Below are 72,089 nucleotides of genomic sequence, written 5' to 3'. Positions count from 1 at the left end.
TGGATTGCCTGTGAGGATCCAATGTCTAAATCTCAGAAATCAAGTCTTCATACGTGGTATGTGCCATGATTTATCCTTTTGAGAAGGGTGATACATTACTAAAATTCTTGGCAGGAGAGCAGAAAAACTGTTATTGCAATGCTGATCAGTTTCTCTGATTTCCAGTTCTGTGTGTTGCAGGACAGCTCTGTGGGCCTGGGGATTCTGAACAGCCCAGAAGCCCTAATCCTACATTTTCAAAAGTGATACATGACTTTCAGGAAGCTACATACCTGTGGCTTAGGATTTTTCCAGAAGTATGTGTCTGGTACCTCCAGGTAAAGTCCATCCAAACTATTTTTTAAATTTCTGCTCCATAGTGAAAATACTAATTTTCTAATTTTAATGGATTTAAATTCTTACTTACAGACTAAATTCTTACTTACAGACTTCACCCTGTCATGCAAAATGCTGTCTGCTTTCCCTTCATGTGTTCTAAACTGTAACCCCAACTACAAACTGCAAATTAATGCCCTTAGGATGTCTCTTTTCTAGGGAAAAAAAAAAAAAAAAAGCTTTCAGACTTTCACAGCAAGCTCAGTTTTCCCAAAAGCTTCTCTCCAGCAAACAGGTCACAGAAATTTGGGTGTCTGTGGTCAGAGAAATTTCATGGTGCCATAAAGTCCAACCCCCTGTGCTGCACAGGGAATGCATAGGAAAAAAAATCTAATGTTTCACTGGCTCAACTGTGAAAACACCTCACAGATTTAATTTTTTATTCAGCACCACCTGGCTTTGTAATTAATTGTACACCTTAATGGCCATTGGGCAGTAAGCACAGGACTGTTCATTCTTCTGAGGATTATATCTCACCCACACAACAAAATTAAAACAGCACAGCTTTCCACTTAAAAGGATTTCACCCCAGGCTCAGAAACACAACAACATCAGCCCTTGTTCTGGAAAGGCAAAAATCTCTACCCCAAAATACACAGGAAACGAGCGGCGGAGTGAAGCACTGATATCAACTTCTGTGCCTGAAGCATGAGTGACTCATGGAATGGTTTGGGTTGGAAGAGACCTTGATGATCCCATCCCACCCCCTGGCATGGCAGGGACACCTTCCCCTGTCCCAGGCTGCTCCAAGCCCCATCCAACCTGTCCTTGGGCACTGCCAGGGATCCAGGGGCAGCCCCAGCTGCTCTGGGCACCCTGTGCCAGCCCTGCCCACCCTGCCAGGGAGGATTATCTGCTAATATCTGATCTAACCCTGCCCTCTCTCAGTTTAAACTCATTCCTCCCTTGTCCTGTCCCTCCAGGCCCTTGTAAAAAAATTCCTCTCCTGCTCTCTGGAGCCTGTTTAAGCACTGGAAGGAGCTCTGAGGTCCCCCTGGTGCCCTCTTTTCTCCAGATGAAGAGCCCCACCTCTCTCACTGCCCATAGCAGAGCTGCTCCAGCCTGGAGCATCTGTGTGTTGCTGCTCACAGGAGAGAGCAGCCAAGACCATGCTCATGTGCATGCTTTGTCCCCTCTGCTCCTGAGTTCTCACAGGGGAAAAGTCAAAAAGAGCCTTTCTGGATCAAAACCCCTTTCTGCTCCTGACTTTTGTCCTGAAAAGAGTGGATTATGTAGCACTAAGACCCTGCTCCCCTGTCCCTCAGAGTCAACAAACAAGGAGCACATGGAAAGGAGATCACACCACAGCTGCTTGCCACAGGTCATTAACCATAATTTTGGTCCCAGCTCTGTACAACAGCCTCATTGTCCCCATCTTGGAGGGCTGCTAAAGCAGGACATTTGCCAGCTAGCAGGACTTGTGGGTGTCTGACTGGTAGCTTCCACGCATTTCTTTTGGGAAGACTCAAAACTTCACTTTTCACTTTTCATCAGTATCATTTGACAAATGGCATAACACCTTCTGCTGATGGCTTTGTTAAGGCTCAGCAATAATTAATTGTCTACTGTCAGCTGGAGATCTTCAGGATGGCAGCGTTCCTGTTTAGGCTGTGTTTGTTCCAAATGTCCTTTGCTTTATGAGCCACGAACTCTCTTTGAAAAATGGCAGTTCCTGGGTTGTTTTTTTTTTTTTAAATTTCAGCCTCTTCCCTAATACAGCAGTCTGTGGAGCCAAGCCTGATCATTGCCATACTGCAGAGATTATTTTAATGATCCCTTCCTACCTGTCAGCCAAGGTGGCAAGGATATAATTTCGTGAGCCTTTCAAGCAATCATTCAGCAGCAATTTAATACAAAGGGTATCATTAAGTGACCAGTCACATGGCCAGCCCAGGGAACACCAGTCCTGCTCTGTAATCTGAGTGACTCAGTCACTCTACCAAGTGCCATGAATGTGCACCAGAGTAACTGGGGGGGAAAAAACCCAAAATCGGTGAAAGGGACGCAATTTCTATTAAAATAATGATGTTTATTACAAAGATGTGCAGGCAGAATCTTCAGACTTTTGTCCTGCTGCTTCTTGCAGCCTCACCAACATGCTTCAGTCTGCCCTTCATGTGGTTGTGACATCCTAGGGAAGCATTTATGTGTTTACACGTTATTACTCTCACACTTTCAACATTCAAAGACTTCAAAGATTCCAGGTGAACTGCTGGCTTCTGACATCTCGGGCCAGGTCTTAATGAAGGACTCCATTTTTTTGAGGCACAAATAACTGCTGGCACAGCTAATTGCTGTAGTGTGCATATCTGAGCACCCCAGAGCAGCCAGAAGAGCAGAAAATTTTCTGGGTTGAAATGGAGCTGTGTTGTGTCAACAAGGCAGTAGTTTGCAGATGTGTTGTGGTTTGGTTTGTTCTGGTTTCTTTGCCTCTGACACATCCCTCTATCAAAGGAACAAGTCCCTGAGTTGCTCTTTGTCTCTGAAACCTTAAGGCAGAGTCACACAGTGCCCACCCTGTGATGTTCTGGGCCTTGCAAATATTTCTCTGTCTAGATCTGCTCAGCTCATGGACCCTTAAAGTGTGAAAAAATGGTAACTAAGGAAAGGTAGGGAAGCCTTTGAAGGCTGAAATCAGCCCGCTCCCACTGTCAGTGCTTCAGGAGAAAGGCTTTTCCAGGCGGGATCCTTCTCTGGTGGCATTCTGCCTGTAGACCACTACACTGTGGTGAAGCCCAAGGCTGGGAGGTGTCCAGGTTTTAGAAGAGGGAACATTCAGAGGCAGATTTGGAGCTGATGCTTCTCCAGCCCCGTCTGCAGCAGATCTCCCCCATGACCTCTTCCAACCTATTTAATGCTGGGTCTCCTCAGGACAGTTATGGGGTTTAAAGGAGCAGGAACAAAGTGGTGGTTTCTGAATTTCTAAATATCTTTGAACAACCACAGCAGACTCTCATCCACATCTTCAAAACCTGTCCTTTCATCTTTGCCACTTAGCCTCAGTTAAAGATGGGGACATGCAGAACACTTATTCCCAAAAAGAGAATAAGAGTACCAGAACAAGACAGAGCAATCCACTGCTGACTGAAGTGCTCAGAGACGATGGGGACAGAGGCCAGCACAAGGAGAACAAAAAGGGACCTTGACCAACCAGTTCCTGAGAAGGAAAGATGAAAGACTTGCTCCAGCTGCCATTGAAGTGAGAGGGAAGATTCTCATTAACCTAAATGGGAGTCAGATTAAGGGCCTGTTTGCTTGTACCTCTGTGAAGCAGGAGGCACGGATGCAAAACCTGCAGGGAGACCTGGGAAGTGTCAGAACCAGACAGAAAGAGCGGCCCACAGCAGACGGAAGGGGCAAGAACAGGATTTTTAATCTGGTTTGGAAAGCAAAACGCTGCTCCCCCCCAGCACAGCACACAAAGGCACACACAAAACTTCAGTGGGAAGCAGTGGAAGCAACTCCCCTTCGCTGGAATCTGGTGCTTTTGACACTCAGGGCTAATTGGGCTGGATCAGGCTGTAATGTGCCTTGGCTGGGTCACAGGAACCAACCCTCAGAGCCGTGCTGGTCCTTCAGAATACAAAACACAGCAGTGGCTAAAGCTGTGCAAACAGCCCTGGCTGGACAGGCTTGGCCAGCCGCCAGCCCAGGGCACAATTCCAGGGACCTCTCCTCCCTCCTGTCCCCCTGCCCAGCCCCACAGAGCTGGGCTGGAGCATCAGGAGAGGAAAGCAGCAGAGAGAGAGAGAGCTCCCTGTGCAGCCCAGCTGCCCTGAATGCCTCGGGTTTTGGCTTTTCTACCCAACCTCTGTTCTAGGTCAGCCTTCACAAGGCATCAGCCCCTTTCAGCCTTTGATGTTTCCTTCCCAGCACCAGGAACGTCCCCTGCACCTGTTTGGGAATGACATTGCTTCCCTAATTAATTTTTTTTCTCATTAACATTTTAAATTAATTGTTGCACTTAATCATAAGCAGTGTATTTTATCCACAAGCAGTTAAGAAGTGCAATTTTCCACTTCAGGCACAACATAGCTTTTTTCACAGATTGTTATTTTTAGAGGGGGTTCATGAGATCACCAAAAGTCTTTAAGTTTTGTTAAACCCTGATAAGCTTCAGTGAAGATAGCCTGGGGGAGCTAAACCCTGGACACCTGGAATCCAGAATTTATAGCCCTCCAAGGAGATGGTGGAGTGACCAGAAGATAAAGAAAAAGACTATCAAAGGCAATTCAACAAATGCTGGAAACTCCCTGCCTGTGAAAGAAAGATAATGAAAAGACACAAAAAAAAAATGTGGATAAGTTAGCATGGGAAAAGAGAAAACAACGACCAGGAGAAGAGAGAACACTAATTAACATTGTTCTGTTATATGTAATTCATATTTAGTATGTTTATTTAATATTTAATATGTTAATATGTTAATATTAATATGTAAAAAAATCATATTTAATAATACAAAAAGCTAAGTTAGCATGGGAAAAGAGAAAACAACGACCAGGAGAAAACACTAATTAACAGAGAGAATATGTAATTCAGAGCCAATGAATGGCGATTTGTTCGCCTGAAGTGAATTTAGAAAGTGGGAAGTTTTGAAAGTGGTGTGCACCTAGGTGGAGCTATTCCCTCGTGCTCCCCAGCCTGGGGAAAAGGAATGCCAGCTCCCAAAAAAACAGCGTTAGGGAGTTTCACTTCCCCCCACGTTTTGGGTGGCACACCCACGGGGAGAGGAGCAACACTCTGTGACCTGGTGCCCGACCAGGCTGCTTGTCAATTTCAGCCTTTCACAAACACTCAGGGGGAAAAGGAAAAAAAAATTAAATTAAAAGAAAACCAAAACAAAAACAACAACAACAAAACACACACAAAAAAGAACCCCATAAAACCCAAAAAAAAAACCCAAAAAAAACCCCCAAACAAATAAACAAAAGCCCCTAACAAAATACCACCAAAAACAAAAAAACAAACAAAAAAATAAAACCATCACCAAAAAACCCCCCAAAACACACACACACAAAAATACCGAAAACAAAAAAAAACCCAAACAAACAAACAAAAAACCCTAACAAAAAACCACGAAAAACAAACAAAAAACCTACAAACAAACAAAAAAAACCAAAAAAAACCCCCCAAACAAATAAACAAAAGCCCCTAACAAAATACCACCAAAAACAAAAAAACCAAACAAAAAAATAAAACCATCACCAAAAAACCCCCCAAAACACACACACAAAAATACCGAAAACAAAAAAAAACCCAAACAAACAAACAAAAAACCCTAACAAAAAACCACGAAAAACAAACAAAAAACCTACAAACAAACAAAAAAAACCCAAAAAAACCCCCAACACAACAACAAAACACACACACACACACAAAATTACTAAAACCAAAAAAAAAAAACACCAAAAAATCTACTTTGTGGAGAGAAGATAATGGGAAGGGAATGGGAAGGTGGGGGAGAAAAGGGGAAAAGGGTGAAAAAAGAAAAAAGAAGCTGTTTATTAGCAGGTAATTAGATTACCCTAGGAATTTCCAGATGTCCTTGGTCTGGTTTTCAAAGCAAAGCACCCCAAGTTGCACCAGGAGAAAACAACTGAGGAAAACAGGGAATTAAAACCCATAAATTCTGCATTTCACATTGCTCATGTAAGGACCTTAGACCCCTTTGAACTCCAAGGTGCTGCTTATAAGAACACTTGAGCATTTGCAGGAGCAAGGCACCAGCTCGTGCTATTTTTAACTTTATTTCATCTGTAAAGCCAGTAATTACAAACAAAAACCCACAGATTTAAAAAGGCCACCTGACCATAAAATCACACTACTAGAAACCCATTTCCAATCCAGCAACAAAGTAAAAGCTTCTTCTAATTTTTTTTTTTTTTTTTTAATGCAGGCCTTTAATGCCCCACATATCGACCTAAGCATATTGCTCTTTTAATGTTGCTTTTTCATCTGCCTCCATGTTGATGGTGTAAATCATTAAACCATCTCCCAGGGACACATTCCCAGCTGGGTTAATGGGATATGAACCCCATGACCAGTGAAACTCTGTTAATTTACATCTGCAGATGCTCTGGCCCTCGAAATGCTCTTTGTTTTTCTGCTGCAGAAGGAAAATTGGTGGCTCCTTTTGTCAGCCCTCAGCACTCTGAACAGTGATTGAATCTTATTTACTCTCAGCCTTCCTTACAGGGCTCTGGCTTTGGAAAGAGGTGTCCAAGAGAAGTGGAATTTCCAAGGCTCACTGTCTTTGTTTCAGTGTCTCCTGAACCTGCCCTCCTTCTCCTTACTGCCATTCCTCCTTCTCCTCTCCCTCCATGCCTTTGAGGAAAGTTCCTTCCCAGCCCTTCCTTTAAGGGAAAACTAAATTTTTGTTATTTTTTTAATTACAAATCTTAAAAAATTGAAATGTAATTATTCAGTGCAAATTATCCCCTGCTTTGGCATGAAGGTCACAGTGTCTTTAAAACTTACATAATGAAACTTAAATAAATAAATAAATAAATAAATAAAATAATGAATAAATCATAATGTATTTATGTATTTCAATATATAATATGAATAATCATAAATAATAAAAATAATAATTATTATAAATAATGATAAATATAATAAAGGCCTCTTAGGAAAGGCCTACATGGAAAGGCACTTGGGAAAACTTCAGCAGCTGAGACATCCATCAGCAAATAAAAGAACAGTTCAGTAATGGCTATTAATCTAAATGTTGGATGAGCTCAGGCCCATCAGTGTGGAGGAAGGTGTCCAAAGTAACACAGAGGGAACAGATCCCACTGAGGATTTGGAGCTTAGTGCCCAGGGTTTGAGGTTTTCCATCAGGATTTTGAGGAGAACCTCGTTTCCTAAGGGGTTGTACCAATGGCATTGATAAGTTGGGGTATGTTGGGGTCCCTTCAGCCTCCTCCACTCCCTCCCCAAACCTGTTCAAAAGATTTAACTGGGACAGAGGTTCAGCACCCTTAGGAGGTTAAGCAGCCTAAGACAGGTTGGTCAAGCTGAAGAGAAGCAAACTGTCCTGCAAGCTCCTCCACATGCAGTTAGAAATCCAAAAAAAAATTCACATGATGGGGGAAAAAATGTTTTATAAGCATCTCAACTTAGGGAAAAGTTCTGTGGGGGCTCAATGAGAGCCAGAAACCCACATGTAATCCAGGCTTTTATTATTTCTGTCACTCAAGGGATTTCCTGGCAGGTATTGTCAGACAAAACTCCCATAAAGCCAATTCCTACTTACATTTTTCTTCTCCATTTTGTTTTGCCATAAGTGACTAAAGCCACCAGTGCTGAGTCAGTGACAAGTGACCCAGCTGCCAAAAATTCAGTTTGAGCATCCCATTATCACAGAAAGCTTTCCAGAGGACTGAAAACTTTCAGAAGAAGCCAAACCCTCACCAAGCTCCCCATGAGGACTCTGCAGTGGCTTGGGCACGGAAAGCCCTCCAGCTCTGTGTGAAACACCATGCTCAAACCCACATTTAGGTCTCACAGAAAGCCCCACTTTGGCCAGGGTCACGCAGGTGATGGTTCCTCTTTCAGGTGGGAGAACAGATTGTTCCTCATGTGAGCCAGATTTGCATTATGATCACAGGAGACTTGTCAGAACCCAGAAGACCTTGGGATCTTCCCAACCAGACCAGACCAGAGGAGATCCCGAGAGACTTGCAGGGATGAGAGGAGGCCTAAGGTAACAATGTCCTTTATGCTGTCTTGGGCCAGCTGATGTGAATCATACCCCCATTTTTTACTTTCTTTTTCCACCACGCTAGACCACAGTGAAACAGAGACATGATCTGGGAGGCACCTGGGTTATTTTGAGCAAGGAGTTTGAGAAAAACATCCTTCTTGCCTCATTACATCACTTACACCTGCAAGTCACCATGGAGACTCCATTTATTATCAGGGTGACTCTGCTTCAAAGGTGATCTTCAGCACTGGCTCCAGGATGGAAGAGAAGAAAGCAGATCCAAGGTCTTTAATTTGCTAATACAAATCAGAGAGCCGTGCAGAAAACAGGCACCATGGAAACAAGCCACTGCATTATGGTGCACGAAAAGTCTAAAAAGCAGGCAGGTTAATTTTCAGCCTCTCAGGTTATTTTCAGGCATCAAAAGGATTGTTTTCAGTCTGCTCAGGCTCAGATTTGGACAGAGAGTGGGCAAGCAGGCACTCGAAATGCAGACCTCCATTCAGGAGCACAGCAAAGTGCCCTCTTGGCCAGAATATTTCCCTCCACATCCACTGCAGTAAGACCTGTTCAGTTTGGGCTTGCCAGGACCCTTTTAGCACGCTGAAATGAGCTCAGGGCTGTGCAGCCTGGAGGCAGCCCATTCTGTGCCGTTAGAAGGGTTGGGAAGCTCCTTTCTCCCCCTCAGTTTCCTCTCAGATGAAAAGGTGCATCCAGGGCTGATGGTGAGGGGGTCCTCTGAAGTGAAACAGAGCTTTGGGTACCTCACTTGGTGCTGTGGCCTGGCCTGTCCCATTCCAGAATGGGAATTCCTCCTCCCACCCCCAACCTGCTCTTAAATAGTCCAGACATCACAAGGTGACAAATCCTCGGAGAGGCTTCCACATGGAAGCTTATTTCAAATGCAATACTTGTTTATGAACCTTAAAACACAATGCACAAAGCTTTATTATTAAGCTTAGAACTTCTTGATATCTCACTAGATATATTTTTTTTGCAGCTTAGAGAGTTATTTTAGACAAGTGTTAATAATGCACAGACCATTGTTCTATTTGTCCTTACTTTTCTGCTTTTTACACAATTTTTCTGCTGACTTATTTTATGGCTACTGCTTAGCTCTAATCACAGTTCTGCTGCCTCTGAGGCCTGCCTCTTGCAGATTTCACAAAACCCTCTGACTTTACAGATTCCCACAGTGGACGTTCCTTTCCACATTGTCATTTATCAGTGAAAAAAGTGCTTTAGTGGCACGGAGACCAAAGGAGCTCTGCCTTGAAGGATCAGGAGGATATTTTAGCAAGCACGTCCCAAGAACCTAAATGCATTATTTTCATGGATGAAAGTCAGCTTTGACCTTCTGGCTCCTAAAAGTCTTGATGAACACGACTGCTTTACACCTTGTGGTGTGACAGACTGGTTCAGGATAACAAGAGCCTCATTTTCATTTTTCAGAACAGCTGGAATAAGCAAGTTATAAATCATAAAATCCCAAGAAGATGCAACAGAAAGAGTCACTGCTCATTTGTTAGTGGTGAAATACTAATTTCGTGGCAATATTTTCAGTACCAGCTGTTAAAGGGAGAGGGAGAGATTTCCACTTCTTGCTAACTTCCAGCCAAAGATAAAACTTCATAACAAAACAAATTAGTTTAGAAATGTTTAGGAATGCCAGGATGCTACTTCCCCCTGAATCACCAGTGTTAGTTAACAGCTAAACTCAGGTACCCAAAAAAAGTAAATTAAGCCATCCTACAGATCCATCACAGCTGTCCCAGAGTGAAAGGAAAGAGAAGGCAGCAAGAAACCAACCCCAAGGAGAAGGCAGGAGGAGAAAGCACAGGCTTGTGCATCTGCTTTGTTCCACTCCCACCAGAATGGCTGGAAAACCCAACAGACCCTGAAAAGAGAGATTTCCCTGCTTCTCCCAGCAGGGTGATTTCAGCACACAGATTTTTCAGGTGCTCCCTGTTTAAGTAGCAGCATTTCACTGTGAAATTTCTCCAGCAACTCGCCCAAGGGACTGAGCTGGTTTTCTCTTCAAGGCAAGCCTGGGAGCCCAGGTCACTGAAATCTGTTTGGTATTTGTGATTTATTCTACTCACTTCTCCCCAGCCCTGGAAGGCTGAGCAGGAACCCTGAGCTGTATGGAAAAAATAAGGGCTTTCCACTCACATTTTGTATTCAGTCCTCACTTTAATAAACTGGGCAATGTTTAAAACAAAAATGCCATGCTATTACAGGTTTTTTGTGGAGGATTTTTGCCTCTTGAAAAATTGTCACAAGCACTAATAGATGCTCTTAGCTGGAGGGGGTGAGGTGGGGAAGTAATCCCACTGTGGGAGCAATGTTTTTGAAATAAACAAATGGGCAGCTGCTTCCACAACAATAAAGGACGTCAGAAAATTTCACAGTAAATAATCCAGGACACCTATTTATATGCCAGCTCAGAAAATCCTTCCCTCCAATTCATCACTGGATAAGTCACCTAACTCTTTCTGATCCTGCAAATTCTTTTCTTTTCATATGAGAACCTAGGAAAGAAATAAATTTAGGCCTAATTTAATTTTTCATGACAACACTGATGGATTTTTAAAGAAGTAACAATGTCAGACAAGCTTGCTTTATTAATTTCTATAGGCCTGCTTAAAAAATGAAGAGGTGTCAGAATTCAGTATTCAAATGGTGTTTAGGCAGCTTCCACACTTCAAAAAAAGAAATAAGAAGAAAAAAAAAAAAAGAAAGGGCAGGATATGGAAATTGAGGCTAAGCTTTCACAGAAGATAAATCCCCGCTGGAATGGTAAGGCTGCATGACAAAAATAATTAATTTTGAGGACCTGGAACTGGAATTTTGAGGATCTTCTGGATCTGGAGGTCTTCAGTCATCCTGGGTGAGCCACAGGATTATATCAGAGCACTCAGAGCTCCAACCAGGCTGGACCTGGAAACCTCCAAAGGTGGAGACAGCACAACCTGCTCCAATGTATGATTCAAATCTTATTTCATTCTATTAATAACAAAGTCCTCCAATGCTCAGAAAAGCTTAGACACCACTGAAACCTGGAAAACATTCTATGTGAACAGTGCACCCCCCTGCCAAGCTGACCATGAAGTCAAGGCTGCCCAGATGAAAAACCCAATCAGATTCCAGCCCTTTGTGGTTCACTGATGATGGCAAAGCCACACAACCTTTCCACTCCAGCAAAAGCAGCAGATAATAACTCTGGCAGGACATTGTCCTTCAAGCAGAACAGAGACAGGATGACACAAACTCTGCTGGGAGCCTGCACAGGCACTTGCTGTCAGCAGAGGACACGATGCTCCAGATTCTGAGGGTTTGCTTCCAGAGTTCAATGTGCCACAGCTTGGTGATTCACAGCCTGTGATCTGCACAGGCAGGACCATGAGATGGGACAAACAGAATTAGGGCATCTCAAAAGAAAAAAAAATTTTAAAAATGAAACAGCATCAGCAAGAAGTGAGGAAAAAATTAAATTATTAACAATGGCACTGACAGAGAGCTCAAGTTTTACAAACTTGTAAATGGAAATTATTGAAGGAGCACAACAGAGTTTCAGCTGCCTTTGGGCTGACTCCAAGTGCCTCAAAAACTGCCTTTTTAACCAAAGTCTGATGCAATCTGCTCTCTTCCTTTCCAGTGGTTCAACCTGCAAGCCTACAGATTCCACATGCCCTAAGCTGTCACAGAAGTCAAGAACCACCAGCTTTTCATGCCTGCAATAAACAGGTGTCCTGTGCATGAACAGCAACACCAGGATATCCAGAACAGGGCAGATAAATGTTTATGCACAGGACCAGAAGCATTAAATTGCAACATGGAAGTTTTCAGATTTATTGGCATGGGCACAAGGGATACAGCCAAGCCTTTCAGACTGTCAGCATCACAGAAACTCTGCCTGGGCACTTAGCACTGGCAACCAAAGAGAAAAAAAATATCAACCCTCATAATTTTTCGTCTTCCTGGCCCCACAAATGTGGGAGAAAATAGAAATCATATTCAATAACATCTAGATACCTAGTGCCTCTGCTCAGTGAAAGAAAACTGAAATTTGAAAAAGTAATGTATTCTCCTTTCCCCCGATTCTATTTTCCAAAAGAGTAAAATTGGTTATTATCTGAAACATTAAAAACAAAGAATCAACAACCCCCTGCCCCAAAAAAACCCAACAAAAAACCCTCACAACAGAAAAAAAAAAACAAGCAAAAAACAAAAATCCCAAAAAAATCCCCAAATTCCCCCAAACCAAAAGAAAATCACAGGCAGACACCAGGCATGGGAAGTTTCCTTCCAGTTCATTTAAAGCTGCAAACTTAGAACAGATCAGAAAACCTTAGAATAGAGGATGTAAATAAGGTTATGTTTAGTTCAGCAAAATACCAGAATGGGAAATCTTTCCAAAAACCTTCATCCTACCACCTTCACAATCATGACTTTTTCCAAGTGAAGTTTGTAGTCCTTAACACTGTTTAAACTGTTCATATCTGATGAGCAGAGCAGTGATCCAGCACAGGACCAAAGTCACAGGACTGCCTTTCCCACCCCTGCACATCTCTCCCGGGTGTTTCTTGCCCTCAGATTCACATATTCAGACTTGGGATAGCAGCCTCCATCGAGATTCTGGCACACTCAAAGTCTGTCTGACAGAAGTGACACAGCTTTGAGTTGAAATTACTGAAGCCCAACCCTAATATTGCCAGCTACACATATTTTTGTGTATCTATAAACCCCTCAGGGTTTCTTCAGGCATCTCCCTTCTCCAGACATCTCACTGGTGTGTTGCTAGGACTCTCAAATTTGTGATTTCAGCACTACTTCCCCCACAAAACTCCCCAGATTTGCAAGCATTTTTCCTTCTCTTTCCCCAAATGCAGAATGAATCACTTTTCCCCCTTTTTCCCGTCCTTTTTTCCCAGTTACCTTGCCAGCCCTGGTCAGCTCTGTGTGACCTCTGCCTACGCTTCTCTAAATCCTAATTTAGTTTGACAACTGAGCTGCTCATTCTCCATCTCCCCAGTGTGGCTCAATTCCTGACCACAAAATCTGAGTGTTAAACAGGAGGACAACCAACACTGTGGCTGGGGTCAGAGGTGGAGGGAGAGCAGGGTTAAAAATAAGCAACCTGTATTTCCACCTGAGCAAGGCCAGTGTAAAATGATGACCCTGCTTCTGTTCCCAGCAAAGAAAAAAAAAATTCAGAGCATAGGGGTGTCCACAAACACACAGAGCTGGATATTAGCAGCATCCAGGAAAAGGTGAGTATACAGAAAACTTAAATTTGCCTCAGTGTTCTGATTGTCTTGTCTTCTCCTCACCTCCAGAGCTCAACTCCACTCAGCAACTTGTCCCCACACAGCCACTGAGCAGGAGGACAAGGGACAGAATCAGAAGGGTAAAAAGCTGCAAAATTCATGGCTTGGGATAAAGACGGCCTCGTAGGGACAGCAAAATCCATGCATACAAACAAAGCAAATCAAGGAATTCTTTCACCACCTCCCATGGGCAGGCATCCCCAGGAAAGCTGGGCTCCATCCCTTGGGAAGACAAAACCCCTGAACGTGTGTGTCCCTTGCCCTTCCTTTGTGTCCTCACCACTCCCTAAGCTGGCCATGATATCATGGAGTCTGGAATGCCCCTTGGAACAATTGGGATCATCTGTCCTGGCTTCATCCCCTGCCAAATCCTTGAGCTCTCCCAGCCCCTCACTGCCAGGGTGGTGAGAGGAGCAGAGAAAAGCCTTGCTTGTGCAAACGCTGCTCAGCAGTAAATAAAACATCCCTGTGTTATCAACACTGTTTGCAGCACAAATCCAAACTACATCCTCCTACGGCCATCTCTCTGTCCCAGGCAAAACCAGCACACTCACCATAAAGCAGAACAGAGAGAGGAAAAGGGATAAAATTCCAGTCCCCTGGAAAATAACACTAATTGTTCCATGCAGGCTATGATGATGGTGATGTGACAGCCACACACAGCGAGTTTATTTCAGCTGGAACAAGTAATTTGATGACAGGCTGGCAGCTTCTCCACCTACAAACCACAATCATGCAAATAACATCTTACCACTGAGACACCTATTTATGTAAGCACAGGCCTAATCACTCACATCCAAGGCATTCAGAAGGTATTATTAGGGCATGATAAGGCTTATTAGGGAATAACACAGCGTTCTAAAGACACCACAACCTTCAGCTGTGCAGCGAGGAAACAAAACTGCAGCATCAGTGGCTTCACTTGCAGAACCCAAAATAAATATGGAAGAACTCTGCACTAGAGGCAGCCCCATTAGGCAAACCTATTTTTCTTGCCACCCTACCTTGCAACAGGGTGTTTTTATCCTCTGAAAACACCAGTTTGTATCTGCCACCTGACAGCATGAACACCATGTGAATCAAATGCATGGCTTCAACTCCCAGCCTCATTTTGCATCAGAATGGTTAAATAACAGGTGTGTTAAATTCATTATCCAGCACTCCGTGTTCTAGCTGGTGTTGGGTGAATTTTGTGATAAGGGTGCTTAGATAAACTGCAGTCCAATATTTAAACATTTGCAAATAAGATTAATAGATTAGCAACCAGTTTTAACGAGTTTTTTTGGCGTGGAAAGATTATCAACCCTACTTTTTCTTTATGCTCTGGAATTTTATAATATCAGTGTTGTTAGTAAAGACACTTTACATATTCCTGTCCTCTTGGGAGGAAAGATACATGCTTAGAAGGAACGTGATATGTAGTCTGTGAATTTTTGATTTATGTGGACACCATTTTCTTAGTTCTACTTCTTGGATGGAAATAAATGTCTTAACCACAAACTTTTTTTTTTTCTTTTTTTTTTTTTAATGCACCAAGTGCAATGTGACTGTTGATATAATAAAGACATTTGGTAAATATCTAAATCATGCCAGAGGTTTAGAAAATACTTGGCCTCTTGATTCTTCCTTGAGAAAAGGAAAAATCAAGACACAATGATGTCCCAAGAGAGTGACTGCCAGAAGTTATTTTTAGTTTTTGTGATTCTTCCCAAGAACTGTCTTACCCCTTTCATCAGGGATCCTCCCTGTTCTCCCCACCTCCACTCTTAGCTCCCAGCTACCTTCCTCTTTAAACAGGGCAGGACTCATGAGTGACAAAGGGCCACGGTTGGATAAATCTGGAAAGCAACAGGTCATCTCCAAACAGCCCTGGAGCAAAGGGAATTCTGAACTGGGATCACAAGGCTGCCTCTTGCCAAGAGCAGTGGATGAATTTGCAAGCCTCTCCCACAGCAAAGAGTTAATTTCAGCTCTCCATCCTGCTGCACCTGCCTGGGAGCAAAATCACCCTTGTTCATGGCAAACTGAGTGCTTCAGGAATGACCATTTGCCACGGCTTTTGAAGCAACATAGGCACCCTTAAACTAGATTTAGAAAATGGCTTTTTGTGTATTCTGCCTCCTTTGTTTGTGTACCAGAGAACCACTTGCTGCAAATTCTGTGAAATGTGAAAAATACAGCTATGTACACATTTAGCAACAATTTCTTACTGCAGCTGAAAAAAATTACAGCTTTCTTGACTTAAAGTCATATTTAATATATTCCTGTAGCTTCTCATCTTAACCCTGCTGCTCTTCCAAGATTGAATGTTACCAGTTGTTTTTTTCAGCTTTCCACAGGTCACAGCTCAGATTTTAGGACTCTCATGGATCACAAATTACATTCATGCTCAAAAGGCACAATCCCATCAGGAACAGTTGTCCAAATGGACTCTGCAGCACTGCTCCAACAGTGTCCTGCACTATCCTGCCATTTGCCAAAGGGAAATTTGATATTTTAACATGGAGACAGGGGAGGCAAGCAGCATGTTTGTTAATATGAAATGCAGGCTTCTAGGCAGACAATTTCTCTCATTTCAAACAACACAGAGATTCATAGAAATAAAAATAAAATTATTTTCCTCTCCACCTTTAAGCAGGAGGACCTTAGTGCAGTCAGACTACCCAAGAGTACTGTATCATGTCTGTGAGGTAAATGCCAAGGTACAAACTGGTTTTTTTTTACTGCCCTTGTTGTTTTGTAACCTCTTCATCATCTCCCTCAGAAGTGGTTTTAGAACAAAAGAGCTACACTAAAAGCTACTGGATAAGCTAAAAGAAACAAGTAATTTCTTTGCCTTTAAAGTGTCCTTATAGATAAACATTGATTTTGTTCCCAAATGCTCCATCCATCTCTTATTTACACATCCAGAGACCCACCAAAGGTTTGCTCACTCTGACTCTCCATTTGGCCCTGTCACACCACTCCATTCTTTTATCACACTTGTAACTCTCCCAGGCATTTCCTTTCACACACACTGCCAATTCCAGGTCCAGAGTCCTCACCTCACCCTCCCTATGGAGATCTTTATCCCAGATGTTCAGCACTTTTATTGTCCTGTTTCATATCCCACTCTGAAGACTATTTCCTGCCCCTTCTCCTATCCCCAAATCCTGTTCTTCCATCCTCCAACAGAAACTGGTAGTGCTGCCTTTTCAGGAGGCATGCTTTCTTCAATAATGAAAAGAAATGGGAAAAAAAAAAAGGAGATTTAAAGACAAGGTAGTTGGGGTGGGAAGAAACAAGCTTAATTCAAAGATATAATTAAAAATATATGTCTGACTTTGAACAATTCTACAGATACAGGCACACAGACATGTGGGAGACATTGCCCTTTTTTTTTTTATCTTTGGCTGCTGCACATTTAAAGTCAAATGCTTCACATTACAAGGACAGCAACCAACCCTTCCCCTGGGATGGCAAACAGCTGCCTGCTGGTGTATCTGGTTACTCCTTGTCTATCACATCTAAAATCTCTTATCTCAGGCAACAAAAATTTCAAGGATGTTGCTCCTTGCCCTCAGCACCACAGAGTACTCTCATTTATGTGTGGAGCCATATAAAAATAGAGAGACACCTATTTTAAAAGACACTTTGCTCCCCGGGTCTCTCAGGCATAACTGCATGGAGCACACACAACACAAAACCTCAAGGACTGTTTTTGGTGCCAGACCTTCTGCACGTGGAGGCACACAGCAGATAATGCTTTATATCAGCTCACCAAGGAAAATGCCAAAGCAAAGGGATGACGTGGAGGGAAGACCTTAAGACTCTAGGACCATTAGTTATTCCAGACTACTGTCATTACTGAAGAGTCTTTTATTAGTTTCACTGCAATTTGGACAGGAAATGCCAGAGATGCTGCTGTCTTCATGAAAATGTGCTTTGATTAGAACTGGAGTTAAATTGTGTGTGTTTAACATTTATTTCTCTTGCACCGAAGGAAGAAGTTGAGCCCTGACAAAACCCAAGAAGTTTCACAACCTTTGTTTTTTCTCCTCCTCACAGGTCCTATATTCTTTGAAGAAATACATCAATACAGAACTGGCACTTGACAATCAGAAGTCAGCAACATCAGTTGCAGTCTGCAGATACATGCATCAGCAGCAGTCATATATTCAGTGGTAACTGAGTACTTAAATTTTTCCCATACATCACTTGAAGTCAGCAACATCAGTTGCAGTCTGCAGATACATGCATCAGCAGCACTCATGTATTCATGACTGAATACTTAAATTTCTCCCATACATCACTCAATCACAGGTGGAATAAGTCTGCTTTTCTGGATGGTTTAATGAAGACACTACATTTTGTAAATTGTTGCTTCATAACCACATAGTGGTGGTTGTAGCTGTGTCAAAATAATGTTTTCAAAGGATGGTGTGTTGAACACTGTTGGCATCCCAAAGCAGGCAGGGATGAAGAAATAAAAAGGTTACTGACAAAGCTGTTCTCCCCACTCCCACCTTAGTCTTTCCATTACACTAGAGAGTATATTCAAGCACAGAAATTCTATGTTAGTTTTGTGAACAGAACTGGATTTAAGAGAAATTGGAAAAAAAAAAAAAAGATGGATGTGGCTGCCTCCAGAACTCTACAAAACCAAATGAAATATCCAATGAAACCACGGGTCACATATCTGCGTGCATTATTTGAGGACTTGGCTTTGTGTCTCTGATTTATTCATGCATGTTCTTGAAGTGAAGCTCAACCCAGCACTCCAAAATCAGTCACAATCTGGCTTCAGGAGTGATTATCTCACATTCCTAAAAAGTTCTGTTAGTGTGGGGTAAGAACAGGGCATTTAATCAGTAAAATGGCTTGGCTTTTAGCTGGATTCATCAGGCAGCTCTGGACGAGGTAAATGAACCACAGCATCCAAATGCAGCTGTAGAGAGGACTTAAGAACAGACAACTACAGAATTAATATGACTTCAGAGTAACTTTTTAATCCCAATTAAAAGTGCATCATAAATAGCTTTTGTCTAAGCAGATATTCAGAAGTTTTACAACAAAGGTAAGGACTACAGTACCAAAACTTAGGAAGAAATACTTTATTTTCTCAGCTACTGTTCAGAAAGCCCTGAGGAAACTGATCCCCAAATCCCTAAGAGATCTGCAGCAGAGAAGCTGAGAAGCACTCTGTGCAGACAACTCCTGGTAGTACTTGGTAGAAAACGAGGCACAACATACCTAGGCAGCTTGCTCAGGTCACACCTCCTCAACACCACATGAATTCCATGTATTCTTCCCTTTTGGCAGCTACTACAAAGAGAGACATGATTCTCCCTGGCAAGTATCCCGCTATTGGACAGGTAACAGTTTTTGCTAGCATGTAAGGTCAGACACCTGTTGTTCATCAGAAGTCACAAAAACACTGTTTCACTGCTGGAAAAAACGGGAACAGCATGACTAGTAAGGCTTCAAACACAGCAGCCATATATCCCTCAGTCACTCAGCATACAAAGTTACAAATGAACAAAGCTACTAGCTTTTTTTTTTTTTCCTCTTTTTTTTTTTTTTTTTTTACAAAGAACAAGCTCAACAGACTTTAATTCAAATACATTTATAATAAGTAAACATTTCAAAATCAAAATTGGAGGGAGTGGACTGAAACACCCAGACATTCTTGCTTTACTCTCCACCCTCCTAGAGAAGGAATGGTTATTTCTCATAGCAGTTTGATCAGTACAGAAGACTCCCACAAACTAAAAGCTTTTGTCTCAGTTAGGTATCAGCTATGTAGTAAAAGTACATTCAAGAAGTCCTTGTATCAATTTGGTGTTTTTCAAGTACCTGACAGCTGGTCCTTTTACAGATAACAAACAGCCTCTTTTGGCGTGCAGTGTTAAACCAAAATTCATCTCTCCCAGTTCACAGACAAACTGAGAATCCTGTTTAGATGAAGTTTACTAGCTGACTCAGGTATTAATGTTAACTTCTCTAAAATGAAAACATTATGAAATACTTATTTCCTATTTAGCAGTATCACATCTCCTATTGACAGATTTGGGTTGTGCTACTGATCACTTAGACGACATTCACCTAAGAAATTTTAAAAGAATAAAATCTGAATAATTAAAATACACACTATCTGGAAAAATATCACAGATGTAATAGAAAAAAAAGTAAAAGGCTTTAATACATTTCATTGTTTTGTGCAGATATTTTTACAGACTATGGCCAATCAATGAAGAAATGAAATACAAATGTTTCAGTCTTTTTAGCTCGTTTTTCAAGACACTTGACTTGTACTTTGAGCTTAAGTAATAGCTAAGTAGTTAATCCACTGATAAACACACTCAGCAGAAAATAATTTCTTAGTTTACTTGTACCACTAAATCATTAAAATCATTAATATCAATAGTAGTACAGGAATTCAGTGCTGTACCACTAATAATATTTTTTCCTGGTTACTGTAGAGGTAAAATTGTAATCCAGGTAATTGGACTACAACAGTAGAAAATTCAAACTATCCCCATGTTGTGTTCAGGTAACGTTGCACAGAACAGCTTTAGATTAAATTTACATTTGTTTTTATTCATAGTATTGCAATGATGGGCAAAATTACCTCTAAAAGTAAACATGTATAAAAAAAAAAGATTGTTAACATTTTATGATGACTAAACAAAATAAATGGTAAGTAGGTATAAAGAAATAAGATTCTGTAAAACTCTGTAACCAGAGTTTATTTTCAATAGAAAGTTTCGAGTGTCAATTTTTTTTACATTGGAATAAATTCATAGTTTGCTTGATATCTCAAGTTTTCAACTTCTCATCCTTATAAAGTGAATAAATCCCCAAAAGTCCTTACTTAACAGAAATAGCTTGAACACTACAATCTACTCAAGAGCAACAGAACACTTACAGCTGTACTATAAAAGCTGGTTCAACAAAGTTGGGAAGGTGAAATTTGATTTGATAAAGTCTCATTGCAGCAGACAAAAATGAAGCTTGCATTTTGTTTGCTGGCAGAAAAAGAATATTCAACTCACTAGAGTGCATATAACAAAACCAAACATGCAATCTATTGCTTTTAAAACTTTTACTGCAAGATAACATTAAAAGAACAGTAATTAGGTATCTATAATTTTTTTTTTTTCCCAAAGAGAAAATACGTAAACAGGATAATAATTTTTTTCTGTATGTATATAGTTTCTCAGATCATTTCAGGGGGACAAAGGAGGGGGTGGTGTTTCTCAATAATCAGGACACTTTTAACTGTAATGGGTTTTCATTGGAAAAAAAAGAAAAAAGCCAACACTGTTCTAATTCAGCATTAGACAAAAATACTGTGTTTCTTGCACTACTTTAACACAGCTGAAAAAAAAAACCCGAATACCCCCATTCTGGCATTCAGGATTACATTTGCTCAGATCTTTTAGATTTCACAAAGCTGCTATCCAGTGTTGCCATGAAATACAGACTGTAAAATCTACGTAGCACAGGCTACTTCCAATGTCAATACTAAGTGGAAAGGAACATGAAGCAGTGCATTACACTACATTTCTGGAACTAGTACAGTAAGAGTGAAAACCTAGAAAAAGTTAACCTACAGTTTACAGAAGGAACTAATTATCTGCAGAAGCTGATTTTTTGGTTGTATATATATATTTTTTTTTTACACTGTGCGAATTTCTGCATCTGCTAATTTAAAACAGACATTTAAAACTTGTTGCTTTCTTTGCTTTGTTTCCTATGTTCTCCCTTACACCCACCCCCTATATTCCATACACCAAGCATTATGAATATAAGCCCAAATATCCTAGACAATCCAGTGAACAGAGTTAGTGTAATGCACTGGTGTGAGGTGTGAAATAAAAAAAAAATCCTCTCAGTCTTCGTCGAAGTTCTGCTGTAGAAGAAAGTTGGCAGCCAGGTTTTCATTCTTCTCACAAGCGAAATATGCCTGTATGACAAGTCCTTCAGGAAATCCTAATGCCTTTAACTGAAGAAAAGAAACATATTTAGGAGGTGCATTTTGCATGTTAGGCTTCTTTGTATGTCTAGTGTCTTGAGACGTCACTTAAGCAATTACTGCCTTCTTGAAAATAACACTGATGCCTAGCTCAGTGCAGATTTTAGCAAGTAAAAAATAAGGTGCTGCCTCTGCCTTTAGTAAAGAGGCACTTGAAAAAGTGATTGGCTCAAGTCTAATGAACCACCATAAAAACTTGTCACTTCTTTAGCGACACAATAAGTCTAAAACAGACCTGGGTCACAGTATTGTCATGAAGTAATGGCACATTGCACTGCTGCAGGAAAAAAAACCCAACTTCAAACAATGCTCATTTTAAACAATTATACAAAGCTCCAAAGCACTTTTAACAAAAAAATTGCCTGGAACAAAAGCTCTCAGCCTGTGATCTTTAGTAAGCTGTCCAGCACATCACATTAAGCCATATTTTCAATTGTTTATCTTAAAAAATTAACTACACACTGCAGCCAAGACAAGTAAGCTGAGAGCAATCTGGTTTTCAGAAGTCAAGGAATTAATTAATGTCTGGAACACAGTGACAACAGGGCATGAGAACATCAGAGAAGAACTTATTACTGTGCCAAGGGTTTAGCCAGCACTTAGGGGCACTCAGCAAATGAATTCTTGTTTTAGCCAAAGGCAAGTACACACCACTATTTGGAGATTTTCTTAAAATCCTCACAGCACCTGCAAGGCATTTCATGTATGGGGCAGATCAAATAACTATGAGAAAAACTGTGTCCTATTATCCCACACCAGCCATTCTTAGATTTTATTTCTAGCCCACAGACAACATGAAGGCATCAGCTGCAATACTAAGACATTTAAATTTCAAGATTTGTCTTTAATGGAAAGAGAAAGAAGTGTATGGATCTCTGCTGGGTTTCAGAACAGGCTGTAGAGGTAAAAGAGCTCAACTGCATAAAATGGCTTTAAAAGGAAATGCAACAGACTAGAGAAGATGAGAACCTGTGAAGAAGTACATGCACAAATAATTTTATTAGACTAATTTTATTAATTGCCTATGTCCTCAAGATGTGGAGGACTGACACCCATATTCAAATAGGTATCTTCTAATAAGCCTTACTTAAATTTTGTTTTGCCAGATGAAAAAACATTGTCTTTGCAGTACCAAACCACTATCACAGTATGACAAAAGTCTTGCAATTTGTGCCAAGAAAAATCTCAGAGGCATTGCCATCTATGCAAAACCATTTTTAGTCAGTTACACAGTATTTATGTATGCAATATACCATCTCAGAGTGTATTTTCATGCTTACCAGTACTTTTAGAAAACTGTAATTAACTAATTGTCATGGACAGACAAATAACTGGGTAAAGTCTTGATTGCAACTAATCTACTTAACTTAAGTGTTCTTACTTTCCAAGTACTTTGCAAACAGTGTTCAAGCAGCCAGGTCTTTGTACCTGTCATGGCATGATCTAGAACAGTACTGGCTGAGGCTTCTGCAAGAGGGATTACTTCCTGAATAATTCCTGAGGGAAACCCATTCCATCATCAATTGTCTCTGACAGGATGGTCTCTGATCACTCAAAATGCTCTGCCTCATCTCAGTAAGGCAGATTTAAGATATTTTAGACTCAACTGCTATAAAGCAAGAAGAGATATGACTTGAAACAAGGTTACAACAAGCTGTGAAATGCCAAGCATGAAAATACCAAATATGATGCAAGAACTACTGAGCTAAACAAAGTTTAAGTTAGGTAAGTCTTAAGCATGCACTGGAGTCAACACCCAACAGCAACGAGATTTTAAAAGAAGAAAGGCTCACCCTTTCTATAGCTTCTTTTTCCTGAGGTGTTACTTGAATGTAGTTCATATGAGCATTCCCAGCATCTCCTATTCCTCCAGTGCTGGCACCATCATCACTGCCACTTAAACCTTGGCGAGACTCTAGAACTGGCTCATTCAACATATGAATAAAATGTTCCTGGTGCTGGCTTATTTGCTGTGATGCACAGAAAAGTAGAAGAAACACATATATTTAAGTAACTGAAGTTTAAGCATGCCAAGAGGCAAGTAAAAATATTTATTTTCAGAGAATTAAGAAGTTAAAGGGAAGTGCAAAAAGTACACAGAAAAAAAAGTTATATCTAATTATAACAAATACAATTTTTATGTTTCAATTAAACTGCAGTGATCCTTCCAACTTCCTCACCCCCTCTGCACCTCTTATAAAATCTCAAATTTGTATCCAATGTCATAGAAAATACATTCTGTACAGCAACAACAGCTGGAAAGCCAGCAATAGAATGTTGTAACTGCTAGTAACATATTATCCCAGACAACATCAACATATGACTCTCTTGCAAAAGCTGAATCAGAATTAGTAAACATTATTTTCTTGTTTTAAGATCCACCTGCAGTAGTTGGGGGTTTTCCCGTCCAATCTGCTGTAGCAATGCTGGCAACAGGGAAGGATTTTGCTGGATAATTTGTCTCATCTGCTGGAACTGAGGCTGATTTCGTAAAAACTCAAGTGGATGTCCTGAAAAAAAGATCAGTGAAATAACATGTTTTTTAAAAAGTTATTGAGAATCTTAATAAAATGCATACCTACACTGCAATTGTAGATAGTAACAGGTGGATAATACACCACTCACTGAAGAATAAAAGAATTTGCTTTCTCATTCTAGCTTTAAGCAAAATTTCTTTATTCTAAGATTAAACACTGCATTTCCTCCTCACCTAGTCTTCTGTTAAGATCCAATAGCCTTGTCCTTATCTCCAACACTTTCCTCTGGACATCTCATCTCTGGTTAATCTCAATCTACCCAATCCAGTCTCTCCTCTCTTATATCTTGACCATCATTTCCAGACAGACCTTTCCTACCCCTTCATTAGGCTCCTTTCATGTATTTTATCTATCTCCTTTTAAGGGGGAGATAAATACATGATAAATACTCTTATTTACAGCAGGCACCAACCACTGCCAAAGTGCTGCACTGCTGAGTGAGGAGTCATTTATAGGTCATTTATGGGTCCCTCCAGTGCTACACTTCATGGCTTAATTTCAGGTTTCTCCCTTGATATCCCAGCTTCTGTGTGGGAAATACATTAATATAGTCATAGTGGACAGTCCCCAGTCAATCACGGAGAAGAAAATCAGAGTTTAAGTGAGAGAAAACACATGCTCCCACCCCCCCAATCCATAGTCTTGCACTTCAGAATCCAGAATACTGAATTAAACAAATTGTGCAAGTTCACTGCATTTTTTGAGAACTTTGCACATGACATACAACAAGCCACTTGTCCCAGGAAAGTACCACACCTGGAATAATTTCCATGTTAACAGCTCTTACCCAATTCCCTCTGAGCAGCTCACAAGCACCTGGAACTTAAAACTGACTGAAAAATAGATGGATTAAGTGCACATTATTTATCACATCTCCTCCAATGCAGCCTTTCTTACCTCCTAGTGAACTAGTAGTCGTGGGTATAGTTGCTACTGCTGCTGCCACTGCTGAAGACTGAGATGCACCAGTGCTTGGTGGTTGAGGGGGGTCAGCCACAGCCTGATTATCTCCAGGTATACCCTAAAGCCACAGTTCACATCATTACCCACAGATTGCTGACAGACACGTTTCAACTGCATGCAGTATTTGGGTTACAGAATGGAGGGGGGAAAATAAAAAACTTAAATGCTTCCACTGCAAATACAAGGCAAGATCCTGTGAGTTATGCATTTGTAACTGACAGAACAGCGTGAAAAGATTAATTTTATTTTTTGGCAGGAAAAATGTGTGGTTTGTATAAAAAGTCAGTAAAGCGTGCTCTGTATCACTTTAGAACACGCTTTGAATCCTGTTTAAAGACATTTGATATGAGTGAAAAAGTTAAACTAAATATACTGTTACCCTATGTTATACTGTTGTGCAAAAGTGACATTACAGCAACAAACTGCAGTACAAAATGCTAACTAAGATTAACTTCCACACAACTGGCAAGGAACTGAGAAGAGACATGAGAACACAGCTCTTGGGACCTCTTTCCTCAATGAAAAGCTGTCATTCACTATATCTTAAAGGTGAAAAGGTCTGTACGTCACCCAGCTTTAGCAAGTTTGAAAAATAAGTTAAACTTGCCTTTTATTTTTTATGTGCAAGCAACTTTATACAGGAACTGACTGCTCAGAGGGCAGAAATGGACAAAGATAAAACACAGTATTATAATAAACTAGAATGCTGGTTATACAACAGTGATACCTCACTCTACTACTTTTCTCCTGCATGGAAATGCTTCAAGCTTCCTACCCGAAACCTGCTTTCCTCACTGTCACTGAACTCCTGCACCAAGTCTGTCCTTTTAATCTACCTTTCTGAAGCCTGAAAACTTACTCATGGGAGAGACACAAAGAATATTACAACAAACCCTGTTGGAACAGCCCAGAAAAGTTACCCAAATGAGGGTCATCCTTTTGCTGGGGAACCACAAAATGTAAGGAACTGGGTGGGTGAAAATATTACAGAACTACAGGGTAACCAGACAATGAAGAGGTTTGTCAAGCCTACCATAAAAATCACTGGTAGGTAATGTAGATTACCTAAAAGTCCTAAAAGTCCTGCTGTAACATGATCTTCACATGGTATGCTCATCATTACACCTGAACAAAAAGGACAAATATACAGCTAATATAGAGGGCACATCTAGGAAGGGAGAATTGGACAGTGCTCCAAGCAATGCTCTTTGCCTTACCTGTTAATTAAGAAGCACATCAAGGTATAAATCACCTGATCATCAAGTGCACATTTAAGCCACTCAGAGGAATAAATGCAAGATTTCCCTGTCACACACTTCATTACCTTCACATGGCTCAGTAAGCTCAGTACACATCCCTCCTTCTGCTGAGGGGGAGGAGGATTCCATTCATGGTATAATTCTGATGTAACTCTCCCTTATCAGTGGCTTACAGAGCACTGATTAAATACCTTTTCCATCAAATCAGTAATTTCTGGCAATCCAAGTATAATGTAACAATTTGGGGTAATCTTATGAAATTACTAGTTGATTTCACCTATTCACAGGCATACGTCATCACTGCAATCTGTGTCCAGATCAAACAACATGTGCTTGTTTAAACTTCTAAGTTTGCTCTTGAATGGAAGGACTGTGTAAACTAGTTCAAACAAATTTACTTAGAAATTTATTTGTCATCTTGAACATCATCTTAACTCTTGAACACAAGCTTGAAGCACCACTCTCCAAATAACAGGGACTGTGTACAGCTGTAATCAGACAATGCCAGTGAGGCGTATGGACCTTGCTCACACAGCCACACAACAGAATAAAGCGTGGTATTAAACCACACACAAGCCACTCTCAATGCAAACACTGCTTGGACAGCAAAAAAAGGCCACTGTTGCCTTATGCTGGATGAAACAATTGTTTACTGTTTAACGGAGCAGTACAGCGGTTTTCAGCTGACATTGCTCTCTGTAGGGCAATAATCACATCAGGTCCAGCTTCTGCACAGATTAGAGAACAAAATAGTTCCAGCTGGGAGGTACTTACTGCGATCATCTAGTCCCACTGACTGACCAATTCATGGCTGACCAAAAGTTAAAGCCTCTAAAGGTCATTGTCCAAATGCCTCTGAAACACCAACAGGCACAGGACATTGACCACCTCTCCAGGAGTTATGTTCAGTATTTTATTTTACTCACACTAAAGAAATGCTCCCTAAAAATATCCCAAAGAGGCTGGTTACTGAAGAGATGACAAAACTCATTCTTAACTAGAGGGTCGGAAATCCTTGGCTGAGAGAGAGATCTGGATGCAAATGCCGCCAAAGATGAGTGAGGGGCATAGAAAAATAAAGATCATCTTTTGCAATTCCTTCCACAACCATAGGATTACATCTATAATTCTCAATGATTCATGAAAACTGAAGAACTTGCCATTTGAACCATGGACAACAAGTAGACTCTTCAGGGTTCGTCTGAGGAACTGCTGTGATTTAATTGCAGTTGAAGTGCTTCCCAACACCTTACCCTTGCTGTACCCAGGTTTTTGAACCTGGATAGTGTTGTTACACTTACAGATCTCAATGTCTTAATCCTAATCTGCAGATTATATAAAAGATAGTGCTGATGATAGTTTGGATGCAAGTAATGTAGAGAGGGTCAAAGAACAGTGTCCTCAACAGATCAGATCAATAATAACTAAAAAGACCCTTTTTGTGATGCAGCAGGAGAGTAAGGAGGAGATCCAGAACAGTTATTAAGATCATTTAATGCAAAAGGATTCTTCTAGAAGGACAACAAAATGTCTGTCATCTAATATGGTCTCCAAGAACAAGACCATTCCTCCCTACTCTCTATCCCAGCAGGAGGAAGAGGAAGAAAAAAGAAAAGGTATTTTCCAGGGAAGGACAACACGGCACATAAAGGGAAATCTTAAATAAGAGAAGGACCCACTTTATACACAAGACCTACTGAAGGACTTAGAAATGAACTGCTCATAGCAGTCAATGCATTTGGCAGATGTGCCATGTAGCTCCATCGTGGGGACACTCTATTCTGGAGCTCCTGAACAGAAATAAGCTAGAGGAAGGGAATGCCAGAAACTGAGTGCACAAGAATTGCCCACTGTGTAGGACTGCCACACACACAGCAGGCCAAACACTTAGGGGAGGCACTGAATTTATGGTGTATTTACAGACTAGATGAACAGTAAACCCAACATTTTTACAACATGAAAAACAAATGTTTGAACTTGAGGACTTATGACAGAGAGTTGGGAGCTATTGCGTTCACCCTTGCTTGGCCTAATGCTAGTTGGGAATTAAACTTTTCATATTCTTGTACTCAAAAACATTTGTTGTCAACTTAGAATCTGAGGATTACAGTCTTGGGAACATTAATGTAAGTAATGTAAGTAGGAAGCATGCCAGGGAATTGAAGTTTTAACTACTGAAGGAAAACTTCATTAACAAAATTGAAGTTTTATAACTGGAGGGTAAAGATGCCAGATTTCTTATCAATCAATCAGAAATTCAATCCGCATGTATTTTGCAAGGATTAGGTCAAGATATCTGGTTGCCAGATTTTAATAAAGTTCAGATCTGCTAAAAGGAAAAACCTCATCAGGGGAAAAATGGTGTGCCAGAGCAAAAATTAAATGTACTGAAAATACTGATTAAGCAACAAAATCAGACAGAATCTATGTGGTTACAATTCACCTGTCAGATTAAGGTACACAATAAGAAAAAATCCAAAAAGACCAGGGTTTTCACTGAAGTGAAACTACACTTCTATTTCCTCTCATGCCAATGAAGTTTGTTTAACCCTTCAAGCTTTATTTATTAAATGAAAACTGATTCTTTTCTAAAACACTGATGAAATTAAAACATCAGTTAAATTAGGTACAGTTCAAAAAATCCTCTCTCAAACCTTTTTGTTTGTGAAGTATATTAAGAGCATGGTATTATTAGCAAAAACAGTGAACTGGAACCTAAGGAATGGTGACGATATAGATACAAAAGTACAACTAATCAACTAATGCTGTCACTAAAAAGTGACATTGGCAGTAAAGCTATGACTGTAACTGGACATAGTTTACAGATACATCCACATCAATCAACAAAAAATGAAAGTAAAGAAGTGGCAGAGGTGGTTAGGGATTACTTCAGTGTTTTCTATAACACACCATGTCTGATCAAAATTTTGATCTCATCTTCCCAGATGGCAAATGTCCCTCTCAGAGACTGAGTAATGTTCAAAATAACACCAAAATCAAAGTGAAAGGTATTAAGTGGAAAACAAAGGTGCAGGTAAAGTGCTCACCATCAGAAGGTATTCCACTGCTCTGTCAGGATTGTTGAAGCTGGCCCTCAGTGCTGCAATCACCTGCTCCCGCTCGTAGCCCATGGACATGATCTCAGTCACCATGTTCTCATAGGACTGACCGGTCACTAGGAGTCACAGGACCACCATTTTAAGGGAATAAGATAAAAATAATCACACACACACAAAAAAAAGTTTCAATGGGTAAGTGTAATTTCCACCTGAATTGCAGTTGTTCATTGAAAAGCATACTTCATATTAAACATGCCGTGGTTCTGTGGCTTTAATGCCAAATATATTCAGTAGTTTCATTATGAATTTGATTGGAAATAGTGAAGGGTAATGAAGAAAATGTAAACGTCTACTGACAAAAGCAGTACTTGTGATAGTTCTGTACTTGTAATTGAAATAATGTTCTCTCTTCAAGTTTTCATTTAAGGTCAAGGGCATCCTCACAGCTAATACTCAATTCCTGATGTAATCAAGAGAAGTCTCCTGCAGCTTACATTTGGAAATGTATTAATTTGAAATCTGCCTGTCAAATTATTAGCCATTGAGGATTTTCCAAATAAAGACTTTCTGCTATGCTGTTGTTAGATAGATGACAATTAGTGATTAGATATTGCTATATATTGCTACATGCTGGTGATGATGATCAAAGTAATTTGATCAAATTAATATGGACCAACTCAAATCATGCACAAGACTTAGAAGCTGTATCTAGAAAAGTCACTCAAGACTTCAGTGGCAGTTCAGGAAACCAAGTTATCTCATTTAATTTTTAATCTTTATCTCACTCAATGTAACATTTGACTAGACATCCATCATATAAAATCTGCCACCTCTTACAGCAAAAATAGATGAAAACTGTCCCGAACCTGCAACAATCAAGACAAAAGGTACACACACTATATATGGAACTATTTAAGGGCAACTGTTCACTAATGTCACTGTAAGGACAATTATCTCTCTTCATAATCCATTTAATTTTCCTGCCTCAAATGCAGACAGTAAGTATTACAATTACAAAAAAAAAAGTAACTAGTCTATTATACACTGTAATTGGGCAAGTCTTCAAGGATATCTTCCTTGAGGGGGAAAAAGCTACAAACAAACCCAGGCATTAAAATACCATCTCCTTCCTTGGATAAAGGCATTCCTGATCTCAGTGAAATCCTACTACTGACTGACTCTGCAACTAGCAAGTTAGCAAAAGGAAAGTTAAACAATTAACAGTCATCATAAAAAACAACTAATTAATGATAACATTAAAAAAAACCCAGAGGAAACAAATACAAGAGCTACTCTGTTAACCAGGTAAGTTGTAATTAAAAGAACCAAGGAAAACATGATGTTTTATTCCCTTAGGGAGAAGGTGTTTAAGTCAAGCCAACATTAAAACAGACCCACTGCCTGTTTCTTAAGATCTGCTTCTAAACAATCAGTGGGTGTATGACTTCAGGCAGTATGCTCAAGAACAAACAACAAAACAGCCCTAGCCCAAGGGTACTTGTGCATTATCCATAAATAAAGAATTTAAAAGCCTTGACTAATTTGAGTATTTTTTATTTGGGCTTCAAAGTAATAGTGCCAACCTGAGTTTAAGGAATGGTAAGTTCTCCATGTCTTCATTCAGAACTACAAGATCATTCATTTCACATGTACCTGCGTTTTTTCAAACGCTAAATAAAAAGACATCACCTAAACTTTGCTCTAAGGATACATACTTCTATACATATCTTCAGGGAAGCAAAAAAGCCAAGCCAATAATCATCCCAACACAATGATTTTGCTACTTCTGTTCACATTCTTCCTTACACAGCACTAGTTTACCCTTACCTAAGAAACTGATCAAGCAGACAAACACTTGTTGATGTAATTAGTTACTACTTGAACACTTCTGTATTGCTTTTCCAATGTAAGAAAGGTAGAGACTAGAAGATTTGATACAAGAAAAAGGAGGAAAAAGGCTGGCAAGCTCCACACAGGCTGCTACATAAGGCATAATTAAAAGCCAAAGGAGGAAAACAGAATTGCTGAAAATGTAGATGCACGTACTCCATACAGTCTACTTCCTAAAATGTGCAAAAGAATAATAATTCAGAAGTTGCACATCAGCAGTGTCATAATACAGAGTCAGGCCTATCTGTCCCTAGTGCAAGTAGAAATGTTTGAGGTCAATGCTGAATTGATTCTGCTTTTGGCTTTTATCTTTCAAGCAACATTTTAAAGTGGATTAACTCTCAAATCTAGTTCATCACACTCCCCACAATAATTCTCATCCTATGCCCTAAAGAAATCTTAGGCTGCTCCTGTGAAAGATGTGGTTGCACAAAGATTGCAAGACGTGCAGATCTTCACGCAGCACACAAACCCACATCACTTTTCAGCATTTAACTGAAAACAACAGCAAATCATAGAAAACAATCCCTGTTTTTAAATTGAAGTCAATTAATTTCAGAAAATGTAATTGAGAAGCCACAGTAAGAATACATGTTGGATCCAGCTTAGGAAGTGAAAACATACTCCATGGATTTGTGCAAGCAAATTCCCTTCAGGGCAACTTTTAAAGAAAAAGAACCACAGAGTTCATGCCTATTGCCCTTGAAAATTTATTGGCTGACAACACTTACAGTATGCTTACCCAGCAAATCATACTCAATATCTCTGATTTCCAAACATGTTAGGGACACATGGGTTTACTCCATCGGACACCAACCAAAGAACTCCCATACAAAATGGATTGTGAGGTGATGCTCTTGAAATATTTTGAGGTTTTTTTTCCCCAGTTTTGAGGAGGTTTGAACCAAGATCACCAGCTTCATTTAACTTGCTGATTGATCAACACTGCTAACACAAATGCTGGTGATGACATCATCTTGGCCACTAAGATATAATGAATGGTTAAGGAAGCACCTTTGGAAACAACAATCACTTCAGCCAGTTTAGTTTCAGTGTTACATTTCAGTCTCCTGCTATCAGTCTCTATCAGCTCTTTTGGATCATACAATTTAAAACAGTATGTCTCACCTAAGATCTAAACTGCAGCTGGACAGACTAAACCTAGCAGCTACCACTAAGTCTTGTAAAATATCACTGCTGCTTCTAAATCACCCTGAGCTGCTTAATTACAGCACCTGCCTCCAATATACCCACATGAAAACGTAAGTGAAACTCTTTACTTGGTTTCACTCTTTGTGCCAAATTGCAGCTTCATATTTAAAGACAAAAGAGAGAATAAAACCCCCACCTCCTCCTTATTTCTGTACCGTAATTTGTTACATTCCAAAACAACCCAAAAATTTCAGTAGGAGTAAGGAGTTGTGGGTTTGCCTAATAATTTCCTAGCTACCCAAATCAGCATAAATGATGGGCAGAGCTTCCTGTTGTCTTTATTCTGTCTATTCCACTGAGAAACAAAGATTATTTAAACTGTCAAAATAAGAGTAAGTTGACTGTAAGTACATGGAGGCATTCATTTCTCAGCCCAGACAGCAGCAGATCTGGTGAATTTATCTCATCTCAATGTGTCAAAAAGCAAAGCACTTTCAAAGCTGGAACAAGTGAATAATAAAGGCAGCCATTTTACCAGCCATGCACTCTGGTGTGCAAAAGTGAAAAGCACACACATATCTACATCTGGTATTCTATTCAAGCTACTTCAAAGTGAACAGTTAGAAGAGAAATTAAAGCAAATGGGGAAAAAAAAAGCAGGAGTGCAAGGATCTTCCTCTTACACAATAAAAATATCTAAAGGGAAGTATTCTTCAGTAAAGTAGTTCTTGAAGCTAGTTTCAAGATATTAACTTCAGGTCTTAGAGAAGAGCACTTTGATTATAACTTTAACAATGACAGATACAGAAGAAAATGCCAACATCTGCTAATCCGTCATGTTTCTGCTGCACCAAAATAATGTCTACATGAAAAAAAACTCTCCACTTACCAAGTGCACTTATAGCATCCTCAAAAAGATTTGATCGAGATGTATCACCTGTTGTACTGTAAGATGAAGACAAGTGCAATGGTAATTACAAAACTTTGGAAAACTGGATGTTTTTCAAAAAAAAAAAAAAAAAAGAAAAAAAGAAAAAAAAAAAGCAGCAGCAGCTGTAACTCTAATAGCCCCTCTTGTTTCTAAAAAACCAACAAAGCTTTCCAAAGAGCTCTCTTTTGGTCCTATAGTGAGAATAGATTTTAGAAACTTACAATGCTAGCATTTTTAAACAAGGCCAACCTTCCCCCGCTGCCCCCCAGAAGTTTGGCTCCTGCCCATCTGCTCAGGGATTAGCCATCTGCTTGCTTGAATGCTTTAAAGGGTGGGAGAACAAGGTGGATTTTCAAAAGCACACAGCAGTCTCACTAACTGCTTCCCCACAGTCACCAGTTTGACCTCAATGAGGACCCAAGGAGGTCGGTGGCAAGCACTTATTAAAATTTCAGTATACTACTTTCCCAGGAATATAAACTGCTAACATTTGCAATTACTCCATCTCAAGTTATCAAAGTTGTTAAATTACAGGATTAAAGGCTCACCTCCATGAACAGCAAGGAACACAGAGGCACAACACTAGGCAGAAGAATACCAGTTTCAATCAGCCACAGCCAAGGGTGCCCAGCTCCCAGGGCTGCAAAATTAAAGCATCAGCCCCCTGGTCTCAGGGTGACACCCAGGGTGGGTCAGCAGGACTCCTTCAAGGGCATTACAGCCTACAGGGTGGTGACAGAGTGGGGTGCCAGGAAAAGGTGTTGGGGGGAAATCTAGAGGAAGAACCAAAGGCAGGGAAAGAACCATGCAGAAGAAAAGCACGGGTCAAGAGAGCAAAAAGGGGAGAAAAAGGGCCAGTCACATGAAAGAAACACTTGCCTGGCTGTGCTCTGCTCCTCACCACCCATCTATCCTGTCTTTTTATTAAATTCTACTTAAAAAAAATTTTGTAGTGCAGTGTGTGTGTCTCTGTTCTACATGCAAGTGTGTATGTGGAATTCCAAGTGTTCACAGGGACAGGGAATTGTGAGATGGAGGGGATCCAGACACCTGTGCATCCAGCAACTTCTGAGACCAGAAACTGTGGAAGTCTGAAGGCCAAGGACTACAGCCAGCTCCTGGGTGAATCCTCTGTGTGTATGTGTGCATGTGCAATGGGAATCTGAGTATCAGGGCCTGGAGCAGGATGGCAGGGCTCAGGCAGTCCCCATGCCCTGGTACCAAAAACTTGGTGAACTCTAAGGGGCCAGCTATGAAAACAGAAATTCGTATTTTTCATTTGTGTTTTGCACATATTCATTTTGCAGTAGTGGGCTTTGCCCTAAATAGTCAGAGGGGAAGGGGATGTGGCTGATGTACCTTGCATAAGTGCTGGGATTTTCCCTGCCTGAGCTGACCTAAGCAGCCAGACATGTATTTATAAGCATATCCAAATTGTGTGTATATTTTGGGAATACACAGTCCTGATAACATGATAGACTTGAGGACATGGAGCTGCAGAAGCCTCACACTTCTCAGGCTACCAGAGTTAGCAACTCCTACCAGCAAGTGAAAGATCATCAGACTGATCTGAATGTTTTCAGAAGATGCCAGCAAAAATCCAACAAGGCACTTACAGAGATCTCTGTAAGATCTGTGCAAGAAATAATTTGTTCCAACAAGAATGCTTCACTAGAATCTGTCAGTAGTTAAGATTTACAATCAAAAAAAGATCAAAGACAAAGCAGGACGCCAGCTGGCCTGGCCTTGGGTCAATAAATCTTGCCTTAGTAATTTGGCTTCTAAAGCAAATCAGAAGCAAACAGTATTCACTGAAATCAAGGCAGGTGATAACTTTGATGCATATGTTAAATTATTTTGCTCCTCCCTGTCAAGTGTGTACACTGAGGGTCCCTTACTGCAGTTTTACAAAACTGCAATCTGTACATGAAAAATACTATTTCAGTATGACAGATTGATCTTGGAACCCACTGGACAAACTCAGCAGGGAAAAAAAAAGAAGAAAATAACCCCGCTCATTAGTATTTTTAACAACTGATTTAATTTGACTGATAAATGAAATTTTATTTGCATTCCATTCCTAAGAGATACTCATTTCTCAGAACTACAAAATTAAATCATCAATTTGCGCATTTAGTGTAAGAAATTTGTGATGAGTTTTTCAAGACATTAGGCAATTGCAAGTTTTGCTTTGTTATCATCAAATCAGTATTTGATGGTGTTTAAATACAATCACTTAAAAAATACGGTCTTGTGCACCAGTATTCCCAGAAATAACACACAAGTAATTAAAACCCAGAGCATGAAAAATAAAGATTTGATGCTATGCAGCACTTCAGGGGACATTAAATTCCAGTTAACAACATTTTAATCCCATGCAGTACTTCAGCAACTTAAGCAAAAAAAGACAACAGCATACAACAGGGATGAAACCTCCAACTTCCACTTGATTTTCTCAGTTGTAGAAAATTGAGGTGAAAAGTTTTCCCAGGTCCCACAATTAATTACCTGCAGATGGACCAAGGAACATTCATGGCGGGGGGGGGAAAAAAACAACCAAAAAACCCCCCAGCCTTGTAGCTTTAAGGCATTATGTGACTAAGAGCAATACCACATCCTACATTTTGGAAGAAGGAGCTCTTTCCAGAAAAAGAGACTCATACAGCAATAAGGAATTTATGGTCCAACATTATCAAAAGCACAATCAGAGGGTTATGAGCAGGACAGGACACATTCCTCTTCAGACTTCAAGAGCTTTGTGAACAGTAGATCCCCACTGCAGGTGAAGATTCTCAGTCTGAAAAGAAACTGGCAGGACAGCAACTCTGAAATGCCTAACAGGAGCTCAAGTCTTGTGTCATTTAACTTTCCCCTCCACAGTTTGCTCCCAAGACCACACTTCCCACAGGAGAAGGCATAAGCAAGGAGAGGTGCTTCCCACAATCAGTAATATCATACTTGAGTCAGATACTGAAATTACAGTTAAGAAAGAAGAAAAATTATATAGAATGGAGAGAGTGATTTTAACTAACACTGTAATAAAAACTTAAAAACAAAACTAGAAGCAACAGAAACGGGAACCCGTTTTTGGAGGCTTATTCATACCTGTCAATTGATGACGGGCTGACAGCAGCTGGTGCCTCAGGTGGTTTTTCTTCTGGCTTCTCCTCTTTCGGAGCACTCACAGGTGCAGGTTCACAAGCCACTGCATCTGGTGCTGGTGGTGGAGGGACAGGAGCTGGCACAGGGGCAGGAACGGGGATTGGTGCAGCAACTGCTGTGGGAGCTGCAGTTGTTGAGCCAACAGTGGAAGTGGCATTTGACGGCTGAGTCGCTCCAGCTGCTGCTTTGGGCTGCAGGAGGACAAAAGAGTTCAGGCACGGAAGAAAGATCATAAATCCACGGCTCTCTAAGTTCTCTTACGATCATTTGTGTTTGCTACCGCTGCCTCAACATCAAGCACAACATCAAAATGTTGCAAGACATTAACTCTCTAACGCCCTTCACTGTGTTTAAACAAGCAACTGAGGGTGTCACTGAAGTACTCACACACCTGAGAGCTCACACTCTGAGGACAAAGTGAAATGCAAAGATCTAAATATTTACAGACCACAATACTCTAAGTATGAAAACAATCCTGTGTTTTACAAAAGCACATTTTCAGGAAGAAACCAAGAGAGTTGCCAAAAAACATCTGCAGAACAAGCATAAGCTTTTCTTACCACTCAGATTTTCTTACCACTCAGAAATCACATTTCATTATAAATGCTGTTTGCTGGAACACCACAAGATGCAAAAAAACCCTTCACCTGCAACATGTTTCAGTTATGCAATCTTTGCATTCAGAGCACAATAAAATCTCAAATACTTCAGGTCTGAAGTAAGCACCAAGGATACAGCAGAATGAAGGACTACTAAATTTACAGCAGAATATTTAGAGTGAATAATACTTGTATGCAATTGTGAAATAATCTTCACTTCTCTAACGGAAACCTGAATTTTTCTTGGATGTATTATTAATCCCATTATATAGCAATAGCCCCAAGGGCTGACAAAGCTGACCCCAATCTTTGCCTTTCCAAGCGAAATAGCTGAACTTTAACAAAACTACTTATTCAAGGTGCACCACTTTCAGACATTGACTGCTTGAAGAAGAAAACACTTACTTCCCCCTTTGTCTGCAAGGAGAAGTAATGCTTAAAAATGAATAGCTTCCAACATGATGGGCACAGCAAATAACATTTTAATAAGTACTCAAAGAAAAACACTGACACAGTCGGAATGCAAGGAGGGTTATTTTCTGCTGGATTCCTAAACCCTTAATGCAACAACGTCTGAGCATCAGACAAAGTTAGCAGTCTGTGCCTACATGACTGGGCATGTCTTACCCACAATAGAATCAGGAAAGGGCAATTGAGCTCCAAGACTAGCAAAAAGACTGTAAGACTCAAGGTATGCCCAATGTATGGGTCCTTTATTATCAGAATATACTGAATTTAGCAGTTCTTCATGGAGATCTGCCTTTAGAATAATAAAATTGTTGAGGAGACCTCTAAAATGATTGAATCTAACCCAGCACTGCCACACACACACCACTAAACAGTGTCCCTGAGTGCCACAGCCACATATTTCTTGAACACTTCCAGGAGTGGCAATTGTACAACTTCTCTGGAGTCTTCTTCTAGCAACAAAATGAAAAACTGGACTATGACATCTCATCTGCACCTGTTTTCTTGTACTGATAAATGCCCCTGTGGCAAACTACAGACTAGGAAGCTGTTCATTCAGGAAGACAGCAACAACATTTATCTTTAACAAGCCCACATGTTTAATTATGTTTACTATCATCAGATAGAAATAAAGGGTATATCTGGAGTAATGGGAATATATGTTTTCTTTGTCAGGAGGAGGAACTCTAGCTTCAAAATTAATTTCATATTCCAAAACACAGATGAAGCCAGTTGTATTCAGATTGCAGTGGCCTGGAATGCCTGGAAAATCAGTGGCTTGATTCCTGGAAGCAGACTGACATGTGGTTCAGAGAAGAAATACTTCAAACACGTGTCACAGTCATTCCCTATAAATTGCACTTGCAGTCTTTCAAAACCCACAGGTTTGTTTACTGCCAGATGTATCCTGTCTCTGCTGGTTTATACTGTTGAGTTTGAAAGAAGAAAAAGCCATGAACTATGAAAAGCAACATGGCAAGGCTGGAAGAGTTCCACAGAGAGGATTTATCAGCAAATTACCTAGGCTGCCTTCTTCGTTTTAATAATAAAAAGGAAAAAAATAACAGATACAAGAAAGAATAAACAGTAAAATCAACCATTAGCAATTTTTTTCTTTGATACAAACATTCAGCACAGAGCAACAGCAAAAATCAGCTTAGGCAGACCAAGACTGTGAAGCAATATTTTTTATCTATTCACACAAGCTTTTTACTGTTGACCTGAACTTGCATATGATGAAATTCCACTGGTTTTAAGGATGGGCATATACAACCACTCATCACAAGAAAAAACAGAATTAAATTAATGAAGCTTCCTACTCAAAAGAAATTATTACTCACTTTTGTCACCATGACCACCACAAAGTTCTTCTCATCTATCTTGTATTCTTTAAGAGCAGTTTCATCATTAAGGATTTTACCTGGGAAATTAAACACGCAGAAATTAAGAAACTGTTTAACAAATCAACAAATGATCTTGGGATTTCCTCACAAAAACATGTTGTATGCAGATTTATAAATAAATGTTAAACAGCCCAACAAAAAGCAGTTTGGCCATTAAGCTTTGGCAGCAGAGCTACAATTTTCCTCATATGATGTACAGAGTAGTGGACAGCTTCAGGGCTACTGCCCGAAGTGCTGAAGATGCTTCAAAACCATTTAAAATAAAAGCATGAAATCTGGAAAGATTCACTGGAACCTGGAAAGATCCTTAAGAAAGATACATGTAAAACAGAGGAAAGGCATTAACACACAAAAAGCTTAACCAAGTAACTAATGTCTGCTTACACAGTAAGGGAAATTCCTTTCTACTTACGTTCCATTTGTTCTTCACATAAGAGCATTACCTGCAATAACAAGTGTTTGACCTTGCAACTTCAACAATTTGCAAGGCTAAAACATTAGAAAAAGCTAGAACTATTCCATAACTTGTCACCCTGACAGAAGGATGAAAAAGCTATCAGACAAACCCAGAAACATCTGCTGTACTACAGCTTTTGATGTTTCATAAGCAGAGGTGGTACTGTGACAAAATAGATTTGCATCACTTCTACAAGAACTTAAGAACACAGTAAACCACATACTTTTTGCCTTTTCTTAGAATAAGCTGACTTAGAAGCAGGACCACAATTCAGAAAACAAGTCTGTGCTTCAGTGAGTTTTATAGCACTGATTTCTACTACAGAATTTTCAGGGAATACTTTATGATATAAATTGATTAATTTCCTGAAGATGTGCCACAGACTACTTCCATTTCACCACCTCTCTAGTGGACTGCAACGAGGACACATCCTTATCCTGATAATTGCAAGGAAATCAACCAACACATACATTTTAGGGCATTCAGAAGGCAAGAGACTGGTTCCACCAGTCTTGCAGGTCAAACATTCAAGGAAGTATTGTATGTAGTGCAGTAACAGCAATACCTGTAGCATCTGACTCAGAACCTACAAGGGTTTACTCACAATTTTTATAGGCACTTCGGGGAAGGCTTTAATGAGTGTGTATGCAGTATAATATATATACTTTATGAAAGTATATATACAGACATCCTGTCTTCTCAGAACACACCACTCGGGGTTTTTAGAGCTCACCCTAATTCAGATGTCAACTCAATGGAACTGCCTCTCTAATCAAAGTCAGCTGGGGGTATTGCTTTGCTTTACCAAACTATGAAAATCTACAGCTCATTTTAGTAAAAGTAAAAATGTCATCAATATACCCTCATATGTCTTGTCCAATTAAAAAAAAAAAAGAAAGAAAGAGAATCCATCTTTGGATAATATTATATTCTCAATCTTTCCTATATTTCCTACTGCTTGAGAGGATTATTCAATATTGCAGATACATTCTGACTTCACAAAACACTCAAGTCATGCCACAGAATCTTATGCAATCTTTGATTTTTGCAATCACAGTAACACAATATTAAGAGTGCCATGCAGTTACACATATTGCACAAAGCCTTCTGCCTGGTCTGCCTGGCTCATATTTCTTGGTTGTGCATGAGTCTTCCACCTTTATGTTCTTGACAGGCACTCCCCCCACTGAAGTACCAGGGACATAAAACTTGCTATGAGATGTATTCCAGAGGAGCTGTACAAACACAGAGACTCACAACTTCTCTCCCATTAGCCTGTCTCCACTGTGGCTTTGGTTTATCACAAGTGAAAGAGACAATACTTGTTACAAAGCAGTACATAAAAAAAGTGAAAAGTCCACCAAAGTTTCTTTCAAACTCAGTTTTAGAGGAAAAACAAAACACTAGAGGGAGTACTGGAATAGCACCAAAGTTCTGACATGAAGTGAGAACAAAAAAAAGGATTTCTGTATTAACTCCAGAATGAACAAGGCAAGTAAAATGAAGCTCAAATGAAGTTAATTTCATGTTTTTAACTGACATTAGCCTGCTTTTTGCTAGTACATAATGCATGTTTCTAGTGACAGAGCTTAAAAGTATTGAAAGTACTTTTGTAAGGATTTGGTGGTGGTTTTCTTTTGTCAATCCAAAAGAAATAATCTGGTTTTTAATTCTCTGTGGTATATACAGCAATGATTCAGCTATATACAGCATAAATTAAATAAGAATTAAGCCAGAACAGCAGCTTTGACCTGCTTATATCCTGAATTCATGTAAAAAAGAGCTATTTCTTCTTCACCCAGCATATCCCTAAGACATCATGTTACAAGAGAAAAAGATGACAGACACACATGCATTAAAACCTAAAAAATTCTAATTCAAAATTAAGTGTTCCCTTTGACACTAAGTTAATTTTTGTGTTTGTGGGGGGTTTTTATCCTGTCAGTACTTCAGTTCTTATAATTCTTAGAAGACTTAACATTCACATCCAAGTCAAACAACAACATAAAATAAGGCAGGATCAGATAAGTTATCTTCAGAATATCCATTACCTGCATAAATTAGTTTTTGGCCAGCTACTGGAAAGGCATCTTTCCCCCTTTCTGATTCAATCTTCTCTTTCAGTGCCTTCACCTAAAGCACAAAAACAGTCTTAATGAAAACAAAGTTCACAGTAGAAACCTAATTAAGTATACTTTAAGTTTTAAATACCGAAGAGTAGTTTCAATCATGCCTTGATTATGTCAAGTTTATCAGTCTTCTGAACATGTCACTGTAACCACTTTGCAGAGGAACATGCCCTTTCCCAAACAGTCTCCTGTGCTGAATCAAATCAGGTAATTAATTCTTCCATGAGAAGTTATTAGTATGAGTGTAGAACACAGTGAAAAAGTAAATTAAGAAATGAGGGGAGCAAAATTGTTTCCATCTCTTGACCCATTTGCCCTGTTCTTTCCCTGAATGCAGAGGGTACACCTGCTATAAACAGAGCAGAAGGTTTTCATCATCATAACCACTTTTCAGGGAATGCCTGGGTTTGTTTTTTTTTTGGTAAGATCACCATGACATCCAACCTTGAAGTCCCCATACGCAAAGACTTGTGCAAAATGTTCAGATTAATATCTTATATAAAATTGCCTTCAACTCCTCCCTCTCCACCACAATTTCTGGAGCTTCACATACATTTACTTGCTTGCACTGATGCATCACCCACACTTTCACAGCACCAATAGCTCAAGTGGCACTGCTAGCTGCTGCCATGTGTAAGAATGCTCTCAGTTCTCCAGGAGGACTCTGTAATGCTACCCTGAGGAGGTAAAGCAAGCTCCTGTAAAAGCATTCCTGCACTGACACATCTGCAGTCATGTTTTAAGACAAACTGCCTGCACACACAGTCAATTCTTGCTTTTCTGCAGACACTCCCAGTATTCAGAAAACAAAGACAACCAGTCTGCTATGAGCTTATTACTACGAGCTAACACCATCTTCTAAAGGTTGGGGTTTTTTTTCCTGAATATTGAAAAAATCTATTTCATAAAACTCTGCAAGGATACAGAACACAACATATTGCTTCCCTCTATGGAACTGAACAAAAATAGGGAGCCAGCTTTTTCCCCAGCAGATGAAGAAAGGATGCTTTTGGTATTTTGTACCATAGATGCCATCCCAGCACCTGCCAAGTGCTTTGGAATTAGTCTCCAATCAGGCAGTTGCTTTCCCACAGCAAAGCTAAGAGCAGCTCACTGCCACCCCTAAGTCCTGAGGATAGTCAAATTTGACAGTAGTTTGCTGAAAGCATCATCATTCTCACACACTTACTTTACAACAATCTGTGCTATCGTTGGATTTATATTTATTTTTAAAGCATATTTTCCTGAAAATTAAAAATATGAACTTGTTAATTCCTCCCCAGTTTTAAGGATGGAAGTGACTCGCGTTGCTACTGAACAATCTCCTTCACCACAGAGAAGCCATCAAGGATTTTTTTCCTAAACTTTAATAATAATACTGTCTAATACTTCATACAACTTCTGTTAAAGTCCTTGCACTAGGGCAAATCCCTTGAATCATGTAAAAAGCCTGTTATGTTTGCAAATGTCTAATTTTTAACACTCTCCTTAGGTATTTTTATGCACTTGTACCAATCACTCAATGATAATGACTCCAAACTACTTTTATACCCAGGTACCATGTTTGTCATAGATTTGTAAGAAATATTGCAATGTGACTAACGTGCATAATCTATTTCCAGGGAGAAAATTAAAGTTTGTTTCATGTCCACTGCATCAATCAAGGTACTGGCTTCAAATGTCTACTTAGTCTCCTTTATTTTCTATTGTTTTATTCCAGTCAACAGTCTTTTTCCCACAAGGAACAAAAACAAGAGGTGTTCTTTCAAACACAAATGTTTGAACAGCTAAAAATCCAGGTCAGGACACACTGAACACACAAGTCAATTTACTACACAATAACTGGATCCATGAAAAGGAGTTAAGATATTTACTGTAGGAGGATTCAACAATTCATTTGCCTTTGCTGACCACCTGTGTGTGGCATTTCCCCTTGTCATTACTGGGCTGTGACTGATGTACTGCAAGCGACCTGAGGCACTGCTGTCTTCCAAAACCTCCCAAAATGTTCCCCCTTCCACAAGTCTGCAACAAACAAGATTATGCTTTCATCCCTTTGGCAGGTGGCATTCATCTCCAGATGTAGGCAAACTTCCATTTACAATATGGAGCCAAGAGAAATGAGGAAAAAAATTTCTGGGAATCTGTTACAGTGTTTCACCATCCTCACTGCACAAAATCCCTTCCTTACATCTACTCTTAGCAGGCCTGCTAAGAAGTCTGTCCCCATCTTTCCTACAAAGAACCTTCTGTTTGGCACTGGAAGGTTCTCCAAGATCTCCCCAGAGCCTTCTCTTCTCCAGCCTGAACCACCCCAGCTCTCTCAGCCTGTCTCCACAGGAGAGGTGTTCCACCCTCTGAACACCTTCATGGCCCCCTCTGGATCAGCTCCTAAAGGTCCACATCCTTCATGTGCTGAGCATGCAGCCCCATGTTCCACAGGATTACACCTAGGAAAACAAACTCAGCAGCCACAGGCAGTTTCAGCCTTGCTGGACATTCAGGTGGCTGTGCTTCAGCTGTGCAGGCCCCTTCCACAACCCAAAAACCCTCTCTGCATACTAGTACTGACACAATTTTTATTATTGTGGTGGTCTAGGTCAGGACAGACTAAAGACATATGCTAATTACTATGCAGTAACTGGATCCATGTGAAGCAGTTTGATATTTATTGCTTCTGTCAAATAACACCACAAGGTTACAGAACCATGGTGGTTCTGAACATAAACTACAGGTTTTCTCCCAGAGAATTGTGGTGGTCTAGGTCAGGACAGACTAAAGACGTATGCTAATTACTGTGCAGTAACTGGATCCACGTGCAGCAGTTTGATATTTATTGCCTCAGTGAAATAACAATGCAAATAACACCATGAGGTGACAGAACCATGGTGGTTCTGAACATAAAAACAAACGACAGGTTTTCTCCTAGAGAACAGAGACAATCTTTGGCTAAAGCTTGCCAATACAGGGGCCACCATTAACTACTTAATTCTTGAAAAGACTGGAAACCCTGAGGAGAAAAGGCCGTTACAGTTTTCAGTGCTGGCCTTTATTCTCTGCCTGTATTCTTGCCACATACATCAATCAGTTTAAGAACAGATTATATCCTAAATTGGAACACAAATTACTTCTGCTCTCCAGCTGACAGCTTACAAAAATCTAAAAGAAATTTAAGCTTAACATAACTGAGCCAATTTACAGTTTTTTGCTATCTTTGCCCAGGGACACTGCCATTTGCAAAGGGGAAGATAATTTACATAGGTCTCTCATTTGAATGGACGTTCACTCTACTGTGAACTATTGCCATCCAAAGATATCTTACGGTGACTAACAGTAATCCACCATGAGCTCCCTAAGTACAAATTTAAAATTCTGTAATGTCATTCAAGTTGCCCCTTTAAAACTGAAAAATACACCAAATAGTTGAGTAATTTCAAGATTACATTCAAAAACGTTTCAGAGCATTGCTTAACTGCTTTATAAAGAATAGTGATTTAGATAAGGGAGTCTGCCCTATCTCAAATGAATACAATGAACTGATTGGATCACACCTATTCAAAGGAACAAACAAAAGGACTTAAACCAACTCTTAACTACTAGAGCTTGAAACTGCAAGAAAATGCAGTCAGCTGCAGACTTCATCATTCTCCTGTTAGAGACAGAAGTTCAAGAAATGGTCAGGCTAAAATAAAAGAGCTAGCCTATTCTGGCTTTCATCACTGCCCAGCCTACGAGGCCAGAAACACATCATTTGCAGAGGATACAATACTAATTCTCAGAATAAAAAAACTAATATATAAGGTCAGATACATCCATTTTAGCAGTAACATTCCAGTGGCAAAGAATTTCCTCTTGTAGCTCGAACTGGAGTGACTGAAGGCATAGTGAGAAATAACTGTGCCATTATTTCTGCTAAGAGAGGAAAATGTATAACAGTGCACAATCTGTATGTCAGGTGCAATCCACTTTCATTTAGATTTAAACCATAGATGCTCAATTTTCAATGAAGAATTAAAAAAAACAAAGAGAGAGAGAGAGAGAGAGAGAGGGAAGTCCTTTCAATGCTTTTCAGAAAAGATAACTGCATCTTCCAGCTGCTGGTGCGAATTAAAAAAAACAAAGAGAGAGAAAGAGAGAGAGAGAGAGGGAGAAGTCCTTTCAATGCTTTTCAGAAAAGACAACTGCATCTTCCAGCTGCTGGTGTAGTGAAAGGCTGAGAAAAGCAACATCCTAAACTTTGCCTCTAGCAAATTAGGTTGCTGAGAACCTAACTTCAGCACTGCCATTGGTTATTAAGTGAAAATTAATTTTGGGGAAGCACACCAAGCACATTGATCCATCAAACCAAGAAACCATTCATAGATTATGATTTATTTGACTCATAAATACAGATCCATAAACCAAACCTTCAGGCTTCCTAGCTTTATTCAACCTGATTAGGGTTCAAAATGTATTTCAGACCTCACCAAATCCCATTTTTCCTCTACCCTTATAAAATTTCACAGCACAATAAACAGAGCCTGTACTTCATGGCAATAACTTTAAGAATGAGCATCAATTCATCTACAAACACTTTACCCTGAAGATTCAGAAGCAGCACACTTACAGGTCAAGATTACTTTCTTCTGTCCCCTATGAATTCAGACACAAAACTCTCCCTACTACTCAGAAACTGAATGCAATGTCCTCAAGAATATATTATGCCATGCAATCTGTTTAAGGAATAGCTAGAGATGACTGACTCCTAACTGAAAAACCGAGTTCTTCCAAAGAAATACCAGTCATCAACTGCATCCCAGACAGGCGTCTAAAAATGGGTTTCATGAAATCACCAGTGCTGAGTTTCCCAGTCGTTGCCTGCAGTCACTTTTTGCCAGCTAAGCAAGCAGGGCATGCTGGGTTCCATCCAGGCAAGCAGTTCCCATTGATCACACATCCTCCCCCCTTCCCTCTCACACACCAGTTTTCATCTCTCCTACCTCATATGAATGCTAAAATAGAAGAGGCAAGACTCATTAGTTCATTCAGAGACTCATTTCATAAATCCCAATGAAAAGGTGAACAGTGTACTTTCATCGGTTTAATGTATAATTACATAGGCAAGACAAATTGCTGAATTTCTTAAGATGTTGGGAGAAACTGAATACAAAGCTGGAAAGGATCTCTTCTGACAGCAAGCCACAAACCCCTCTTCCACACCACAACCTTCATCAGGAATCCGATGCACCCACAGACAAGGTTGTTTGCTACCTCTACCATGAGGCTGCTACAAAATTTGCTCTGATATTGGACGTCTTTTCCTAGATTCCACCCCAAGTTATTTCATAGACTATTAATACTGATTTGTTCTTATGCTGATGTTATCATTCAAGCATGAGGAGCCTTCCCACATCCACTGGTGCTTGCTAGTGTAAAACATTTACATGATTTCACCAAGACTTGCGAGCTAAGCCAAGCAGGTCTCTTTAGTTTAATTTCCTTTAGTCTCTTTAGTTTCCCACAGGCTCCAGGCACCTCTTTCCAAAGGTAGAAAGTAATTTCCCTTGGGAACAGGTGGCCAGCACACTTGAAGCAGAATAGCATCACTACTCTACCTGGACATTTCAGGCTCTATAGGACTTCACCTTTTAATGAACCTGATTCCAATTAATCCATGCTGCTCACTTGAGAGCTGTTTACCAAAGTCTGACCCTCAACTAGGCAGACAGGTACTAATGTTAAACCTTGCGTTTTTCAATGTTATCATGCATTTGTACTCAAATTCTTATCAAATCTCAGGATTCTTATGGATCCTGAGATCAACTCTGAAAGACCCTCACTACCAGCCCAGCTCTGCTGAACTGCTTGTCTTGGAGAATAAATGCTGCACAGAGGGTTTTTTTTTAATCTACATAATAATTCTGTACCACTCTTCATCTTTTTCTGTAGTAAGCTAATATGTTTCTCCCAGACTTTGGGAAAAGTCATAGTTAGACAAGGACAAAAGCTTTTACTCCAAAGGGCTTTGCTCTTTTCCTCCTCCCTGAGGGAGGGCATCATAGTCCAAAAACTTGTTTAAAATTTATACTAAATGTTCCTGAGTTTTCTCCTCCCACTGCCCTTGCAAAAATATTTACCACATGTTACACTGCTACATAGATACTGTTCAAAGTCAGGCGAGGACAATGCGGCTGTATCAGACAATAAACCTGCTAATGAAGCAACAAAATGACCAGTGCAACAGGTTTCACTACCCCTTAATCAAATTCCATGATCAGCAACTGATTAATGACAAATATTGTGCCTACTACTGAAAACACACGGAGGATAAGAAATTACTAAGCTCCCAAGTCAATGCTTTACAGTACTTTTACTGGTAAGAATCTATTTGGTTCCTGCTACTTCTTTCTACAAATAATAAAAGCAGGTTTTTCTGGCACAAAACTCCATTTACAGTGTTCTCTTATACTGCCTTTCTAAACAGGACAGTCATATTTAGTCAGAAGGCAACAATAATGGTGGTTACATGAACAGATCACTGCCCTACTTCAGGCCTCAAAGGCATAACAGATACAGTAATTGGGAAGAACCACAGGAGAGGAAGAGCCTTGTGAATCCAGTCAGGCTTAGTAAGTGCCTGGAAAAAAAAAACAAAAAAACAACAGTTGTACTCAAATAAACAAGGCATCTAGAATTACTCCAGCATTTAAAAACAGACAGGATAGAGCATTCATAAGTTCCTTTATTTACTTGCTGTATTTACTGCCGCTGAAGTTTGAAGACAAAGAAAGAAGCAGTATTCTCTGAAGAAAAATAATCTGCAATTGTCAAGGTAAAAATCCAAATTTAACCCTGACATTTACTTTCTCTGCAATTACCTCTACCTTTCTCATTTCCTCTACAAAATTGAGCTCATCTACAGGCAAGTGAAATTTATAAGTCTAGTAATTGTTATGCACTGACCAGAGATCAAGAGAAATAATTTCTGATCTCAAAGCTGGCCTCCAGGCCTCCACACACTTCTGCCCTGCATTTCAAAATTGACATAAGCCCTACTGAAAGAGGAGACACCGGGGCCAGTTTTCTGATGCAAAAAGGTGACTAAAAGCAGCTTTGTACTAACACAGCAACACAAATGTCAACCTAAAGCGGAGCTTTCAGCTATCTGCAGCTTGAAGAAAAGCAGCAAGATGGACAGTCCTGCTTCTGAAGCCACAAAGGCTTGTTTTAGGAAGAAAGGTTACATTCTGAGTGGTGACTCTTGCATGGTCTTTTTGATCAGCAAAAAAAATCCTCCTGTAGATTTGGGCAGACGATTTTTACAGTAGGCATATTCCACACAAACTAGTTTACAAGTATAAAAGTGATACAGTTGTTTGAGTATGAACAAAACTGGCAAGCCATTTCAATCAATGATAAAAAGACAATTAAAAAACCCTTTTTCCAACAGTGCATGCTGACCAGCCATTTGGAGGGGTGCCTCTGACACAAAAACACAGGGAAAGACATGGAGAGGGAAAACCAGAGTCAGTGTGTAGACAACAGTCCGTGTGCTCACAGCCATGGCAAGCCCTTCCCTCTCCTTTTCCCGTTCCTTTGGTGCTCCCTGCAGGGCAGCATGCAGAGAACAGCCACGCTTACAGGCTCTAGGTGAGACATGCTGCACATCAACATGTCCTGTGAAATAAAGAGAAATTTTTTTCACTGACTCCACTCCACCCACAGGCACCTTGACCAAAGACACCAACCTTGGTGAGAGAAGACATTGCCAGCTGTACCCTTCAGTGCTGTAAGTTTACACCCCCTTGCCTTACACCTACAGATAACCTTCGTTGTGTTTTGGGAATTCAAATAAAATGTTTGAAAAGGTTTGTCAGTAAATACAGCCATTTACACACAAGGGCAGCAATAGGACTCCAGACAGCATCAGGATCATCTGCTCATATTAATTCTCTTTAATTAAAATGCACTCTCCTTTTTCACCAACTTCCAAGGGAACACATTCCAGCCTGTTGTTATCCATATCAAGGACAGATGCCCTCGCTTTCCAGTCATATCTGCAAAATAGACTTTATGTATATGTATAGAACCATCTTTAAGTGTGTACAATCTCTATATTTAATACAATCTCTATATTTAACTTCCCAGTGTACTGGCCACCTGGGGAAGTTTAGATTTTGAGAAGTACAGCACATAATACCGCCAAATTACTAAAAGTACAAAGCTACCTTTTCTTTGCTGACAGCTAAACTGGCTAAGAACATTCTCAACAAAGTAGTTGAAAAATTATGGGCAGAGCCACATCATTTGAAAAATGGGCAACATGTAAAAACATATTCCAATACAAATAAAATAACTGCAGTTGTATCAAGTAATTCACGCTATCTTATCCTTTCCTTTATTAATTTTTTTAACAATGCGTCATCCTGCCCAAAATTCTTTGGAAATTATATTTAAAACACTGACTAGAATTTCAGGAAAATACTCCTGAACTTGTGAAAGCCTAGCCTTCTTCAGCCAAGAATCAGAACAACCTCCTTACTTGAAAATCCTAACTCTTACCAGGAAAAAGAAAAGGACTATCCACCAAAGAAAGCCGTAGCAAAAAGCCCCTGGAGAGTTAATTAACCAAGTATAAATTGTAACAGACCAAAATTCCAAAATGCTGCAATCTGTGAAGAAAATATGACAACAATGGAAAAAAAAATGGAGCTACTCTTATTCTAGTGATCTCTGAAGTTACAATTTTGCAGAGTCATGTATCAAACCACAAGCAGCAAGTACAAGCCCTTCAAATTCACACCTCCTCTGTCTTTGCAAGCACACACAAACGAAATAATACAATCCTAAAGAGAGGCAAGAACAACAAAACAGAAGAGGAGAAAGATACCTGCAGTACAATGCAAAGAGCCAATTAAAAAAGAATACCAAGACCTGAAAAACATCTTTAGCCTAGAAGGGTACTTCTGGATTTTGAACTGAGCACTTTAACCATAAAATTATAAACCCCCAGGGAAATACAAAAACAACCCTCTTGCTCACAACTGCTGTAGGATTAATCTGCACTGAAACACATGTAGGAAGGAGGTTTTTAAGGGTATGTTCACACTCATTCACAAGTTCCAAGCCCAGGACTCAGCTTTCACCATGTCACTCAGCAGCAGCCTCCGATTCTTCCGGAACTGTTACAAAGTTAATTCTTCTGACACAGTAGCGTTAGCATCCAGAAATGTCCACGCGAAGCAAACACATGCTAAGGACACACCAGAACGCAGCAGAAGCTCCAACTTCCACAACCGAGTGTTCTGCTGACACGGTGTTAAACAAGCTGGCTTTCCCTGGGTGTTCAAGTGCTGTGGTGCAACAGCGAAATGTGAAAGCCCATATTATGTGACACAGAGACTGCAGCCAAAAAGACTGCTGACATCCTGAATATTCCTTGCACTTCTCTGCATTTTGACAATCAGGTTTTTAGGTTAACAGCGCAGGGGGGAAGCTGAAAACGAAGCAGGACAGACTTAACTTTTGCCTGGTGTTTCACTTTCAAAGTTAAGAATGTTTGTTGAAGATGTTTAAAACCCTGCTTTGTGTCTACATGGCTACCACAGAAGTGCCACATTTAGAATCTTACAGGGTCACCTCAGACAAGTGATGTGGCTACACAGGTCTGCACCAGTGTCAGACAGCGCTTACTATTTGCTCCTAACACAATGTTTAACAGATTTACTTTCTCACAGAGAGCCAACAAAAAGAAGCAGCAGCTTGTGCAGATGGATACATGCTTTCATTTACCCTGGATAAATCTAAATGCTCAAGCCCTGAGTGGCCCCCTCGGAACACCAGAATGGCCAAAATGGGTAAAATCCACCCCCGTGGGGAGTGCATCACAGAACTTAAGGAGAAACAGCCAGGTTTGCAAAATTTAAATTTGATAACAGGCCTTCCCCAATAATAGGGCCTGAGGCTAAGTATTTTCATCTTCTTTAGTCAGTCATGGTACCATGGAGTCTTCACCCAGTGCTTTGGCAAGCAAAGTAATAGCTTCAAGTAGAGTTTTCACTCACTCAAAATACTCAGTTGGCCAATGTTTTAAAACACAACCAAACCAAAACTAGTCACACTTTTGAAGGCAAGCTTAAAATTCAACTGTGTGATTTAATAGGGGGAAAAAAAGGCCAGTTGCTTGTGCAAAAAACTAATCAGCAAGGCTAATTAGTTATTGCAAAGTATGCTGCTTCAAATTATTACTGGAGGTTGGTTTAAATATTCCTATCAACAGCTCTCAGGGACAATCATTAAATCTTGCTACCTTGCACAGTAACATCAAGTCTCTCCAGATTAACTGGGTACTCAGAGTAAGGGGAGAAATTGCTGGGAACTAACACAAAAGCAATTTTACAGAACCAGAACCCAACTCTAGAGCAACAAGTTTCCTGTGCCTATCGCAACCAACATGATTTTTGGCCTTGTCACAGCACAGGGCAGAAATCCAAGTAAACAAGCCTACCTCTGAGAAACACACACATGGTCCAAAGACTAAAAGTAATGTTTCCCAAACTCCATGAAACACGTTGCAAGGTCTCAGGAAAGTAATCTAAGAAACCAAGACACTTCTGGCTAAAATTCGCGTATTCCAAAAAATCTGACTGAGAACTTCAAAGCACACACTTGTGAGGCACTTCCTCAGCATAGCACATTTCAAAGTGTTTTCTGATTTTAAGACTCTGTTTGTAACTGAAGGCTCAAAGCTGAGCTTCTCTTTACTAAGTTCTATGATTTTTAGTATTTCCAACAGTAATTTCTTAGTTATTTTCTAAAAAGTGTGCCACAGAAATTAAAACACATTTTTCACCCCTACAGCTAATCATAAGATCAAGTCTTTATCCTGCCGTTTTCAAAACACAGTTCCCCTCAAATTCTACCAGATTTCCTCTGCCTTACCACCCATTCCTGGCCAAAACCTGAATTTATGCTCATGAGGAGCATTTTTATTTTGAGCCACTGTAGCAGCTACATTTATAAACAGAGGGTGCAGTCTCATTTCCCACAATCCAGCTTGTAGTCATTGCATTCTGCTGTCTCATAAACTGGTGAGGCCTTTGACTGGCAACATTCCTTCAGTCCTCTCCTTGAATTTACTTCCCAGGACCTTAGTGAATGCAGAGAGCAAGAGAAAAAAAAACAGGAAAAAAAGAGTTTTTTCAGCAACAGCAAAGACTTATGTTTCAAATATTTGAAGGTTTCTGACCCCTGCTTCTCCTAGGCATTTGCCATGTCCCCCAGTCACAATGGTAACCCAAATGAGCTCTTAGTCCAACTTTCAACTGTCCTCCTTTGTTTTTGAGATGGAAGAGGGTAAACCAACAGACTTTATAAAAGGAGATACAATGCTCTATAGCTTCTAGAGCTTTGCTGCCCACCCGGATCTTTCAAACCAGGGCCACAAGTGTGTCTTGGCTATCAAAACAACCATCTCTGCTCAGGCCAAGTGACAAGGCAACTTCCAACCCTGCCAACTCACTTAGGGCCCTTCCTCTCATCCCAGAATACCGCATCTCCCCGAGGATTTTCCAGCAGGCTCCCGCGAGCCAGAAGAAGCTTCACCTGGAAGCAAAACACGTCTCCTCCTCGCTCACAGCACACCCAAAGAGAGGGAGGCTGCTGTGAACCTCAGCACCGAGGTCAGCAGAGCCTCTCCCGCACTCTCCTGCTAAGTGCAGGCTGATTAATCACTGCAGCTCGCCCCGCGAGGCCAAACAACAAAGCCTCCCGCACTCTGCCACCTCCACAGCGATGCACCCGGCAGCAAACACCAGCCCCTCTCCAGGCAAGCCCCACAGCTCTCCCAGCCTTCGCCTCCTGGGAATCCGTGGAGGGATGGGAAGGAACACCAGGTTTTCCTTCAGCTGGAACCCCCCAGCCCCACCCGTCCCCCGCAACATCCGAGATATCCCAGCCCTCCCACTACAAACCCCACTGACCGCCAACCCCGCTTCCGAAAGGGAAAACTTTCGCTTCCTGCAGCGCTCCTCTCCTCCCTAGGACTACGTGAGGTGTTGATTCCCCCTCCCACCTCCCGGGCTGATTCCCCTTTCCACCTCAGAGCTATTCCCCTTTCCACCTCCCGGCCTATTCCCCTCTCCACCTCAGAGCCATTCCCCCCTTCCCATCCCCCGAGCTATTCCCCCTCCCACCTCCGGGGCGTCCTCCTCAAAAACATGGGGGGGAAAAAGTCCTTCCGCCGGAGGCTCGGCCACGGCAGCCCCTTTCCTTCGGCGACGGCAAGTCCCCCTCGCCCACCGGCATCCCGAGGAAAAAGGGCTCCCCTCATCGCCGCCGCCTGAGCTCACCCCCTCCCCGCGGCCCCGAACCCCCCAAAATCATCATCCCGCACCACCCCCGCGGCCCCAGCCCCTCAGTGGATCTCCAGCCACTCCACAGGAGGTGTCCGTCCCTCCTTTCCCCGGGGGTGAGGGCACAGATCCCCGCATCCCTCTCCGCGGCCGCGTCCCGGGGATGTGGGGGGGGGTGGTGCGGGCGGGGGAAGGAGCCCGGGAATGGCCGCACCGTCTCCTCGGGGTCGATGTCGATGCGGAAGGTTTGCTGCTGCAGCGTCTTCAGCGTGATCTGCATGGCGGCGGGTAGGTGCCGCGCTCCGGCCGCCCTCGTCCCTTCCCCGGGAAGAGGTGGCGGGGAAGAGGCCGGGAAAGGGAGGAGGAGGAGGGAGGCGGCGCCGGGCTCGGCGGGAGGGGGGGACGCGCATGCGCCGCCTGAGGCGCCCCGCACCGCGCAGGCGCGGGCGCGCCTGAGGGCGGGGAGAGCGGGAGGAGGGGCGCGGGCCGAGACGCAGAAATACAAAAATGTATATTTATATATATCTATACAGAGAGAGAAGGAAGGGCGTGAATGTGGGGGGAAAACGTCTGCGAGTCCGGCCTGTGAGCGGGCAGCACGGTGTCAGCACGCCGTGGCACTGAGTGACGCGTCCAGTCGTTGCTGGAGCGCCTCCGGGGCAGTGACTCTGCAGTCTGCCCAGTCACGCTTTCTTTGGAGAAATTTTTTCCTAATATCCGGCTGAACCTCCCCTGGCCCAGCCTGAGGCCGTTCCCTCTGCTCCTGTCCCTGTTCCTGGGAGCACAGCTCGATCCCCCGGCTGTCCCCTCCTGGCAGGAGCTGTGCAGAGCCACAAGGGCCCCCCTGAGCCTCCTTTTCTCCAGGCTCAGCCCCTTCCCAGCTCCCTCAGCCTCTCCTGGGAGCTCCAGCCCCTTCCCAGCTCCGTTCCCTTCCCTGGCCAGGCTCCAGCCCCTCAATGTCCTCCTTGGAATGAGTGGCGCAGGATACAACACTTGTAAGTTGTTAGACGAGTTTATTAATACACGCTTGCGGGTTTATAGCACCTCAGTTCCGCCAGTGCTGGTTTTGTAGGATATAAAAACCACCTAGTCCCAATCCCTCTGCCGTGGACAGGGACACCTCCCACTAAACCGGGTTGCTCAAGGTTGCTTTATCCAACCTGTCCTTGGACACCACCAGGGGTTGGGGCATCCACAAGCTCCTCAGGTAACCTGTTCCAGTGTCTCACTGTCTGTAAAGAATTTCTTCCCTATGTCCAACCTAAATCGGGGATAAAGAGGGGAGATTCCCCTAAAAAGGGGAGATTCTCTAAATCTCTCCCCTTTCTGTTTGTACCTATCCCTCCTTGTCCTATCACTAGAGTTCCCAACAAAGTGTCCCTCTCTGGCTTCCCTCTAGGCTCCTTCAGATGCTGGAAACTTCTCCAGGGGTTGAACAGCCCCGACTTTCTCCACCTGTCTTCACAGGGAAGGTGCTCCTGATGAACTTGGCCTCCTCTGGGCTTGCTCCAGCAGTTCCATGTCCTGCTGGCATTGAGGACCCCAGAGCTGGGTGCAGCGCTGCAGGTGAGGAGAAGAGAGGCAGAACTGCCTCCTTTGACCTGCTGCCCGCGCTGCTTTGGATGCAGCCCAGGATTCATTTGGCTTTCTGGGCTGTGAGTGCATGCTGCTGGCTCATGGTGAGTTTAGTGGTTTTGTAGTGCAGTGTTTGAGTAGCTGATGCGTGCCTTTGATGGGTTATTAACCTGTGTTTGCCCTGGTGCTCCTTAGGTAATATAGGAGGAGAGCTGCTACGAATAAACTTTAAAGTTGAGCCAGCTGTGTTGGTAAAAGAGACCCTTTCCCCTGCACCTTGTAACCTCTCCCACCTGCAGGTGTGGGATCTCCAGGGGCATTTTCCTTGTATAAAGGCTGTCTTTCTGCAGAAGGGGATACTTATGTCAGGCTCAGCCCCTTCCCTTTGCAGCTAAACTCCAAATTTCCTACTATTGTGTAATGGCCAGAGAATTTCTAGCCTGCCACATTGTCAGCTCAGTGTTTGTAATAAGAACCATCTTCTAGCTCCTTTTTTACAGTAGTCTTGGCTTCCTCACCACTTCCTCCCAGCAGCACGGCCAGCAGACGGCATTGCCGGGCAGAGGGAAAGAGGGAGACCCCTTTCCCTGCAGGAGGGAGGGGATGGGGACGTGCTACACGTACACACAGGGCTGGAGGTGCTGCTCATGCTCTGACACACGGCTGCCAGACAGCCAGAGCTGCCTCCTGCAGCTTTCGCAACTAAAAAGAAACCGCTGACTGTTGCTAGTAGGAATCCAGCATTCTTGACAACACTGAATGACTTGCTTGCTCTGCCTGGAGAGCCATTAAAAAAAAAAAAAAAAGGATAAAAAAAGAGAGAGAGAAAAAAATATCACTTGCTATTTTTTGCTTGGGTGGTTACAACTTAAAATATGCTGCTTGTTCACTTTCACTCTTGCCTGATACCTAAGTCTATACTTTGAAGATAAAAGGAATTTTTTTTTAACTTTTCATTCAGCAGTCCAGATATGTAAGTGCTGAGCTTCATGTGCAAACTAAAGTACCTCATGCTGAGGGGTTGTGTCAGTTTCACTACTCTTTTCTTCTCAGATTTTGTTAAACTACTCATTCTGACTTCTGTGTTTGCTGGTTAGTGTGTGAAGCAGTTCTGCCCAGGGCTAAGGGTTCATTTGCACAGTGGCTGTTTAGCTGTTCTTGTAAAAGCCACAGAAAAACTGGGAATTCCCAGAATTCCAGAGGCTGTGAACAGCTAAGGATGAAGTGGTTTTTTTCTGGCCATTTATTTGAATTTTGAAATAGAATGAGGGGAAAAAAAAAGAAGCCGTGATTTTTTTTTTCCTTCTGAGTTGTTCAAGAACTTATGACAATTCACTATATGGGGAATATAATAAATAAACAGATTCCTGGTATTTCCTCTAGCTCAGTCCATTCAGCTCCATAAAATCTGGCAGGGCTTGGCTCTCCAGTTCTTTCTTGCAGCTGCAGAATTGAGGGCTGGAATTTCTTACCCAGAGCACTCTCATAATTTAGTTTTGCAGTGCTTCTCCTTGACAGCCAGTGCTTGGTGTGTTTTTGTTTTTTCATTCTGTGTCTGAAGTATTTTGGGTAATCGCCCTGTGTACTGACTGAAGCATCACAGTTAGCTAACTTCATTTACAACAGTTTATATGCTGACTCAGTCAGCATACAAACCTCTCCTATGCAAAGAGAAAAAAACTTGGATTGATTTGAGAGAGATGTGAAATGAAGCCAAAGACTTAGAAAGATGTTTTGGCGGCAAATGCGTACGACGATTACTTTTGGATTCTTGCTTCCAAGTAACTTGATTTCCCTGGTGTGCTTATTCCAGCTTTGTGCTGCTGTGGCTTTGCCCCTCTCAGCTCTTTTTGGTTGTCCGTGATTTCCCAGGAACTGCTCTCTGCCCATACCTGTTCACTCTCCTGGGTTCAAGGACCCTGATTGTTACAGAACCTGTTGTAACTGTATCAGTGTGTCACCTCAGGTTATGTGCGTGTCACCTCTCCAGCCACAAAAAAAGTCTCCGTTGCATGATACTCAGGTTTGCCTGCTTATCTTGGGAAGAGTTTCTGTGGTTTTCATGGCAAATACAGAGGCAAAGACTGGAGTCAGTGTTCTTGGTAAGTCAATTCAACCTCTGCAGTAACACGCAGTAAGTACACACACCTTCCTTGTTACCTGGGCCATCCCACTGTCTTAGATGTCTGTGTGCAATTCAGGCTGCCTTATCACTGCCATAATTTTTACAAGTCCTGCCCAGACCCTGGGACTGATGGCAGATAAAGGATATGAAGGTGGATCTCACACCAAAGAGCTGTTTGGGGAAGCAAGGGGTGAAATGGTGCTTGCAAGAAAGCAGCACATTGTGTTTCAGACCTTTTGAGGTGGGGGCAGGCTTTTCAAAAACAAGAGAGTGCTGACAGAAATGGCCTGAACAAGGCCCTGAAGGTGTAAAAAGCAACTTTTTTTTGTCCGTGTTGAGCAGGGAGGAGGCATGCAGAGGGCAGTCCTCCAGGCAGATGCCTGTCAGTCTGGAAAACAGAAGTGATGGAAGGCAGAGGAAAGCTTTTGAGCTGCTGGTGGTGGTTAGGAAGAGTTGTTACACAGGTAGCAGAGCTCCAGAAGGGCAGCACAGCCTGGAGGGGCTTGGGATCAAATGCAGCACATGCTGGTAATGGAGAGGTGAGGGAAGTTAGCACCATTATTGACAGGCAGAGACATGACCTTACCCTTAATGAAAGGCAGCATTTCACACTTATTTCACAATAAGTGAGCTATCCCTGAAAAATGCTTCAAAAGCAGTCTTTTCCCACTGGATGTGGACGTGAAATAGAAATGAATTAATGTGAGTTGTCCTAGGCTGTAGTGTTTATTTGGCATTAGGGTGAGGTTTTCCATTGAGTTGACTGGTGTCTGCTGTTCCACACTTCTCCATGCAGATCTCCCACTGGCTTTCCCTGTATCACAAATTTGTTGGGAACACCAGTGTACCTTTTGTGAAGGCTGAACCAGCTGCAGGCACATCTCTAGAGCAGGTGAACCTCTACTTAGATTCCAGTTTGCAGTAACTCAGTAATTCACCCTCAATCTTATTCCGCAGGCACTTTGTAGCTCTATCTGCCTCCTGTTGGCAGCATTGTTTCTTTTGGTACAGAAATAATTTGGGGGTTTACTTGTGCTGTGAAACTGCTACCACCCTTCCTCAATCATCCTTACTTATTGTGCAGGACTAACACCAAAGCAGGTTCACACTGTTTGTCACTGTAGTAAAGAGCAGCTGTGCAGGTTAATCAAATTATTAGACAGTGACCATGGAGGCAGTGGTTACATGCAGCAAGGTGGTTGTAACCACTTCAGCCACTACCAGCTGCAGGAAGAAGAGGATCTGGAACTTGCTTTTCTTTGGATTTATTTGCAATCTCTCATGTCTGCATGCCTGAAAAAATAAAAAAAGGCAACAAAAAGGGCTAGATCCTTCAGGCTTGGAGACATCTCTCTTTGAAACAGTGGTGCTGCTTGGATGAGGGAAATCATTGGGTGCATTTTCAGCAGCACTCAGAAGCATTTGCATTAGAGTTCCTATCAGGCCTTGGACACCATGGATGTTAGCACTGGAGTCTGCAGAGAAGAACCTCCAGTTCAATTTTATTGCACACACTGAAGGAAAGTTATTCTGAGATCAAAATGAAGCCCAGTGGTTACTGATAAAAGGGACTACAATTTCTTTTATGCAGGGTTCACAATTGAGAGCAATTTCTATTTTTTATTTTGAGAGCAATTGCTTTTCTGTTGTTAGTATTTTAGCCTGACTGACACTCAAACAGCTGCCAAGAATACTTTGAATTCACTATAAAAAAACAGCGTGGCAAGTGCATTAGGCTATCAGCTTGACAGGCTTATGTATTTATTATGATAATTATGTGGGTGTAGTAATTGTATTAGGAATATCTAGATATTTTCTATCAGTAAAATCAGTACCAAGTGTGGGGAAACCCACAAAAGATTTCTCAGCTGACTCTAATCTGCAAATTTTCCTTAAACATATAATACAAGTTCTCATTCAGCTGCAAAACTTTTTACTTTAATTTATTTCCTCTATACAGAGATTTGGGAGCAGTAGCTATAGTAGGTATATGAACTTCTTAATTTGAAATCACTATTAATTTATTTTATACCATTTATTAAGGAAGTAAGGGACAAGGGGAGATGGGGCATCTCAGTCCACGGTGTGTCTGCAAGGCATGCTGCCTTCAGGAGATATTCCTATGGCATAGTCCATAGCACTGGGCTTGCAGTTGGAATCTAACCCCTTTATGTATCAGTTTGTTTGTTTGTATTCTCCCTGGCTGTCAGGTCAGTATCATTTTGCAACTGCAGGAAATTAAGTTTGCCAAGAAAGGCCAAATAGGACTTGAAGTTGAGTACCAGGCTGCATAGTGCTTCTTGCTCCAAGCATTTCAGAGAAGAGGTCGTCTTCCAAGCTTGTAACAGCCATGGCTACTGACTCTGGAAGCTGATCCCAGCAGTGTCAGTGCCCTGAGCATGCTATTGACTGGCATTGCAATCAAACTCTTTAAATCTCTGTGTGCAGAAACAACCTAGGAGAGGGAGGTATTGAATTCTTGTATGCTTCAAGAGAGTTTATCTGGGAATGAAAAAATGTTTTTACCCATGTAAAGTTTCCTTATTTAATCACTGGTTTCTTTGGAGTGCCAGACAACTAAAAGGGAAGGGAATAAAACTGATTGGGTTTTGACAAACTCTCTGAAGAGAGTTATCTGATGTCTGTGTCTGTTAGCAGGAGGGGCTGCTGTGGCTCTAGGGGGGTTTACAGTGTTTCACAGAGCAGACTCTTTGCCAGCTATTCTAATATTTAGGCTTTGTTTGAGCTTCTGTCCTGTCTGTGTCCCTGCCTGTCCTGTAATAACAAGGACAAGCGGGAGCCGGAAGCTGTACATTGTCCTCCTGCAGAGCTGCTGTGGAAAGGCCAGACATCTGAATATTCCACAGCAAGGCCAGTAATTGCATGAGCCATTAGAATGGCAAATACTGCAGCCAGCCAGGGCAGGCCATTTCTATTGACAGTTATCACAGGGTGAGTCTTCCCAGCTTCAGGACAGGACTGAGCATTTCCAGAGTGGATTGCTGAGTGCTCTGTAAAAAGCTTCTAGGAAAATGATGTCAGGAATCATCAGAAATTAATGTGGAACATCAATTCCAAGAATAATATTTATCTGAAAAATAGTGAATCAAATCCTACAGGTCTAACTGGGCCTACTATGAGTAAATTAGATCTGTTTATTTTTGTATGAGTCATTAATCATATTGCAGTCATCACTGTGGTTATCTGAAAGTATTTTAATTTAATCAAAATGCAGTTAAAACTCATATAAACAAATTTGGCCTAAGCTGAACAGCCACACACACAGACCAGTCCTTTCCAGTGTGGTGTGAGGAACTAAACACTAAAACAGATCTTCCTACAGAGACCTGACTATGGATTTTTACATTATTTGATTTTGATCATGCACTTTCCAACACGTTGCTTTCTGTACTGACTGCCAGATAAAAGAGAACAATACACTGTGCTCTGAAGCTTTTGTCACAGTGTTTGTAGCTTGTACAGGCCATCTGCTGTGGAGTAATGTTGCTGCTACACTACATTGCTTTTCTAGCATATGTGTAACCTGACAGCTGGGGAGTGTGAGCCCTCTGGATTCAACTTGGAATTCACTTGGATGTGTAGTTATTCTATCTACATAAAGTCTTGTGTAAAGCAATACCAACTCCTAGGTCACAGACCACAAAATCATAGTCGTTGGCACAGATATGGATAGCTTGTACCCCAAACTTTTACTTGGAGGAGAAGAATGGATTCCAGAATGAATTCAGATCCTGGTGCTCAAAGCTTTGTCCAGACAGACTTTGAAAACCTCCAAAAATCCCACAGCCTCCTCTGGCTCCTGCTATAGTGCATAATTATTCTCATTTTTTCCCCTTCTAACCATATGCTGAACTTCTCTAGGTTCTTCTGGTGTCACTGTCCTTTCCCCTCCTGCCAGGGAGTGTTCTTCATTGGGAAGACCCTGGCCCCATCCACTTGAACTCATCCTCACAGGCACAAGGGTGTGCTGTGGAACTGCCCCAAACCATTCTCTGTTCCATGTTGAACCAGCCCCAGCCCCTCAGAACCTCCTCTCAGGGTCATTATTTCAGTCCCACAGCTCCAGTGGCCTGCCCTGAGCCCTTCTGGTTTGTCAGTTCTGCCTGGGACCCCAAACAGGACACAGAGCCCCAGTGAAGCCTGGTGGGTGCTGAGCAGAGGGGATCACCCTGGCCCACCTCCCTGCACCCTGGATAGGAGAGAAAATACATGCAAGTCTGTGGGGCCCAATGAAATAGGTCCCAGAGTCCTGAGGGAATTGGCTGATGTTGCCAAGCTACTCTCCATCATAGCTGAAAAGTCATGGCAGTCAAGAGAATTCCCTAGTGCCTGGAAAAAAGGAAACATCACTCCTGTTTTTAAAACTGGGAGAAAGGAAGACCAGAGCTACCAACCAGTGAGCTTCACCTCTGTACCTGGGAAAATCATGGACCAGATCCTTTTGAAGCAATGTTAGGGCACATGGAAGACAAGGAGGTGTTCTAGGGTATCCAGCATGGCTTCACTAAGGGAAAACTGTCCCTGCCCATCTGGTGGCTCTCTGTGATGGAGTGACTGAATGGTCAGCAAGGGAAGACTGACCAATGTCATCCACCTGGATTTCTGTGGGGCTTTTGGAGTGAACTGGGTTTGAAGGGTGTAGGATTGAGTGGAGGGGGAGTTGGCTGGATGGACACAGCCCGTGGTCAGTGGTCAATGGTTCCATGTCCAGCTGGAGGCTGGTGATGAGTGGTCTCCCTCAGGGCTTTGTTCTGGGATTGAGGATCTTCAATACCTTCCTAAGTGACCCAGACAGGGAGAGCAGTTCCTTAATAGGCTTGCAGCTGACACCAAGCTGCAGGTACAGTGACACACCCGAAGGATGGGGCCATCCAGGGGCACCTGGACAAGCTCAAGAATGGGGCCCAAAAAACCCAATAAGGTTCAGCAAGTCCAAGTGCCAGGTGCTGCACCTGGGGCAGTCCCAAACATGAGCACAGACTGGCAGAAGGATTCACTGGGAGAAGGACTTTGGAGTTCTGGTGGAATATAAAGGTGGACATGAGCCAGTGGTGTGGGCTGGCTGCCTAGAAGGCTGCACCAAAAGCAATGGGGGCAACATGTCAAGGGAAGTGATTTTTCCCCTCTACCCTGCCCTTGTGAGACTCCACCTGGAGAGCTGCGTCCAGCCCTGGATATCCCAGCACAAGAAAGATGTGGACCTCTTAGAGCTGGCCCAGAGGAGGCCACAAAGATGCTCAGAAGGCTGGAGCACCTGTGCTAAGGAGAGACAGGCTGAGAGAGTTGAGGTTGTTCAGCCTGGAGAAGTGAAGGGAAACCTTAGAGCACTTTCCAGTACTAAAGGGGCTACAAGAGACCTGGAGAGAGATTTTTTTTTACAGCAGCATGTAGTGATAAAACAAGGGGAAATAGCTTTTAGCTGAAAGAGGGCAGATATTTGGAGGAAAATCTTAATTCAGGTGGTAGTGAGGCCCTGACACAGAGAAGCTGTGAGTGCTCTGTATGGAAGTGTTCAAGGCCAGGCTACATGGGGCCCAGAGCTACTTGATCCCTGCTCTTGGGGATGGAGGGGAGGGATGGAACTAGGTTATCCAACCCAAACCTTTCCAAGATTCTGTGAAAATCACCTTGTGGGAGGAATGAGGAGAGCCCAGAGGTCTGGCCAGAAGTGCTGAGATGTGGGAAAAGCCTGTGGAACTTTGCACTGCAACCTCCCAGGGAGACACAAGGTACTACCTAATGAACCTTCTTCCCTCACGTGCCTGGAGTTCACTGCCCCAGACAGAGTGACCTGATGGAGCCCTGGGAATCATAGGATCATTAGGTGCCTTCTAGGTGCACATAGAATCATCAGGGACCTCTCACAGGCTCAAAAATGGCCTGAGAGTGGCCTCACATTGTCATCAGCCACCTCACATCGTCATCAGCCACCTCACTCAAAACCCTCTGGACAAATCCCAACCAGGTCAATGGAATTGTATAAGACAAGATTTTCTAGGAGACCCCTGAGCTGAATGTCCTCTACTCCTGGAATTCCTCTGCTTCTTCATCCCTGCCTTTGGCCCAAAACACCTGGGAACAGTGTCAGTGGAAACTGAGAGGAAGAAGGCACCAAGTACCTCATTTTTGCCTGCATTTGCTGCCAGTGTACCGCTCAACCCATTTGTCATAATTTCTTTACCTGAGTTACTTCTTACCTAGAAGCAGAAGCACTTCTTGAACCCTGGCTTAGCTTTGGTTCTTCTGATCACACTTCTGCACACCCCAGCAGAAATAATAACCTAATCTCTGTCATAACCTCTCCTAATTCCTACTGTGCTTATATTTTTTTTCTTTTTTTGCATTGCTCTGTCATGAATTCTCTTTTTAGCCAAGCCAGCCTCCTAAAATATCTGTTGTGTTTCATCCTTGAGCATCAGCAAGGACTTTTTTTTTTTTGAGTTCCTTTGCCCTTCAAACCCCACAAGAGCTGGCTTCCATAAGAGCTGCCTCACACCTACCCCTTCCTGAGTAATCCACAGCTTTCTGTAGTGAAGTTCAGGGCTATTGGCCTTCCTTCTCCCCACCCTGGCTCAGGATCTTGAACTCTCCTGGGTCTGGATCATTACAGTTATGCCCTGACCAGTTCTTCCTTATTTTTAAGTAACACATCCAGATCAGCTTAATCCCAGTTGGTACAGCTAACATCTGTGTTATCCCTGACATCCTCTAGAAATCTCCCTAATGGCCTTTCCCTTGCTGCGGGTTCCAGGGATAATGAATCCCTCCAGGAGAACCAATTCTAGGGACAAGAAACTCAACCATGGCAGGAGCACTGTGGTTCTGTCTCCCACATTGTGCTCTATCTCAAATGTAGAATGCAGGAATATGAGACAGGGCCAGCATATCAAATATGAGTCCCTGTTTCCTAGAAATATCTTAAAGCATAATTAAATCAGGGATTTTGTTGTAGGTTTTGTGTTGTTGTTTTGTTCAGGGTATTTTACTGCATATGATCTCTCCTAATTAATTATGATGAGTCAGAACTGCTTCTCCTGTAACTGAATGTTTTCCTATCTCCTGTATAATGTGTTTGTGATCAGTTTAAACCTCTTTAGTCTTGGGCCAGCACGACCACTTAGGTTTTCAGCATTCATTTGTATTCAGGTACAGTAATTGCACTACTCTCTGCATTTTGTGAGACTAAATATGACAAACTTCTATAGTTGTGCCTTCTTTCTCATGAATATTTTAGTTGTCATTCTCTGCAATTGTTCTGAATTGATTCAATCTTTCTTGAACTTGAGCTGGAGCCTATGCAGCATCTCACTGATGTGGTTTGTGCTTCTGGATCTTGCTTTGCACCTGCCCTGTGGAACTGCTTGAGTTTCTCACAGCTCTGTCTTCTTGGTGACATGTTGATACTTTTAGGACACAGTTACACATACATTCCTGTCTCTTTCAGCAGTTTTCAACCACTGATCTCACGGAAATTCTTACTATTGTTGCCAAACAAGGGTCTGGAGTCTATGCTGCTTACATTTATACACTTTCTTCCAGTTTTCAGACGCACATCTTTTTCCATATGGACAGTGTGTGTAAACTTTGAGCCAATACACCTAAGTTTCTGCAAGGTGTTTCCACATTTTGCAACACTGTCATTAAAGGAAACTACAGTGAGTCAGTCCCCAGAGAATTTCTCAAAGATCTTACTCCTGAAATAAGGTCCTCTCTCTGCACCTGCTGTTCCTACTCTTCCTGGAGTCAGCTCCTTACCTGCTGTACCTTGATGGCACTGATCACCATTCATGCCAGTAATGCTAATTATTTCTCAGACGACCTTGAGTTATGTGGATAATGTTTTGTCTGTGCAAAGGGCATCAGCAGAATGCCCAGTATTTTTTGATGGCTCTTGGTACTGAAGACTATTTTTATGTTTTACATTGCTTCAGATGACGTGGGCTGAATGATGCTGTTGTGCCTAGACACTCCTAACACCCAAGTGGATACACACACACACATATCCCTGTTCTTTACTTCCCTTTTATGTTGTCAGTGTCATTTTTTAGGAAGGCATCCACAGATATTTGCACACAACTGCCACAGCAAGTGCTTGAATGCTAATGGGGCAGCAGGCTCACAGGGAAGCACTGCCTTGCTTCATTAGGTGGCTGAGAAGCGTGCTGGGTGCTATCTTTAAGAGAGATCTGCACAGATTCTTAGTTGGCTGCAGTACACATTCCAGTTGAGCACTACTTACCAGCCAAATTTCAAGGTTCAGCAAACAATTGAGCTAGGGCAGACGGAATAATTACAGAGTTGTGAAAGGCTGAAATGTAAAACAGATGAACAGATTGTTCCGTCTACCTGTCAACCTTGGCGGGGGAAAAAAGTTCAGCTTCTAGGTAGCAGCAGTCTCTTAGCTCAGAGGGGCCTTCCCTCTCTGCCAAAGCCCAGAATCATGCTTTAGGCTGCATTGCACACAGCAGTGTCACATCTTTAGTTAGTTTATTTTGTGTTCTGACACCCAGCTTATCACCAGCACTCATGTGCCCAGGCTGCACACACCAGATCCCTGCAAAATACCAGTCCAAGGGTGCTGTTCCCGAGCAGAGTCTCTCAAGTCTTCCTGGACATTTCATATTTAGTGTTGGATCTCTACTGAACCTCTCAAGTAAACCCTTTTCTAGTGTTAACTGAGCCACCTTTAACTGATATGCCCTTCTCCATTGCAGCTCTTCTGTCTCTGCACTGTAGTGGGGGATTGCAGTACACAAGAGGGTACCAGATTTGGCTCCAGTTTCCCATGGTTACCAGTGAAATCAAATATGAATAAAACAGAGGGCCGATTTCCTTGGGATTTAGTAGCATTTTTTTTCCTCTTTACTCCCAACATGCTAAAATCTTTTCTTCTTTTCTTTTTCTGCAGTTTCCAACTGCAAGTTTAAGAAGTGGTTCAGAGGAGTGGGTAGGGTGCCTGACTGGGAGTAAAGAGCCCTGCCTGCTAATCCTGCCCGAAGTAAATGATCAGCTAATGGTTTTTATTTTAGCTGTATGTGGCTCAATCCTCTCTCATCAGGCAGACTCTGCAAAGTGCAATGACTTGAAAATTAGTTTCACAATATTTTTTTTTAAATTAAAATGAAAGAGGAAATTAAATTACTGCCAGTGAGAACGAGAAGTAACAGTCATTCACTAATTGTGTGTCAGAAAACAGGTTCAGTGAAGGGGAAAATCAAACTTGATCGGTATTGCTGGGTTTGTCTTCATACTTTCTTGGCTAAATGGTGTTTTCTGAGATCAAGGAGAGAACCAAACAACAGCAATTCTGTTTCAGGATTTATGCAGAGTTCGCTTGCATGTCAGGTTACAAATATTGGTAGTTACAGTGGCACTTAATTTCTGCTGCAATTGTCACATACAAATAAGATTACTGGAAGTGCAAGAGGCCTGAAAAGGATAATTTGCTTGAGGTAAGAACTTTAAAAGAACTAAGCATAAAGTCATTCAAGTTGGGTATAAAGGGCAAACTTCAGATCAGGCAAAGCAGGCAGACTTTAACCAAGCTTCAGTGAAACCCAGTGGAGAGGTCATGTTGTCCAAGTTAACTGGCACTGAGGAGAGAAATTAAACTTAGAGTTATCAGGATTATAAATTTATCTGTTATAAATTTTTCTTTCTCCTGAGCATTGCTGTTGCATGGCTGCTGTAAGAAAAAAGACTGAAAGGACCCTGCCTCCATAGAAGTGCACACTTTAAAAAGGAGCAGAAGAGAAGTAATGGGGAAAACAGAAAGAACCTGGCAGTGGAGCAACAATAGTATATATTCAATAGCACTTCACATTGAGGGGCAAAAGACCCAAATAACCACAACCCTGAGCAGTGTGCTGCTTCTTATAAGGGATGGGGCTTTCATGTTTCCAGCTGAAGCACAAGAGACAGGCAGCTCATGTGAATTACATGCTTATCCATGTACAAATGCCACCCAGTGCACTCAGGGTGGATTAAACCTCTTCTACCTGCTGAGAACAGGACAGAGGACCTGGCAACCCAAGTGATATTAGCCCCAGCTCTTCAGCACAGCAGCCATGCATGATTGCTGCAGCTGGTTGCCATGGTTCAGGCTGTTCTGGGATCTCATCAGAGACTTCCAGCTTTGCAGAAGACACTCACAGTGTCTTGCTGGAAGAAAAAAGACAGGGCAAAGGACCCTCCAAAAGAGCAGAAAGCTCCACAGCCAAGACTGCAGTGGAGATTGTTTGGCTTAGCATGAAGAGTCAAGGAATACAATTGTAAAAGCTCACCCCTGTAGTAAAAATTTAATTGTAATATGATAGGTGCTGTTTTTTCCAATATGCACACATTGACTGTATTGGGTTGGGAAAAATAGTTAGCTCATGCCTCAACATGCACTTCTCAAGTGTCTGATTGCTGCTTCAGGTAGGAGGTTCCCAAATCTTCCTGCTCACTTGCTGCACTGCCTCATTTTTCTCTGCCAAGTGGCATTGCCATTTGCTCTCTGAATTGGTAGTGTCACAGAAACCTTACTGCTTGGTGAATGTCACAGAATTTGTCAGTGTAGCAGTCCAAACTTGCACAGCTGAAATCTGGAGTTGTGTAAAATAGACTAGAAATCTCACTTTTGTGGGCCTTCAAAGGAGATAAAGTCCTTTGGAATCTTTTATCCCTGGAGTTTTATTTGTCAGTCTCCTGCCATTTACAACCAAGATGTAAATCTTAGACCATCTGTACTTGCAGTTTTGTTGTAGCTTCTTCTCATGTCTCTTATCTTTGAAGTGTAGGTCTTGTTTACAGATAAGACTCCTGTCCTAACTTTAGGACCCAAGCAGACAGGTTACTGTCTTGAAAGGAATTTTGCTGGAGAAACTTTTTGAAAATATGTGAAGTTGGTGCCCGCTTCCCTCTTTCTTGAAATAGTTATTCCCTCTTTGCATGGAATTGAGGTGTCAGTTTACTGTTTTATATATTTCTTTTATCCCTACTTTTTTTTTTTTTAATTTTTTTTCATTCCCTGGAGAGCTGCTCAGTCCCAAGAACCTTTTGGGTTTTTTTTTTCCCCACAATTCTGCCGTCACTTTGTTAGGAATAGGCAGTTGTGAGGCCAGCCCGTGGTCAGTTTTCCTTGTGGGAATGGAAAAGTGCTGTGTGGATGTCGGGATCACTGCACTCTTTTTACCCGGACAGCAGATGGCATCGAAGCTCCAGAAACGTCACCACTCTCTCGGACCCTGACCAGGTTCTTTTTGGCTTGGACATCTTGGTGCAAACATTATTATTTTAATAGGCTTCCATTTTGCTGCTGTTAACTTAAAAGAACCTTTTGATAGTAGTGTGTGTACCCGTTTTTAAAATTTGGTGATCTTTCTCCTGAAGCTTAATTTACCTTTCTCTTTCAGGGTACTTGGAGGAAATTTAAGAATTTCTCTTATAATGCTTTTAAGTGAGGATTCATTTTATATCTCATTTTAAGTCTGATGTCTCAGGTTCATTTTTTAGAATAGTATTTGTTCTCCAGAAGTTTGGTTACTATGAATGCTGACTTGGGTAAAAGAACAGATGTTAATCAAATGTGTTAAAGTAATATTATTTCTAAATTGTATTGCTTCCTGATGTTAAACTTCACAGTTTATATATGGCATTCAATAACTTATGAATACTCAGTGCAAAATGGCTGCTTACATGTCTTAAAAAAATAATACAAAAAGCCCATTGTGAATATATAAGATCTAATGAATTCAGTTGCAAAGTTGACTCTGATTTCTATACTTTGTTACAAGAAAAGAATTTGTAATTATCTCTTCAGTTCTTATGAAAAGTGAAGTATAACCCATTTGCTCTTTCATTTCCAAGGTGGCAAAAGACAGCTGACTATCTGTGTCTGATCCCACACTAGTCTTCATGGAAAGTGTCTTGTGCCAGTTTCTTTCTGAGGAAACACCTTTTTTAGGTGCAAACAGAACAAGAAAAAATATTCAATTTTTTGTAGGGTTTTTTCCTGTTGTTCTTCTTTTTAACAAACCACTTTAAAACTGCCAACAGCACAAATATTAAATTACACATGATGGGAGAGTCCAAATAATTCTCTTAGTTCATGTATGGTAGAAATCCAGAAAATAGTCCTTTAGGGGGAAAAAAGTGTTGAGCCAACAGCACGAATATTAAATTACACATGATGGGAGAGTCCAAATAATTCTCTTAGTTCAACAGAACTTATGTATGGTAGAAATCCAGAAAATAGTCCTTTAGGGGGAAAAAAGTGTTGAGCCATTTGTCTGACTAAAGTATTTATAGATTAAATAACTGTAGCTCATCCCTCATAATTTGTGGTACTCAAATAACTTTCTGTGTCCCCCTGATATGAACAATAACATAGATAAGAAAAGTTTAAAAAGTGAAGTCCATTTGGCCTTAAGTAAGACAGGAAGCTAACCTTTTCTGACAATAGGATTTTTTCTGACTTTCAGAACCATGGATTGTTCAAGATGTATGGAGACATTGGACAAGTAATTTTTGCCTGTTCCCAGTTTATCCATTGTAAATTCAGTTACTGGTGTTGGGAAAACAGCAACATCTGGATCAACAACTTTTTATGTCCCTCAGTGGTATGGATTTTGTGATAAAGGTATTTGTTAAGGATTTCTTGAAGTGTTACTTAGGTTTTGGGTAGTAGATTTTTTAGATTATGCAGGACATTCAAGTGTCTTATGGATTATTTTCCATATAATTAAAAATTACAGCTCATATTAATTCTAATTCTACTATTATTGACTCTACTCTTAAAAACTATGCTAATTCTCTATCCCTAATTCTGTTTCACTGAGGTTATCCATGCTAGTTAATGATAGTTTTTTTCAGATGTGTAATATGACATAACTTATCACATTCTTAGTAAATAAATAATATGTTGGTTGTTAATAAGATTAATTTAATGCATATCTGCATGGTTGCATACTTGCATAACATTCCCAAGAAGACAAATAATACTCCTTCTTGAATGATGCTTCAAAATATTTAATTTTATTTATTTAATCACTTAACAGACATAATAATTTAATTACGACTACACCATTGCAGTAAACAAAAGAAACAACTGTAGAAAACATAATGTGAAATGATGCTTGTTAAATATTGAATAAGTACTGAGGACTGCCAGGTTAAGTGATCATGTGGCTGACTCAGTATTCTGCTACCAGAAGCCAAAGTTTGTTCTCAGAACAAAATGCAGGTGTGAAAAAGAAGGAATGGCAGGTGGGGGGAATCTGTCTGTGCCAGTTTTTGTTTCAGGCTGCTGGGCAAAGTCTCACTGCTTGGATTCACTGCCAGTGGCCAGTGATCCGTGTGAGACCTTGGGGCTCCAAGTGCTGTGTGACCCTGGCTGGGCAGCTCCCGAGCTCACCACTCACTGCTTTTCCAGGACACAGGTTCCACCAGCTGACAATGGCCAGACAGCTCCATCCTGTTGGAACCCAGGGCACAGGGAATGTTTCTCTGCCTGTCCTGAGAAGTCCTGATCCCCAGGAGAACACTGCTTTTAACCTTTGTCCATGGAGAAAGCTTCCAAGACTTTGGGATGAATCAGGATATACCAGTGTGTGAAATAGACAGTAGTATAGTTTATCACAGAGTGAAAAACTTAGGGTTTTGGGGTTTTAGTATGGAGGTAGATAGAAGACAAGATGGAGGAATTTGGGTGTTATCTGATCTCCTTCTTGTTCTTCATCTACTCCATTTTCTGCAGTGTTAGTAGCACAGAGTGATTGGTTAGAAAGAGCCGCAATGCAAATGTTGCATGAACAGACAAATAATCAGGTATTAGTAGAAAAGTAGAAATAAAATTCCTTCTCTATACCCGAAATTCCAACACCATCTGAACCCCCAGTGCTGCTGCAGTACAACTGACAAAGAGTTGTCTATTGTTCCAGCAGAATTCCTGCTCAGATGAACCTCCACAGTTGGATTTTTTAGGAAGTTGAAGGTGGTAATACCCAGATTGCCAGTTCTGCTGGCAGGGGAAAAAAATGGGTTTGTGAGCACATTTTGTCTGCAGGCTCTTTCTCTGCCATCATCAAAGTCAGTGGAACAGTAGGGAGGGTCAAACAGAGGTGAGGATCACTTGAACTGGTGTCCTCAGCTTCTTTCTTTGTCGTGGAGGCAGTGAGCAGGACTGTAACTGTGCTTAGGAGGCAAGGTTCAGTCAGCTGTCATTGTCTCTATGCCCACTGCAGACAGTAAATGGCAATTAAAATGCCTTCTCTGTTCCTTCAGCAGGTAACTCAGGTTCTGTTAATTCTATCGGGTTCTAATAATTCTATTCCTCCCTGATTACCTGTGAAAAGTGTCTTTTTCTTCTGCATGCTTTGAAGCCTCAGGTGCTCACCCACAGCCATAAATTTGCCTTATGCCTGTCTTACATATAATCAGCTCTCAGAAGCTCCTCTCTGATTCTTTGTTTCTAAGTCTCAACTTACTACAGAAATCATGTACAGACTCACAGCAAATCCTGCATGGGCAGGACAGGCTGTCTTCTCATGCCTTTGTGCAAGAAAACCACCCCTTTGTCAAAAGCAGCTTCCTCTGATCATCAGCAGCTCATTCAAATG

General features: G+C 41.5%; 1 protein-coding gene and 1 long non-coding RNA gene across 3 annotated transcripts; both read right to left on the bottom strand.

Moving 5' to 3' along the window:
- Positions 1 to 18,378: 18,378 nt before the first annotated feature.
- RAD23B (RAD23 homolog B, nucleotide excision repair protein) lies at positions 18,379 to 54,193 on the bottom strand. 2 transcript variants are annotated; one of them, XM_039699166.1, is made up of 11 exons: positions 53,983 to 54,193; positions 49,399 to 49,472; positions 41,359 to 41,440; positions 38,788 to 38,867; positions 36,324 to 36,571; positions 33,177 to 33,232; positions 29,234 to 29,361; positions 24,862 to 24,985; positions 23,810 to 23,937; positions 23,221 to 23,397; positions 18,379 to 21,397 (listed from the first exon to the last, which is right to left on the bottom strand). In XM_039699166.1, exons 1-11 carry the CDS (start codon positions 54,176 to 54,178, stop codon positions 21,284 to 21,286), a joined length of 1,407 nt encoding a protein of 468 aa, XP_039555100.1. In that variant the 5' UTR covers positions 54,179 to 54,193; the 3' UTR covers positions 18,379 to 21,283. The 2 variants fall into 2 exon arrangements, with proteins under 2 accessions (XP_039555100.1, XP_039555099.1); XM_039699165.1 differs by lacking the exon at positions 49,399 to 49,472 and having other exon boundaries at positions 53,983 to 54,155.
- On the bottom strand, positions 52,383 to 53,368 carry LOC120497540. The gene is made up of 2 exons (XR_005626532.1): positions 52,937 to 53,368; positions 52,383 to 52,564 (listed from the first exon to the last, which is right to left on the bottom strand). It is a non-coding gene; the product is annotated as an uncharacterized LOC120497540 (long non-coding RNA).
- Positions 54,194 to 72,089: the final 17,896 nt, after the last annotated feature.

The sequence above is a fragment of the Passer montanus genome, unplaced genomic scaffold (genome assembly GCF_014805655.1).
Source record: "Passer montanus isolate IOZ18808 unplaced genomic scaffold, ASM1480565v1 scaffold130, whole genome shotgun sequence".
Lineage (NCBI taxonomy): Eukaryota > Metazoa > Chordata > Aves > Passeriformes > Passeridae > Passer > Passer montanus.
This window is presented reverse-complemented; position numbering and strand designations above follow the sequence as displayed.

Coding starts and splice junctions, on each gene's coding strand:
- RAD23B (XM_039699166.1), bottom strand. CDS start 54,178: ATGCGCGTCCCCCCCTCCCGCCGAGCCCGGCGCCGCCTCCCTCCTCCT. Junction 41,441..49,398: donor ATGTGTTCCCTTGGAAGTTG/GTGAAAAAGGAG, acceptor TTTGTGCTTTAG/GTGAAGGCACTGAAAGAGAA. Junction 23,398..23,809: donor AAAACCCCCAACTACTGCAG/GTGGATCTTAAA, acceptor TGTGCATCACAG/CAAATAAGCCAGCACCAGGA.